The 72,089-nt window shown below is 42.5% G+C and overlaps 2 protein-coding genes across 5 annotated transcripts in view; one reads left to right on the top strand and one right to left on the bottom strand.

The window, feature by feature from the left end:
- The first annotated feature begins 6,020 nt into the window (after window positions 1-6,020).
- On the top strand, window positions 6,021-59,349 carry LOC121648971 (dematin-like). 3 transcript variants are annotated; one of them, XM_041999494.1, is made up of 17 exons: window positions 6,021-6,102; window positions 35,455-35,520; window positions 36,315-36,349; window positions 36,727-36,810; window positions 36,908-37,036; window positions 40,944-40,988; window positions 43,811-43,994; window positions 45,257-45,301; window positions 45,525-45,677; window positions 45,880-45,986; window positions 46,072-46,177; window positions 46,908-46,966; window positions 47,043-47,088; window positions 47,331-47,338; window positions 47,425-47,481; window positions 54,197-54,277; window positions 55,243-59,349. In XM_041999494.1, exons 3-17 carry the CDS (start codon window positions 36,338-36,340, stop codon window positions 55,354-55,356), a joined length of 1,230 nt encoding a protein of 409 aa, XP_041855428.1. In that variant the 5' UTR covers window positions 6,021-6,102; window positions 35,455-35,520; window positions 36,315-36,337; the 3' UTR covers window positions 55,357-59,349. The 3 variants fall into 3 exon arrangements, with proteins under 3 accessions (XP_041855428.1, XP_041855430.1, XP_041855429.1); XM_041999496.1 differs by having other exon boundaries at window positions 47,046-47,088; XM_041999495.1 differs by having other exon boundaries at window positions 36,730-36,810.
- Window positions 59,350-66,723: 7,374 nt separating this feature from the next.
- si:dkey-220o5.5 (actin filament-associated protein 1-like 2) overlaps window positions 66,724-72,089 on the bottom strand; it is a 33,498-nt gene continuing 28,132 nt past the window's right edge. For both annotated transcript variants that reach the window (XM_041999491.1, XM_041999490.1), the window contains exons 12-16: window positions 71,225-71,342; window positions 69,224-69,305; window positions 68,949-69,115; window positions 68,741-68,851; window positions 66,724-68,527 (exon numbers count right to left, since the gene is read on the bottom strand). In XM_041999491.1, coding sequence (XP_041855425.1) covers window positions 68,501-68,527; window positions 68,741-68,851; window positions 68,949-69,115; window positions 69,224-69,305; window positions 71,225-71,342 — 505 coding nt within the window. In that variant the 3' untranslated portion in view covers window positions 66,724-68,500. The remainder of the gene's footprint in view (window positions 68,528-68,740; window positions 68,852-68,948; window positions 69,116-69,223; window positions 69,306-71,224; window positions 71,343-72,089) is intronic.

Consider the following 72,089-nt stretch of genomic DNA (forward strand, 5'->3'; position numbering starts at 1 on the left):
ACCGGTAAATCGAGAGCTTTGCCTTTTGGCTCAGCTCCCTCTTCGCCACGACAGACCGATGCAGAGTCCGCATCACTGCAGACGCTGCACCACTCTGCCTGTTGATCTCCCGCTCGATCCTCCCCTCACTCATGAACAAGATCTTGAGATTCTTGAACTCCTCCACTTGGGGCTGGACCTCATTCCTGACCCGGAGAAAGCACTCCACCCTTTCTGGGTGAGGACCATGGTCTCGGATTTGGAGGTGCTGATTCTCATCCCAGCCGCATCACACTCAGCTGCGAATCGCGCCAGTGAAAACTGAAGATCACGGCCCGATGAAGCCAACAGAACCACATCATCTGCAAAGAGCAGAGACCCAATCCTGATGCCATCGGGGTCGGGTGCATTGTGAGCTGGGCGGCTTGCCATCGTAAACGGCAGTGTAAGCAAGAGTCATATCTTGAAATATCCTGATGACTATTGCCGGTGTTTGGACATCAAATATGGCTACAGGCCATATACTCAGTAATCTGACCTCAGATAGAACTGGTATACTGGCAACAGAAATAAACAGATTTGACTTGAGAAGAGTCTTGAAATATCCTGACAGGATGTCTCTAGTACTAGGACGCTCTCCGAATATTGGTCTTAATAATAATAATAATGGATTAGATTTATATAGCGCTTTTCAAGGCACCCAAAGCGCTTTACATTGTGTGAATCCATTATTCATCCACTCCTCACTCATACCTGGTGATGGTAAGCTACGTGGGTAGCCACAGCTGCCCTGGGGCAAGCTGACGGAAACGTGGCTGCCAGTCTGCGCCTACGGCCTCTCCGACCATCACCGACCATTCATCCACACATTCATACACCAGCGATGCCAACACTGGTGTTAACTAGTATTTGATGTCCAGAGTTAATCTGAACAACAATTTCTCTCAATATCAAAGTGGTCCCATGGCCTGTGTGACATGAAATCAGAAACTCATATTAGGAGAATATCCACCATGGAGATCACCATGCACGAGGCATATCTGAGGATGTAAAGGCAAGGATAGCTTTGGATTCTGGGGGTTTTGTGCAGTGTATAAACCCACTGGACACCTCAGTGACTGTCAGCATGCAGAGGAGGAGGAATGAGGAAGGATCAGAGAAGAGTGTGATCCTGCAGATGTGACCACACCTCTACAGAGGCTAGAGGCAGACTAGGGCGGCCCAGAGACCCCAGGCCATCAGCAGCATCCTGGAGCATGAATCCAAGCCACCCCACCACGACGGAGGAACAGGCCCACCAGACAACCACCCGGCGTGGGCCAACACCCACCTCAATGTTCCAGCCAGGGAACCAGAACACGATCAACCACTCCCCACTTCCTCCCTAACCCCCCCTCCCACCTCCACCCACCCCTTACCCCCCTGTATCCTTGCCATAACCCCTCACTCACAGCCTCCCCTGCACCGTACCCACAAACACTCGCTCTCACACGCCCACATCACACTGAACCCTCCCATCTATTTTCATTATTAACATACAGTATGAGCTTTTTCTCATCGGCTGCTCGTCTTTTGTCTCAATTTCCTGCTTTCATCAGTTTGATTTAGTTAAATTTGTTTCATCAGGTCCTAGAAATCTGGCTGAAAGTCTATGGGTGTGTTTTTGAGGTTTACCAGAGGAGCTCAACCACAATGTTTTTACAGGATTCATGTTGTAAGATTTGAAATGAACAAGGTTAATGTGTGTTCTGATTTTGATTTGATTATTATTTGACTTCCAGTTTGATTTGTGTAGGTTTTGAGATTGATGCTTTGAGGATTTCTGTGCGGCGTTCCAACCTCGGAGCGGAAACGCTGCCACTAAATTCGCTTTGACATATGCTGGAGACAGTAGTTAAAGAGGGAGATATTTAAAACATTCAACCCATTCTTTCTGTGTAATAGCAGAGATTAGGAGAGAAACAGGATTTCTGTGATGTTTTGGGAAGTGGCTTTTTAAAACAGGGGTCTTATCATCAGTTCTCCTGCCTTGTAGAGCGGTTGGAGAACAAATCTTGCTCTTTAACAGACAGGAGAGAGGGACTCTGCTGCTCTGCTCAGACTGCTGGTGGTAGGTAAAACACGCACTGCAACCTGCTGCAGAAGCACCAGAACATGTCAGACTGTAGCTGTGTTTTGCAGCCCCAACACTACTGACACTCCCACATGTAAGAAGACTCCTTCAAAGAAACACTCCAGTTATTTTAATCTGGATCTAAATGTTTAAAAGATATTTTGTCTGACATGATTTTAGCCTTCTGTTTCAGCTAGTCCAGATCTTTTTTCATTTATTTACACTTAACTTTCACTTAAAGATGATCTTCCTCTGCATTGAGCTGTGTCTCTATTTCTTTGGGAAGTTGTTCCCACCATAAAACTAACAGATAATGGTTCATATGTGGTCCCTGAGGAATTTTTCTTTTTTAACAGTAGTCAACAGTTTTATGAAAGTTTCTCATTACCCTGAATGGAAATCATGACATCTGACAGTCCTGCATCCTGCTCTCCGCGGCTCCCCATAGCATCAATGTGTGTTGGCTCGCAGCAGAGAAAACCAGAGCATCTGGAAGAGCCTGAACGCCACAGAGTAAATGTCACTGCAGCATTGCCACCTGGTGGCCAGCTCTGGCAGTCACTGTTTCCCTGCATCCCGAGCGCCCTCCATCGGACAAACAGAAGAAAGCAGGTCCTGTCAGCTCCGGATGACTGAGAATCTCCACCAACATGTATCTATAATTCCTTTATTTCCGGATTTCATTTTAGATCTCCATTACAGACCGTTAAACATTTATACTGCACGATAATGGATGTTTTTTTGTTATTTACGTTAGAAAAGTTTACTAGGTCTGCAAGTACTGGATCTATATTGTTTAAAATAGTGTGCTTTTTTATTTATTTATTTAATTAGTAGAAATTTAGAATTAATATTTTCGGTACTCTGAGTTATTTCAAGCCCTTTTTAAAAAAAAGATTTTTCTGATGGACTAGTGCAGGGATCACCCACCTGTTGAGACACTGTCCTGCAGATTTTACATGTTTACCTGCTGCAATACACTTGATTCAAAATATTACTCATTAAGAGGCTGGTGCAGAACTTGACAACAAGCTGTCACTGGGATCAGATGTGACGTGGATCAGGTGTGTTGCAGCAGGACGACATCTAAACCCTGCAGGACAGGTGGTGATCCTGCACTAAAGTGCAACAATTTAGATCCAGGGACAACGCGTGAAAATTAGCCTTTTGGCTAACCCTGGCATATTTACACTGATTTTTATCTTTGTTTCTTAATATGTGCTGTCCCTGTTAAATAAAATAAATGAAAAACATATTGGCCTCCTCTATACATTCAGGAAACAGTGCTATGAACTGCAGTATTAGATCAGAGCTGTTACTGGTAGATAAAAGGTGAATTTTAAATTCCTTGTATATTATAATGCAGTCATCTAAGCAGACGATACAGAGGCATCGTATGGTAAAAATCTCATTAAACCAAGGGGCCGTCCCCACGACCCCGGTTTGCAGGAAAAACACTAAAGTATTTCAGGAAACCACCGTTTCATCCCCACGAAGCAGGAATCAGCCTCCATGAAACCGACCATGTCTGAAGCAGGTACCAGAGTGGATCGGTTTGAGTCCTCCACAGTCTGCGGTACTGTGTGAACAGCGAAGCCGCACATAAGACGTCAATGTGATGAACACGTGCCGACTCCCAATCCACCCTTCCTCAAATCCAACCTTCCCTCAAATCCACCCTTCCTCAAGTTTTTATGTTTTATAGTCAAACATTTTTTAAGAAGAAGCTCAACTTCTTTATTAGTAGAAAAACATGTTTATCTTTTACTTCGCAGTGAATCCTCAGCTATCTTCTCTTCTCTGCTTCCAACGTGAACTTCCTGCACATGCAGTGAGCTTTTATCTGTGCATGCGTTGCTTAGGTCTAGCTTTGGAGTGTTACTCTTTAGCGCCCCCACAGCCTGTGGTATGTACTACAGCGGTGTCGTGGGGATGTTGAAGCCTTTCTACTAGTTTTCACCACCGTTTTTAAACCTGAGCCAGCTTTGGTGCCGTGTGGACACAGCCTAAAAGTGACAAGACTTGACTTGGACTTGAGGTCAATGACGTGAGTCTACTAAAAAAAAAGACTTGTAAACATCTCTGAAGCTGCTGATCAGCTGAGGATCATTTAGAAAATCCCAATAAAATTCTGCTAACATCATGCTAGTTATTTTTTCTAAATTCCGAGCAAGTCAAAGTGCTTCCCTTCGCCAGCTCTTCCCGCAGATGGTACTTCTGACGCTTCGGACGCTTCACCTCTGCTACTCTAAGTTCCTCTTTTGTCAACATTAAAGGTCCCATATTATACACTTTATTCCCAATCTGAGACCATTCATTAATATCTAAATGAAATATTTCCGCCATGGTATGGACAAATCGACCCTCAGTTTGAGTGCAGCGGCTTCTCTTCACCTCCCTCTTTTTAGCAGCTTCAGAAATGTGCCGTTTATGGTGGGCGGAACCCTGGTGGAGCAGCTCAGCTGTTGGCTCCGCCCATCGCATCGCCCGTCATGAGGTGATTGACAGGTTAATATATTTTCAAGCTATCAGACTAATAAGGCCGAAACGATAAAATAACTGCCAGCTCTTACCTCTCCAGCTGTGTCACGGACAGTTGGTATTGAACCTGGCTTCAGCTTCAAACGGTTGGCGAAGCCTGCTTTCCATGCCCCCATGTTGTGGAAACAGTCCTCTTTGAAATGCTGGCCACAGACATGCAAAACCTTTGGAAGTTTTCCGGGTACATTTCCTCCAAAAATAAAATTAATCCACTCAGTCCTCGTGGGTTCAGTGGATGGAAGTAAAAAAACGTTTTCGTGTTCATTTATGCAGCCACAAACAGAACAGTGCTTCTGTCGCTTAGCCATGTCCGCTAACGAGGGTTGCCGAAGAGGGAAAAACACTGGGCGCTAGGTGATTTTTAGAGGGCGGGCTTTGAGAGCCGGTAGACTGGTCCATCGCTCTGTGGGGAGTGGTTATTGTCCCTTATGACGTCATAACGTACACGCTTTCAAACAAGCTCATTTCAGCGCTTACTTCCCTAGAGGTGGAGCAGGGGGGAGAGAGAGCGCCTGAAAGAGTTTCACACTTACGGGTCTCCTACACATGCGGGGGGACCAGTATGACTGTTCCAAAACCATTAAAAAGTGAATTTTGCATAATATGGGACCTTTAAGTTATTAGATATGTAGAAAATCTTTCAAATCAAGATTTAACTAAAATGTGATTATTTCCCCCAACCCTAATCCAGGCCTCTGTGTCTCTTAAACATGCGAGTAGCCTGAGCAACTCTTGTGTTTTATCTGGCGTCTTCCAGCAGAGTTTAAGCTGTACAGGCACGAGGAAACTTTGTGGTGTCATCTCCAGCACCTATCAAGGATTTCAGTTTCCTGTTTTGAGTTGGGACATCCTGCTGCTGCTCCTCCAGCCTGCTGGGATCCTTGCAATATTTGGAGAAAATTTGGGGACCTCTGGACCTGGTCATCAGAAACATCTGCTCACCTTTATCTACCTGTTCCTCGTCTGGGTTAACCTGCACCAGCTAGGCCTCCTCTTTTTCATTTAAACGTTGACCTGGAAAAATGTTTCAGCTACTTTAATTTTGGTGTTTAGATTTTCTGTTATGCATGAAGCAGGAACACTTGTGAGCGACAGTAAGTTATCAGCCAGCACACACTCTGTCTCTGTGTGTGTTATGCTAACACTGTCTGATATTCCATGGGGATATGGACCTGCACGGTCCGTGCCACCCCATGAAATATTTAGTCCGCCCCTGGGTTGCGTTCCGCGGCTCCTCGCTTCATGACTTCAGTCATTTTCAGCAGATTTTCATCATGTTTCAGCGTCATGTTTAACCCCCCCCGCTGCTGCTGCTGCAAATGGACCAGTCCAGAGAGAGAGAGAGAGAGAGAGAGAGAGAGAGAGAGAGAGACTGCTGATAACGTATCCTGGCGCACATGCGCGTGCCCATTCGCTGTATATGTGGTAGTGAGCGCGGACAGGGGCTGCTGGATGTTTCTGACTACCAGGTAAGATGCACCTTCTGTTCTCCACCTAGTGAACGCGACAAGTTTGTGTGTGTGTGTGGCCGCGTGTGTATGTGTGTGCGTTTTGCAGAAAAATGAGCCAAACTAATGTGCTGAGTTCACAGCAAACTGTCAATCTCTCTGCGAGAGAAAGACGCGTCCCAGCTGTTTGTCCGGATCTAAAATTACAGATAAATATTCAGCCACGCGCACGCTGACATGTTAGAGTGCGTGTGACGGAGATTAAATGGTCCGGCTCTCCCCGACCTTGTCCGCGGGACCCTGCGCCGGTACACAGCGCCGCAGTTGGACAGAGGAGCTTCCTCCCCCCGCGGCAGGTGGCTCATTGTTCCCGTGCTGAGAGGACAGGTCGTCAGGTTGCGGAGATGTGATGGGGAGTTATGTAAGAAACTGCTGGAAAGTGAGGAGAGGAGGATGAAGCGGGAGGGAGGATTAAGCAGGGGAGGATGGCCTTATGTAACACTCTCCTCCTCCTCATCCAGCACCACATCTGCCAGCCGGCCTTCATCCTTCTGTCTTCAGTCTCTGTCTCTCAGTGTTTCTGTTTATCAGCTGTTTCTGGCTCGTTTCAGTGCTGCTCTGGTGATCGGCACCAGTTTCCTTTATCTGCTCTGCTGCTGTTGTTCTGGAGCTTCCAGTAAAATCGAAGTATAGAAAATGACCTGTACCCACAGCTGCTGGCTGCTCCAGCTGATGCTGCTGTTTTCCAGCACCACCCTCCTTTTTTCCAGGGAAAAATGACCTGAAAGTCGTTGTTATCAGTTCCTCACCTGTAGTCATTTAGATGAGTTTTTACCTCATTTACTACAAAAACAAACAAAAACAAAACATATCAGGAAATGATTTCTCTTGGTTTAAGGGAAACAGTATTTCCTGGTTCCTGGTCAGAGGATAAAGTTTGGTAAAGCAGACGTTTGGTTTATTGATCGACTGGGAGATGAATCAATAATAGAAATAATAATTAAGTGTTTTCTTCAGTAAATAATAATAGTACCGACTCCACAGCTCCCCATCATGGTCTACGTGAGCTGTGTCAAACACATGATTATGGCAAATGTGTAACAGTGGTTCCCAACCTGGGGTCTGGGTCCCTGAGGCTTTGAACATTCAGAGCTATTGTGGCTCATGTCCACACACCGTCCCTACTTTTGGAAAAAAAAAGTAAGGCTATATGTTCTTAATGGAACTTTGGCTTCATAGGATTCAGCCAGAATAAAGTGTTTATGGTGAGAATCTCACTTTTGAAAGCATTAAACCAGCGTGGTTTCAGCACGGTGTGGGGCAGGGGGTCCACGGCTTTTTGCATGAAGGGGGTCCTCAAGGGAAAACATTGGGAACCACTGATATCATAATGAATTCTGTTCTAAAACTCCAGAACTTCTATCCACCAGCATAAAACCACATTTACTGGGAAATTCCATTTTGCAGAGTCCTTTAGGAGCTGTTTCCAGTCTGAAATCACTGTTTTCTGCCCAGTTACATGGATTTGATTGGACAAAGGCAGGTGTAATTCTACTGGATCACGTGATTAAATGAGGACCAATCTAGGAATTCGGCCAATCAAAGCCCGAGTTACAATGAGATTTAGGTTTCTGCAGGGATCCTCCTGTTAGTATTTTTTTACTTCACTTTTTAATCTACTTCTGGATAAAATAACACCCCAAAGAAACACTCCACCACAGAAGAAGAGCTGGAGATGAGTTTAAAGACAGTAGGACAGAGTTGTGTGTCCCTGATTCCTCAGATGAAAATCACTTAGTTATCTCTTTACTAAAACCTCTGCAACTTTGCTGTTTCACTCATCTCCACGAAGCTTTGACCAGATTATGTCCACATGTTGATTCTTGCTTTTCTGAAGGTTTTTGTCTCCTGCACAAATTTTCAAAGGGGTTATATACTACAAAAAGTTTAAAAAGAGAAAAAGAATATTCATTTCTTTCACATGTTCCATCTTCAATTACTTTTCCACAGCAGCATGATTATCCTTTGTTTTGTTTTTTTTTTTGGGGTGGGGGAGGGTTATTTTCCAGCAGTGGGGCTTCAGAGGTTAAAATAACTGATCATAATGTGACATTCTGCAGTATATTTCAGTTCCAGATACCTGGGATTGAACGTTTTGTGGCTTTTTTGCTCCATTATGATCTGGAAGTTGTAACAAGAGTAAATGTGTAACTGAGGCTAATATAGTTGGAATTTGACTTATTTGTCTCAGGAATGTTAGGATCATAATATTTTCTAAAAGGATATCTCATTAAATGTAAACATCCTGATAAGATTCTTATTGGTACTAAAATATTGTTTCTAGGTTATTATGCTGTTGTGTTACTGGAGACCAGATTGTACTGGATGTGGAACCTGGACTAAGATTTTTATTTTTTTTTGGGGGGGGGGGTTAATAAGCTCTGAGGTAATACAACTGTGGCGCTTTAGCAGTGTTGCCATGGAAACAGCAGAACAACAGAGTGGATTTGTGCAGCAGGTTGAGATTTTAACTGATGTCTGTGGAGTCGGTGTTCAGAGATGTTTCTGCTGGTGGTTGTTGACTGTTGCGGTGAGGTCAGAGGTCGGAGGTCACGGCGTTGTGCTGCTCCTCATGGACCGAGCGAACGCTGTAAACTGTAAATGCTCACTGTGGCCTATTGAAGCTGCTGTAGCTGTGAATAATGACTCTGCTGCCTGTCAGAGCCAGAAAAACCTGCTCTGATGGGAGGGAGGACGCTTGTGTGCCAGAGAGTTCACGCTTGTTTTCACGGATCAGAAGGAGCCTGTTCTGGATATTAATTATATTATTAAACTAATACACACCACATTAGTTCTGAAAACCTGCTCAGAACAACTATGGTGGATTCTTCGGCACCTTCTAAAGACCAGCCAGAGTCAGAAAAGAGTTCCTGTTCTGTGGAAAACGTCCTGCCTTGTTCCAGTACATCAAATATCCCAACCATTTGAACCAGATGACTACAGACCAGTTATCCTAACATCTCACATCATGAAAGTCCTACACAGACTGTGTTTGGCCCACCTCAATATGCAGGTCACCACCTTTCAGGACCCATTACAGTTTGCTTATCCTAATGTACTTGGGGTTGAAGACGCCATCATCTACCTGCTCCAGAGAGCCCTCCCTCATCTGGACCAATCAGGCAGCACTTTGAGGATCATGTTCTCTCATTCCTCAGGTACTTTTAACACAGTTCTCAGGTACTTCTCACTCTGTCAGGTGAGAAGCTCCATATATTACAGGTGGAACCTCTAACACGAAATCAAATCAAATCAAACTTTATTTATAAAGCTCTTTTCATGCTGAAGGCAACACAAAGTGCTTTACATGATTTTAAAAAATTCAAGGATATTCAATTCATGCATATTAAAAACAAAACAAGCCTTTACACACATCAAAATATAATTACATAACAATAAAAACACTCATTAAAATTTTTCACACAGTCGCACCTGTACACACACACACACATACACACACACCTGCATTTATGACTAGCCAACAGACTAGAGTTTGATAGACTGAAAGGTTGTGTGTCTGAGATGGTGGTCAGCAGAGCTGGAGCACCACAAGGGCCTGTTCTCCCACCATTTCTCTTCACACTGTCCACCTCAGACCTCAGCACAACTCTGCATCCTGTCATCTGCAGAAATACTCTGATTACTCTGCAGCTGTGGGTATCAGTGATGGACGAGAAGCTGAGTACAGAGAACTGGCCTGAAACAATCACCTCATCTTTAACAGGAGTAAACAAACACTTTTTACATCCTGGGAGAAGAGGTGGAGGAGGTGGAGGAACACCAGAACCTCAGAGTTCAGCTGGACAGCAGACTGGACTGGAAATGCAAAAGAAGCATCTAGAAGAAGGGACAGAGCAGACTCTCCTTCTGGAGGAAGCTGAGATCCTTTCAGTCTGTGGTGGAGAGTTCACTCTGCTCTGCAGCATCTGCTGGGGCAGCAGAGCTAGAACCAGGGACTGAAAGAAACTGATCCAGAAGTTCAGGTCCTGTTCTGGGTACTGATCTGGATCCTGGAGCTGATTATGCAGAGAAGAATGCAGCTCAATCTGCTGGACATGTTAGAGCATTCTTCATATTCTCCACCTAACACGGGAAGAAAGAACAAAGCGTTCAGTCAGAGGCTTCTTCAGGTGCCCTGCAGGACAGAAAGGTGGCAGAGGTCAACACCCTCTGGAACAAGGCTTTACCATCATTACTATTGTTTTGTTTTAAAGTAAAAATATTACAACATTGCAATTTCTCTCTTAGATAAAGTATTTTTTATCTTATTTCATTTGGTGCACCCACTCAGGACACGGGTAGTGTGGATCATTTTATACACAAACACAGGATGCAGAATAAAAAAATAAAAGTAGCTGACCGTAACATGGCAAATTCATGTTAATTGTAGTAGTTTTTTTTGTTTGTTTCTTTTTTTATATCAATGTTTTTGTGATTCAGTTGAAATCAAAATGTAAAATTGATATATTGCACAGCCCAAATGGGACATAAACCCTCTTCTCTGAAGGAGCTGCACTCCGGACGGCAAGAGTGAGATCAGCTGTCCCATCTGCAAAGTAGCTCAGTCAGAAATAATAAGCCTAATTATCAGAAACTCGGGTCCAACACAGTCTGCAGGAAGCAGAGCGATGGCCTCTCTTCATGTTGCCGGTGAGGTAGTGCTGGAACGGTTCTGAGTAAAGCCCTGAGAGCAGGCTTCCACTGGAAATGGGAGGGGCTTTAACAGGTTTGATTTAGCTGCTTCACCCTCATTTAAATGACCTGCTTCAACATGTTTCTCTCCATGTGAAACAGCAGAAGTTTCTACTTTGACAGGCTGAGTCTCCGTCATGTCCTTCAGCTGAAAGCTGCTGTGACGTCGGTCAGCTTCTCAGCAGCCGTTTGGTCTCACATGTAGCTGAAGTCTCATTTTGTTAGACGATAACGAGCGACTGTGGGACAAACTGGAAAGCCTCTGGAAATGTGTGATTATAGAAAGCTTAGTCCATAAATATTGGAAAAGTGAGTTGAAAATCAGCATTTTCCAGCTCCACTCCAAGTCTTTTCTTTTCTTTGAGTTTTAATGCCAGGATTCATGAAGAAGATCCTCATTTTTTATGCTTGTTGAGAAGTGACATTTCAGGTTGTGAACCAACTCTTTTTCACTTTGAATGCGCCGCTGGTTTCGAACCTAGGCTTGGGAACCAGCACCGTGCCGGTGTCCCGCCAGTGAACGGGTACAGTCTGAGAACATGCTTCTGTCCTAGATGCTGCGGTTAGATGTCGAGCTTTGTTACACCGCGGTCTTCAGGTGAGAAGGGAGAAATGAGCCCTGCCTTCGTGGCCTCTGTCAGAAACATGAACAAACCGTCTTGTTTATCATCACTGTGAGGATCTGTGAAATACTGAGCAGGTGGTTTATGTTAGAAATGACAAACTTTGTTTCTAATCTGTGACCTTTAGATCTTCCTTTAGCTGTAGAATCACATCTGACTGAAGATTTCTGACAAGATCATGAATCGTGACTCATGAATTGTGGTCATTATACACACACGATGACATTTTCCGTTTGGTAGCTCTTGGTATCAAAGAGAATCTATAAAGAGTATAGTAAACATACCGCTCTAACCAGCAAGGAACCATACGTACACCATATAAAGACCTTAGATATGTGCAGTTTTGTAGCTACAACTGTGAAAGCAAGTGTTCATCTCAACCTCTGACAACAGATCATCTTTTGATTGGACTTGATCTTTTGGTTTACAAAACAAAACTTTAAATTTCGTTGGTATTTGGACCATCTGGCCTGGCTCTGAACATGTGTGGATGTTTCCACAGCTCCCAGTCCTGGCTCCTAGTCGTGCACACGCTGTTGCAGGATGATGATGAAATGATCATCACAGCAGAAACCACTTCCTCCCTCAATGTGAGGAATTTTTGGGTTCAGTAACTACAAAGCCCAATGTGGCATCCTGTACTCGTACGGTCCCTGAACGTCTCGCTGTGCTGCGTGGGCGCTCTCCTCTATTTGTGGAAACATGAGTCATCTTCACTCCTGTTATTCAATAGAAACTTTGCTCTGCTCTGACTGGACGGCAGCAGATATAGAAATCAGGTTGGGTATGGAGGATGAGGATGAGGATGCTGGAAACCCGTTGTCATGGTGACCTTATTATAACCAGATATCAGCTGTGTATCATTACAACTGGCTTTTCTTTAACTTTTCATGTGCAGTGACATTCACATACATTTAGTTAGAAGAGAAAAAACAGCTGCATATTTATAAAGAGGAAGTTCAGCCAAGTTCTTATTAAATTAAATCAAATTAATTATATAATCCACATCAATCTACTTCATATAAATAAATTCATTAAAAATGATAAGGAAACAGATCAGACCTTCTCTTTGATTCAATCCTCCATCCTGAGCTGCACGAGGAGAGAGTGGAAAGGAGGTTCCACCAGAACCAGAACAATGAGGGAAAACCTCCATCAGAACCAGAACCAGGAAGAAATTCCTCCATCAGAACCAGAACCACGAAGAAAAACCTCCATCAGAACCAGAACCAGGAAGGAACACGTAAAACACGTAGGGAAGTATGAGGATGCCGACGTATGCTGTTTGAAACGGACGTCGTTTATGTTTAACCGACAGAAATGGACCTTTAGAATGAAAATATTTATATACGTGTTGTTTCACTCTGACTTCCAACATCGTGCATCGTGATCCAAACATAATGGAACATTTCAAAGGAAAAAAAGGGAGTGGAGGTTTTTGGGAGAAAGTTGTTGTTTGAGTTTAGAGAAAAGATAAAGGAGTTGGTGTAAAAGTAAAAGTGGCTTGCAGACTTGTTGTGCTTCAGAGCGAGTTTAATCTCAGGTTGAATCCGGCCTGCTGGTGCAGCAGACGGAGGCCACGGCTCTTATCTCTGAGTACAGCAGGGGGCCAAGGGGGGGGGGGGCGATGCCGTAAGAATGAGGCCGTGGTCAGAGCCAGCAGTGGTGATGGGGGGTGGGGTTATCCTGCTCTGCTGTTGTTTTGTCCACTGGCCGCCAGCGCAGGAATTTTAAGTTGTGCAGCTCTTGTATTTGCTGATACGACAGATGGAGGAGCTTTATTCAGAACACCACCTTCCCCTCTGACCTCATTTCACCATCAGCTTTCTTCTCAAACACCTCCGTTTAACTGCAGCATGCTCCAGATGATCATTTCATCCAGCTCAGAAACAGCCTTGGTAGTCAGGAGTAGGAAGGTGGAGCAATGATGACGAAATGATGGGATACAAAGGATACAGGACAAACTGAGATTGTGCATGGAGAACGCATGAAGGGAAGAGGAAAGGTTGTGACTGAGAAAGCAAGGATGGAGAAAGACAAGAAAAAAGCTTTAAGATGAATGTGAAGTGATAAGGATGAGGAGTAGGGATTAGGAACGGATAAGGAAAGGAGGATATAAAGAAAAAGCTCTACATCAGATCAACACATTCAAATCTGTTTTATCCATCAGGTGTCACCATGACAACAGAAAGAATATCTGGATGGTGCATTGGTTGTAATGATACAATACGAGGAAAAAATACTAGAAAGTAAATATATAAACCAGTCTGTAGCAGCTGAAGCTTTTAATCCCAGTATAACCAGTCTGTAGCAGCAGAAGCTTTTAACCCTAGTATAAACCAGTCTGTAGCAGCTGAAGCTTTTAACCCTAGTATAAACCAGTCTGTAGCAGCAGAAGCTTTTAACCCTAGTATAAACCAGTCTGTAGCAGCTGAAGCTTTTAACCCTAGTATAAACCAGTCTGTAGCAGCTGAAGCTTTTAATCCCAGTATAACCAGTCTGTAGCAGCTGAAGCTTTTAATCCCAGTATAAACCAGTCTGTAGCAGCTGAAGCTTTTAATCCCAGTATGAATCAGTCTGTAGCAGCTGAAGCTTTTAATCCTAGTATAAACCAGTCTGTAGCAGCTGAAGCTTTTAACCCTAGTATAAACCAGTCTGTAGCAGCTGAAGCTTTTAATCCTAGTATAAACCAGTCTGTAGCAGCTGAAGCTTTTAATCCCAGTATGAATCAGTCTGTAGCAGCTGAAGCTTTTAATCCCAGTATAAACCAGTCTGTAGCAGCTGAAGCTTTTAATCCTAGTATAAACCAGTCTGTAGCAGCTGAAGCTTTTAATCCTAGTATAAACCAGTCTGTAGCAGCTGAAGCTTTTAATCCTAGTATAAACCAGTCTGTAGCAGCTGAAGCTTTTAACCCTAGTATAAACCAGTCTGTAGCAGCTGAAGCTTTTAATCCTAGTATAAACCAGTCTGTAGCAGCTGAAGCTTTTAACCCTAGTATAAACCAGTCTGTAGCAGCTGAAGCTTTTAATCCCAGTATAACCAGTCTGTAGCAGCTGAAGCTTTTAATCCCAGTATAAACCAGTCTGTAGCAGCTGAAGCTTTTAATCCCAGTATGAATCAGTCTGTAGCAGCTGAAGCTTTTAATCCTAGTATAAACCAGTCTGTAGCAGCTGAAGCTTTTAACCCTAGTATAAACCAGTCTGTAGCAGCTGAAGCTTTTAACCCTAGTATAAACCAGTCTGTAGCAGCTGAAGCTTTTAATCCTAGTATAAACCAGTCTGTAGCAGCTGAAGCTTTTAATCCTAGTATAAACCAGTCTGTAGCAGCTGAAGCTTTTAATCCCAGTATGACCAGTCTGTAGCAGCTGAAGCTTTTAATCCCAGCATAAACCAGTCTGTAGCAGCTGAAGCTTTTAATCCCAGTATAACCAGTCTGTAGCAGATGAAGCTTTTAATCCCAGTATAACCAGTCTGTAGCAGCTGAAGCTTTTAATCCCAGTATAAACCAGTCTGTAGCAGCTGAACCTTTTAATCCTAGTATAACCAGTCTGTAGCAGGTGAAGCTTTTAATCCCAGTATAAACCAGTCTGTAGCAGCTGAAGCTTTTAATCCCAGTATAACCAGTCTGTAGCAGCTGAAGCTTTTAATCCCAGTATAAACCAGTCTGTAGCAGCTGAAGCTTTTAATCCCAGTATAAACCAGTCTGTAGCAGCTGAAGCTTTTAATCCTAGTATAAACCAGTCTGTAGCAGCTGACGCTTTTAACCCTAGTATAAACCAGTCTGTAGCAGCTGAAGCTTTTAATCCCAGTATAACCAGTCTGTAGCAGCTGCAGCTTTTAATCCCAGTATAAACCAGTCTGTAGCAGCTGAAGCTTTTAATCCTAGTATAAACCAGTCTGTAGTAGCTGAAGCTTTTAACCCTAGTATAAACCAGTCTGTAGCAGCTGAAGCTTTTAACCCTAGTATAAACCAGTCTGTAGCAGCTGAAGCTTTTAATCCTAGTATAAACCAGTCTGTAGCAGCTGAAGATTTTAATCCCAGTGTAACCAGTCTGTAGCAGCTGAAGCTTTTAATCCCAGTATAAACCAGTCTGTAGCAGCTGAAGCTTTTAATCCTAGTATAAACCAGTCTGTAGCAGCTGAAGCTTTTAACCCTAGTATAAACCAGTCTGTAGCAGCTGAAGCTTTTAATCCTAGTATAAACCAGTCTGTAGCAGCTGAAGCTTTTAATCCTAGTATAAACCAGTCTGTAGCAGCTGAAGCTTTTAACCCTAGTATAAACCAGTCTGTAGCAGCTGAAGCTTTTAATCCCAGTATAACCAGTCTGTAGCAGCTGAAGCTTTTAATCCCAGTATAAACCAGTCTGTAGCAACTGAAGCTTTTAATCCTAGTATAAACCAGTCTGTAGCAGCTGAAGATTTTAATCCCAGTATAAACCAGTCTGTAGCAACTGAAGCTTTTAATCCTAGTATAAACCAGTCTGTAGCAGCTGAAGATTTTAATCCTAGTATAAACCAGTCTGTAGCAGCTGAAGCTTTTAATCCCAGTATGAATCAGTCTGTAGCAGCTGAAGCTTTTAATCCCAGTATAACCAGTCTGTAGCAGCTGAAGCTTTTAATCCCAGTATAAACCAGTCTGTAGCAGCTGAAGCTTTTAATCCCAGTATAAACCAGTCTGTAGCAACTGAAGCTTTTAATCCTAGTATAAACCAGTCTGTAGTAGCTGAAGCTTTTAATCCTAGTATAAACCAGTCTGTAGCAGCTGAAGATTTTAATCCCAGTATGAATCAGTCTGTAGCAGCTGAAGCTTTTAATCCCAGTATAAACCAGTCTGTAGCAGCTGAAGATTTTAATCCCAGTATGAATCAGTCTGTAGCAGCTGAAGCTTTTAATCCCAGCATAAACCAGTCTGTAGCAGCTGAAGCTTTTAATCCTAGTATAAACCAGTCTGTAGCAGCTGAAGCTTTTAATCCTAGTATAAACCAGTCTGTAGCAGCTGAAGATTTTAATCCCAGTATGAATCAGTCTGTAGCAGCTGAAGCTTTTAATCCCAGTATAACCAGTCTGTAGCAGCTGAAGCTTTTAACCCTAGTATAAACCAGTCTGTAGCAGCTGAAGCTTTTAATCCCAGTATAACCAGTCTGTAGCAGCTGAAGCTTTTAATCCCAGTATAACCAGTCTGTAGCAGCTGAAGCTTTTAATCCCAGTATAACCAGTCTGTAGCAGCTGAAGCTTTTAATCCCAGTATAAACCAGTCTGTAGCAGCTGAAGCTTTTAATCCCAGTATAACCAGTCTGTAGCAGCTGAAGATTTTAATCCCAGTATAAATCAGTCTGTAGCAGCTGAAGCTTTTAATCCCAGTATAACCAGTCTGTAGCAGCTGAAGCTTTTAATCCCAGTATAACCAGTCTGTAGCAGCTGAAGCTTTTAATCCCAGTATAACCAGTCTGCAGCAACTGAAGCTTTTAATCCCAGTATAACCAGTCTGTAGCAGCTGAAGCTTTTAATCCCAGTATAACCAGTCTGTAGCAACTGAAGCTTTTAATCCTAGTATAAACCAGTCTGTAGCAACTGAAGCTTTTAATCCCAGTATAACCAGTCTGTAGCAGCTGAAGCTTTTAATCCCAGTATAAACCATTCTGTAGCAGCTGAAGCTTTTAATATCAGTATAAACCAGTCTGTAGCAGCTGAAGCTTTTAATCCCAGTATAAACCAGTCTGTAGCAGCTGAAGCTTTTAATCCAAGTATAAACCAGTCTGTAGTAGCTAAAGCTTTTAATCCCAGTATAAACCAGTCTGTAGCAGATGAAGCTTTTAATCCCAGTATAAACCAGTCTGTAGCAACTGAAGCTTTTAATCCCAGTATAAACCATTCTGTAGCAGCTGAAGCTTTTAATATCAGTATAAACCAGTCTGTAGCAGCTGAAGCTTTTAATCCCAGTATAAACCAGTCTGTAGCAGCTGAAGCTTTTAATCCAAGTATAAACCAGTCTGTAGTAGCTAAAGCTTTTAATCCCAGTATAAACCAGTCTGTAGCAGATGAAGCTTTTAATCCCAGTATAAACCAGTCTGTAGCAGATGAAGCTTTTAATCCCAGTATAAACCAGTCTGTAGCAGCTGAAGCTTTTAATCCAAGTATAAACCAGTCTGTAGTAGCTAAAGCTTTTAATCCCAGTATAAACCAGTCTGTAGCAGAAGAAGCTTTTAATCTCAGTATAAACCAGTCTGTAGCAGATTAAGATTTTAATCCCAGTATAAACCAGCCTGTAGCAGTTGACACTTTTAATTCCAGAACCCGGACATCATTCCTGAGGCAGTGTGCAGTCATCTGGACAGAGAATAGAACTCAGGCAGAAACATTCATAGAAGTGTTTTGGAAAGTCCGCCAAGGATCCTGGAGAACTATTCCTGGAAAATCCTTCATGGAACTTAGAGAACTATTCATAATTCCTATTGAACTTAATGAGAGAGCTTCTCGGGTTCAGACTGAAATGAATAAACAATACTGACTTTAAGCTCCTTATAACTGGACTGGCTGGTTCTGACTCAGATACTGGATCTATATTCATGTTTCTATTAATTTAAATAAATGAATTATAATAGAAAACTTCCTTTGCTGCAGCTCTTCTTCCTGTCAATCAGAGCAAACACATTTCCAGACGCAGAGATGACGTCTGCTCCAGCCAATGACAGCAGCTGTTAGGTAACCGGTGGCAGCTGGGTGTGGTCGCCTCGCTGTAGGCTGAGATAAGAGCCAGCAATCGTGCTGGAACTGGTGCTTCTTCTCATTTCATGAGTTCCCAGAAAAGCAACAAGCTTTGGATTTCTGACCAATCAGCTGCCACCTTCAGAGGCTGCAGTTGCATCAGTATTTCACTGTTTCACATGTTAAAATTTCAAATGCTGAAAGATAAATTCCTTCAATATATCAGTCAGGATCTCCAATCACCGTCCAGCCGTCCAGGCTTCAGCTATCTGCAACCTGTCAATCTGTTTACATCTGTTTACATCTGTTTACACCTGTTTACACCTGTTTACATCTGTTTACACCTGTTTACATCTGTTTACACCTGTTTACATTTGTTTACACCTGTTTACATCTGTTTACACCTGTTTACATCTGTTTACACCTGTTTACATTTGTTTACACCTGTTTACATCTGTTTACACCTGTTTACATCTGTTTACATTTGTTTACACCTGTTTACATCTGTTTACACCTGTTTACATCTGTTTACATTTGTTTACACCTGTTTACATCTGTTTACACCTGTTTACATCTGTTTACATCTGTTTACACCTGTTTACATCTGTTTACATTTGTTTACACCTGTTTACACCTGTTCACATCTGTTTACACCTGTTTACATCTGTTTACATCTGTTTACACCTGTTTACATCTGTTTACATCTGTTTACACCTGTTTACATCTGTTTACATCTGTTTACACCTGTTTACATCTGTTTACACCTGTTTACATCTGTTTACATCTGTTTACACCTGTTTACATCTGTTTACACCTGTTTACACCTGTTTACATCTGTTTACACCTGTTTACATCTGTTTACACCTGTTTAACAGTAAGCTGCTGGTAAAACCTGAAAACCTGAAGCTCTGCATTCAGCAGAACTGAACCAGTGATGTCTGACTCTGGCTGTAAGAACATAACAAACATCCGAACCGTGATGTAATGGCAGCATACAATCTGCAAGTCAGCAGTGCGGGTTGTCCTGCTGACAGCCGGATGTCTGGAAGTCTTCATCCTGGAAGGTGTTTTTCTAAAAGTTCCCTTTCACTGCCCCAAAGACTGTGTTTTCATATGTATGAAATGTCAGAATACTTATGTGGGCTGGATTTAACTAGTTTTATCCCTCTTTGTGGAGGATGTGGTTTCTTCTGAAAGTCGGCAGCTCAGCAGGGATTAATGCATGCAGCAGGATGTTTCTGCAGTATGTGCAGAAACTTCCTGCTGTGGGGAGCACGGTGAGGAACGTAAGACCCTGACTGATTCACCGACAAAGACCTTTACTACTGATGAAGGGAAATCCCAAACATCTTAGGGACTAATGGAGCAGAAAGATCTCCATCCCAGCAGTTAAAGCAGCAGTGCTGCAGCTGAAGCCAGAGGATGTTCAGCAGCTGCTGGGAAATGAAGACTTCAGGTCCTCGCTTCATGTGGGAGACGTTCAGTGCAGTAAACATGAAAAATAAATAAGCTGCTGAAACAAGCCTGAAGTGAGGAGCTTTTTTTCTCTCTTTGCTGCTGTTGGACACAAACCTCCTATTTCCAAAACTGTCATTTTTCAAAAATTGAAAACTGTATGGTTTTGTAATAACTGGGCGTAATGTCATCAAACTTTATTGTGTTTTACATCATATTTCTTTGGTTAAATATTTGTAAAACAAAAGACAGACACAAAGAGTGGCCAATAGTGCTGATTTATGAAAGAAAACAAAAATTCTCAGATTTTGGGTATAAGAGGTTTCTGCCCGACAGCAACGTCTTATCAGATTATAATGTGAAAAATAATTGATAGATGAGGAAGAAAAAGGAGCTGAAGATGAGTATTTCAGCATGTGAGGCTGCTGGAGGACTGGGTTTGTCAGGAAGCTGTGACTCAGCACATTTCAGCTTCTGACCCACTTACAGCCTCAGGCATCAACACGTTTTATTTTCTACTGCATCACGACTCAACAACAACTGTGACGAGAAAACGCCATCGAGGCCAGCAGGATGATGATGAGGAGGAGGAAGAGCTCTGAAAGTGTTAATGAGTTTTATTCCTTTACTTGCAGCTGTGCCTGAAAAATAAACATTAGTGCTTAAAATGACAAAGATCCAGGTCCTCGGATCCAGTACTTAGGCCAGATCCACGTCCTCGGATCCAGTACTTAGGCCAGATCCATGTCCTCGGATCCAGTACTTAGGCCAGATCCACGTCCTCGGATCCAGTACTTAGGCCAGATCCATGTCCTCGGATCCAGTCTTCAGGCCAGATCCATGTACACGGATCCAGTCGTCAGGCCAGATCCATGTACACGGATCCAGTCGTCAGGCCAGATCCATGTCCACGGATCCAGTCCTTAGGCCAGATCCACGTCCTCGGATCCAGTACTTAGGCCAGATCCACGTCCTCGGATCCAGTCCTTAGGCCAGATCCATGTCTTCGGATCCAGTCTTCAGGCCAGATCCACGTCCTCGGATCCAGTCTTCAGGCCAGATCCATTTCCTCGGATCCAGTCTTCAGGCCAGATCCATGTCCTCGGATCCAGTCTTCAGGCCAGATCCACGTCCTTGGATCCAGTCCTTAGGCCAGATCCACAGCCTCGGATCCAGTCCTTAGGCCAGATCCACGTCCTCGGATCCAGTCTTCAGGCCAGATCCACGTCTTCGGATCCAGTCCTTAGGTCAGATTCAAGCCCTCTGATCCAGTCCTTAGCCCAGATCCACGTCCTCGAATCCAGTCCTTAGGTCAGATCCATGTCCTCTGATCCAGTCCTTAGGCCAGATCCAAGCCCTCTGATCCAGTCCTTAGGCCAGGTCCATGCTATCTGATCCAGTTTTTAGGCCAGATCCAAGCCCTCTGATCCAGTCCTTAGGCCAGGTCCAAGCCCTCTGATCCAGTCCTTAGGTCAGATCCATGTCCTCTGATCCAGTCCTTAGGCCAGATCCAAGCCCTCTGATCCAGTCCTTAGGCCAGGTCCATGTCATCTGATCCAGTCCTTAGGCCAGATCCAAGCCCTCTGATCCAGTCCTTAGGTCAGATCCAAGCCCTCTGATCCAGTCCTTAGGTCAGATCCACATCCTCTGATCCAGTCCTTAGGTCAGATCCACATCCTCTGATCCAGTCCTCAGGCCAGATCCATGTTCTCTGATCCAGTCCTTAGGTCAGATCCACATCCTCTGATCCAGTCCCTAGGTCAGATCCATGTTTTTTTTTGCACCCAAAAATGTGTTTTTTTAGCTGTAAACAACACAGTTTTACTTAATTGTGATGATAACTACATATACTGTATTTTTTTTATTCATTTTAAAAAAGGGATTTTGTGGGTAAAAAATGGCTCAAAGCGCCCTCTTCAGGGTAAAATCAGGTCATGTTTTTCGTGGCATAGAGAGGTTATCTACGTCAAGAGAAAATTTAAAAACCCCACAGCCCCTCCCTCCAGATGCAGGTAGGCGGGTCTTTGCCTTGCAGGCGTAGAAACCACATGACAACATGAAACTTTCCACTAAGACAATAATTTCACTGATAACAACTTAGACTGGAGTTATACACTTTTTACACCACAAAGCAGCTCATTTAAATGTGGATGCACCCAGTAAAGCAATCCCATTAATCCTTTCCCATCGCCCAGTGGCTACCACTCCCTCCTCGGGACAAGTGCTGCACCTTTTGTTCAGATGGGAGTGTGCAGCTCGATGTCGTGTTCCCAACAACATCATTCAAGCCTGAAAGAAAACTGTTGATGCAGGAATAAGGGCTGATTTTCTCAGTGCGCTCAAAAACCAGACTTTTTTTACCCGTGTAAAAGTGGTAGAGAAGACTTTTGGTCCAGACATCTGTGCTAATTGAAATCCAAGTTTGCTATTGGAAAAATTAATTGAAATGTCCCCCAAAGTTGGACTAACTCGTAGGAAGAAGCCCTTCAGCCTTGTAACCAAACACCGCATCCTAGTACTTGACTCTGCATCAGTCTTATGAGCCGGAAGTGTTGCGAGCATTGTTTCTATCCATTGCTTCAACCTGCCAAAGGTCACATGACCACACCAACCAGGGCCGTTACATTGTCTGTGCGTGTTGAGAGTTTGTCAGTCTGTCAGCGCTTTAAAAGGGTTTCCATCGTTCTGTAAATAGGAGGTTTTAGAGATTTTTCTAGCCATCATTCATTTAAAAGAAAGCATCACTTTAGAATAAGATTAGAATATACTTAGTTCAGATACACACACACACACACATATATATATATATTTATAGAGAGACAGAGAGAGAGAGAAAGAGAGAGAGAGTTTCATCAGACCTGCAGGTTTCTGGGAGTTTGTTCCACATGTGAGGAGCATAAAAGCTGAACGCTGCCTCTCCACGTTTAGTTCGGACTCTGGGAACAGAAAGTAGACCTGACCCTGATTAACTGAAGGATCTGGTTGCTTCATAACCAACCAGAAGATCCTGATTGTATTTTGGTCCTAAACCATTCAGGTCTTTGTAAACTAACAGCAGTTAGCCAGGCAGGAATCCAGTGTAAAGATCTGAGGAATGGAGTTCTAGGATCCACAGTCAATAAGGTTGTCTGTCAGCTTCTGCAGGAACCTGATTGAGGCCAGAAAATGTAAAACAATAACATGACATAAAATACACAGAACACAGCTGCTGCCTTTGACTTTTCAGATAGTCCATGAACGCACCACTGGTGAACAAAAAGTCTGTGTAGATGTAAATCTGAATGTAAGGTCTGCATGTTCTCAGGACCTAAGACCGTTTGTCTAAAATCAGTGACCGGCACTAAAGACCGCCTCAGGGACACTAGCAGGATAATTTACGACTCTTCATCCCAACACAAACAGAGGAAGAGGAGGATGACCGCAAGGCGAGTGAGCGAGGTTGTTCACGTTTTATCTGCCACCACATTAAAATAAAACCAGATTCTGTCAAATTTAAACATAAAGTGTTCTGAAAATGGGAGGAAATGAGCAAACAGCTGTTAAACCTGCAGAGACGGGACACTAATGAAGCTCCAAACCTGTGCAAAGCTTCAAATATGACGCAGATCCATTATCATCACAGAGACCTTCCTCCTCCCATGTGGCCATATTATGTTTGGAGATTTTGCAGCCTCTGCTGGTTACAAGCACAGCTTCAGAACTTTCTTTGATCACCAGCCAATGTTGTTAGTTTCCTAAAGTTAACGGCCAATCAGAATTTCCACTAGCCACAGTTTTTTGGAGGGAAGGGCCGAAATAAGTCATTCATTCAATATCTGAACCGCATAGTCCATTAAGGGTTGTGGGGAAGCTAGAGCCTATCCAAGCATGTATCAGGTTAGAGGCACGTACACCTGGACACCATCGCAGGGCCAACACAGAATGAGACAAACAGCCATTCACACACACACTCCTAGGGTGAATTTAGAGTGACCAATTTACCCAACATGCATGTCTTTGGACGGTGGGAGAAGCCGGAGAACCCAGAGAGAACCCACGCATACACGGGGAGAACATGCAAACTGCACACAGAGAGGCCAGCCCCCCAGCCGAGGCTCGAACCAGTGACCTTCTTGCTGTGAGGCTGCGGTGCTAACCATCACACCACCGGGAAGCTGAATGTATGAAATCATACACGTTTATTTAAATCGTTTCATTGATGTTTTTTTATGAAAATGCTGAGCAGCAATAACATTCTCTCTCTGTTCTCGCTAACCAGCCGAGTCATTTCCACTGTCCATCCACCACATTTCTGTTCTGTCCTACACATCTTCATTTGGTGAAATTTCTCTCCTCGTTCAGCTGCACTTTGCAGAACTTTGTTTTACAGCTGTACGTTGTGACTGAAAGACGAACTCTTAATGACAACATTAAATCAGATCAGCAGAAAGCCCCCCCATTGTTCCAGCTGAACTGTGGGGTGGGAGTGTTGCTTTGATTTATACTCCCTGGCGTGGCGGCTGGGTGGGGTTTACCTGCAGCTGGAACCCCTGCAGTATGTCAGCGTCTGGGTGGTCCGATGATGGGAGGTCTTCTCTAGAGGCTGGATTCTCTGTCATGGTCTCACCCACATTTCTGCCAGCTGACTGGATGATAGGGGTATCGTAACCTAGCAACCCTCAGATATCTCCCAGCATTCCTCTGAGTTATCTCCGGTCCCAGTGGACTGAACAAGGTTTCAGCAGCCATCAAACAAACTCCCACTCAGGAAACAGGAATATATCAATATGTACTTATGATGAAAGGCTGTTGTCATGGTTACCTGGAGGATTACAATAATTACAGCCTGATTTAAGAAGGAAGGCAGAGTTGCTGTCTGTCACAAAAACAGGACAGAGGAGCGTCTGTTTCATGCTGTTTTTGAGCAGATTTCCTCCTTAAATCGGTTTGTCACCTGCCAACATTGTTGCTTAGCAACAGTCAAGTTCCTGAAAATAAAACCTGAATCCAAAAATAGACGCAGAGCCACGTCAAAGACTCAGAAAAGAAGAGGACGGCTCCAAGTGTTTTCAAAAATCCATGACAGGTGTTAACTCACCTGTCTGCTGCCAACATCACATCTCTGCTTACAACACAGCACATAAACCACTTCACTGACTCGTCCTGTACACTGCCACCCACTGACCAATAAATCACAACGTCAAATAGATTAAAACATCCCTGTACATGTCTTTAAAAGAAAAATATTAATCCTTTTCTAGTAATGAATGTATTATCGCTCATTTATCCCAGCAGAGATGCTGTCCTCTCTGTTCAGAGTGGTATCATCCCTCCATCTGCCGTATCGATCAGCCCATCGATGAGCAGGAGCCATCAGACTGTAATTGATCAGCCTCTAGAGACGTGGTTTTTCTCTGTTCTCTGTTCTGGCAGATTATTGGCTGTTATCTGTCTGTCAACAGGATTACACGAAACCTGAAGCTGAATCTTGTGAACCGGATTGAGGAGTTGACACATGATGATGATTTTCATTTAAACTGGCCTTTGTGAAATGAAGTTTAATAATTTTATTAAATACATTAAATACTTTTAAAGTAGTAAAATCACATTGTTTTGTTCTGATAGTTTCTTCATAGAAATGGTTCCCAGCTTTATAAACCAGAAGACAGATGCATAAAATAACTGATGCAGTTCACAGAAAATGATTTAAATAAAAACATATATGTTTTGCGAAAAACCGTTTTCACTGCAACCTCTTATTGACAAGGCCTATTTTTCTGTCTCCTGTCTGACATGACACACTCAGAATAAATATGATAAGTCTTTTTCACAGCTACCAAGGCTGTATGTATAATCTTGGTCTCTAAAGAAAGCTGAGACATGTGAGATTACTACTGTCAGAGTAAATTCACCTGGAACACAGTAGAACATGTAAATTTATCTATTTCCAAATGAAAACCACATTACTTTCAGTGGAAACCAGAGGATAGCAGGAAACTAGGAAAATCTCAGAGAGGGCAGACCTTTACCAAGGCTTTTTTTTTTTTTTTTTTTGCCAGTGAATGTGAGCATTGTTTTTGAGTTAGAAGCTCTAGTGGTAAAATTATCCCTACCTCTCCATAGTAAAGAATTCTTTAAAAAAAATTCCTTAATAAAGTCGGTGCTCACGAACTCCCAAAATCTGATAAATCTGATTTGTTCCTTATTCCATTTGTGAGATTTCTCAAAAATGCAATTAAAACCTGTCCATAATGTTTTGACTTATGTTGCAAACAGACTGACAAGGCAATGCTGCCGAATGAATGACCTTAACCTTAATGTTCCTAGAAATGAGTAAAGTAATTCCAGGTATAAGTGAAGAAACCCTAGGAACGAGTAAAGTAGTCCTTGGCATGAGTAAAGTACTCCTGGGAATTAGTAAAGTAGTCCTTGGCATGAGTAAAATAGTCCTAGGAATTAGTAAAGTAATCCTAGTAAAGAGTAAAGTAATCCTAGGAACTAGTAAAGTAGTACTAAGAATGAGTAAGCAGTCCTAGGAATGTGTAAAGTAATCCTGGGCATGAGTAAAGTAATCCTGGGAACAAGTAAAGTAGTCTTAGGAACAAGTAAAGTAATCCTAGGAATGAGTAAAGTTATCCTAGGAATGAGTAAAGAAGTACTAGGAATGAGTAAGCAGTCCTAGGAATGTGTAAAGTAATCCTAGAAATGAGTAAAATAATCCTATGAAAGAGTAAATAAGTACTAGGAATAAGTTAAACTGTCCTTGGAATGTGTAAAATAGTTCTAGCAATGAGTAAAGTAATCCTGGGAACAAGTAAAGTAGTCTTAGGAACAAGTAAAGTAATCCTTGGAACAAATATAGTAATCCTAGAAATGAGTAAAGCAGTCCTTGGAATCAGTAAAGTAGTCCTAGGAATGAGTAATGTAATGTCTGATGAGGAACTGTACTACAGTAGAAGGTAAAAAGTGAACCTGAGCAGGTTTCTAAGTGTTTTAATAGATGTTACACAGATAAATATCTCAAGAAACCATCAGTCGATGATGCTGATGGACACCTCTATCAATGGTCAGAGTCACGAGGATCCAGGGATAGCCCCCACATTCACCTAAGAAACACCAAGAGGATCCAAAAAGAAGTCAAGCCCAAGATAGTCTGTGATAGGGAGAGTGAATCCATTCATCCATTTTCTGCCGCCTATTTGGGATTGGGTCATGGGAGCAGCTGCCTAAGCAGGGCCTAAGCAGGGAAACCCAGACTTCCTTCTCTCCGGCCACATTCACCAGGTCGTCTGGGGGAATCCCGAAGCATTCCCAGGCTAGCAGAGAGATGTAGTCATTCTAGCGTGTCCTGGGTCTTCCCCAGAGCCTCCTCACGGTGGGACCCGTACCTGGAACACCTCACCAAGGAGGAGTCCAGGAGGCATTCTGACCAGATGCCCAAGCCACCTCATCTGGCTGCTCTGGATGTGGAGGAGCAGTGACTCTACTCTGAGCCCCTCCCTAGTCACTGAGCTTCTCACCCTATCGCTAAAGGAGAGTACAGCAACCCTGAGGAAAAACTTATTTCGGCCGCTTGTATTTGTGATCTCATTCTTTCGGTCACTACTCATAGCTCGTGACCACCGGTGAGGGTAGGAACATTCAACCGGTAAAGAGTTTTGTCTTTTGGCTTAGCTCTTTCTTTACCGCAACAGACTGTTGCAGAGTGCACATCACTGCAGACGCTGCACCACTCTGCCTGTTGATCTCCCGCTCCATCCTCCCCTCAAGATCTTGAGATTCTTGAACTCCTCCACTTGGGGCTGGAGAAAGCACTCCACCCTTTTCCGGGTGAGGAACATGGTCTCAGATTTGGAGGTGCTGATTCTCATCCCAGCCGCTTCACACTCGGCTGCGAATCAGTCCAGTGAGAACTGAAGATCATGGCCCAATGAAGCCAACAGAACCACATCATCTGCAAAGAGCAGAGATCCAATCCTGAGGCCACCAAACCGGATCCCCTCAACACCTCGGCTGCACCTAGAAATTCTATCCATTAAAGTTATAAACAGAATCATAACAAAGGGCAGCCTTGGGAGAGTCCAACCTAACTCTGTTTCCTTGTCAGAAGATGTGTCGGTGGGATTCAGGGTGTCTTTAAAGTATTTTTTCCACCAAACATCCTAAGTCGAGGTCAGCAGCCCCCCATCCCCACTGGATCACTGCTTCCCCCTCCTGAGCTGCCAGATGGTGGATCAGAATCTTCTCGAAGCCGTCCAGAAGTCATTCTCCATGGCCTCTCCAAACTCCTTCCATGCCCGAGTTTTTGCCTTAGTGACCACAGAAGCTGCGTTCCGCTTTGCCTGCCGGAAATGGGAGTCAGAAACTCTTTCTGACAGGGAACTCCACCAGATGTTCCCAGCAAACGCTCAAAACGTGCTTGGGTCTGCCACATCTGAATCGCATCCTCCCCCACCATCTGAGCCAACTCACCACCAGGTGGTGATCAGTTGACAGCTCTGCCCCTCTCTTCACCCAAGTGAACAAGACATGCAGCCACAAGTCTGAAACGACTACAAAATCGATCATCGAACTGCAGCCTAAAGTGTCCAGGCGCAAAGTGCACATGCTTGAACATGGTGTTCATTATGGACAATCCATGATGAGCACAAAAGTCCAACAACAAAACATCACTCAAATTCAGATCAGAGGGGTCGTTTCTCCCAATCACGCCCCTCCAGGTCTCACTGTCATTGCCTATGTGAGCATTGAAGTCCCCCAGTAGAACGAGGGAGTCCCCAGAAGAAGTGCTCTACAACACCCCTTCCAAGGTCTCCAAAAAGGTAGGTACTCTGAACTGCTGTTTGGTGCAAAAGCACAAAAACTAGTCAGGACCTGTCCCCCCACCTGAAGGCAGAGGAAGGCTACCCTCTCCTCCACCAGGGTACACCCCAACGTACAGACACCAAGTCGGGGGGCAATGAGCATGCCCAAAACTGCTCAGTGCCTCTCACCAGGAGCAACTCCAGAATGGAAGAGGATCCAGCCCCTCTCAAGGACAGTGGTTCCAGAGCCCAAGCCGTGCGTCGAGGTGAGTCCAACTATATCTAGCCGGAACCGCTCAACCTCGCACACCAGCTCAGGCTCCTTCCCCACCAGAGAGGTGATGTTCCACGTCCCTAGAACTAGCTTCTGCAGCCGAGGATCAAGATCAAGGAATCTTTATTATCCCTTGAGGGTAATTTGTAATTTGGAACTCATGAGCCAAGGGGTAACTTTGATCTGCAAGGTCTCATGATCCCTTGCCTTGCCTCATGAGTCCTTGTTCAGGACTCTGGTGTGGTGCAGGGCTGAGAGGTCATGCAGGCAGATCCCTGCAATTTTCCCACACAGTCTTACAATTCCCTGAAATCTGTTCTTGTGTTTTAGAGAAAGGGAGCCGTACCAACATATAAAAGAAAAATTTCAAAGGGATTCAATAAAACAAGAATAACACATTCACATAAAACTACTCTCAACATTAAGGGGCCGTCCTCACAACGCCGGATTGCAGCCGCTAAAAATACCGCTAAAGTATTTTAGCAAACCACCCTTTCATCCCCACGAAGCCAGGGATTAGCCTCCATGAAACCAACCAGGTCTGAAGCCAGGTACCAAAGTGGATCGGTTTGAGTCCTCTACCATCTGCGGTACTGTGCGTACAGTGAAGCCGCAGAACTCGAGGATATGATGTTAATGTGATGAACACGCGCCGACTCCCAATCCACCCTTCCTCAATTTTTTTATGCTTTATAGTCAAGCATTTTTTGAAGAAGAAACTCAACTTCTTTATTAGTCCAAAGAAATGTTTCTCTTTTACTTTGCAGTGAATCCTCAGCTATCTTCTCTTCTCTGCTTCCCATGTGAACTTCCTGCAACACGCCATGAGCCTTTATCTGTGCATGCGTTGCTTTGCTCTGGCTTTAAAGTGTTACTATTTAGCACCTCCCACAGCCTGTAGTATGTACTACAGCAGTGTAGTGGGGATGTTGAAGCCTTTCTACTTTTTGCCACCATTTTCACGCCGTTTTCACACCTGAACCGGCTTCGGTGCCATGTTGACATAGCCTAAAACTACGAAGCTTACTATAAATACGCTGGTGAGTTTCCTGCACACAGCGTCGACATGAAGGTCAAAGGACAGCCTGTCATCTAGGTGGGTGCTCAGGTATTTATGTGTTTACCACCTCTACTGCTTGGTTTTCAATGCTAACAGGGAGAGATGTTTGGAGGATTCTTCTAAGTCTATGCACGTTTCTTTTGTTTTACTGATGGTAATATTTAAAAAAGATTACCTACAGTGAATTCCTTCACTACAGGTCCATGATCAGGGTTGTCACTGCTCAGCAAGGATACAATAACTGTGTCATCCACAGATTTAACAATATCCCAACCTACATGTTGGCTGTGGCACTCGTTTGTATATAAAACAAATTTAAAAAGTGAGAGGACGCAGCCCTGTGGGGATCAGTGGAAGAGATGAGGTGTCTGAGAGAACACCATTTCCTCTCACCCGTTGTGGTCACTCTGTTAAAAAGTTAACCAGCCAGGCTACAAGACCAGAATCCATGTTGTGGAAGTCCCTTAATCTTTCTGCTAAAACGAATGCAGGTAAAAGCAGATGTGAAGTCAACGAATAAAAGATGTGCAAAGGACCTGGCTCCTTCAAGCTGGGTTAAAACTAATTCAGCTGGGTACCTACTGCATCTTCAACCCCTCTGCCTGACCTGTAAATGAACTGTAGCGGGTCTAGATTTTCCTGGACACGGGTTAGAAGTGAATACTTGACAATTTTTTCAAATGACTTCATGACCAGGGAGGTTAGTGGAACAGGTCTGAAGTTGTTAGGAGTTTTCGGAGATGCAGATTTAGGTACTGGAACAATGGAAGAATCTTTCCAGAGTAAAGGGACGGGATGTTGAAAAAATAAAACTAAATATACCTGCCAACAGCACAGTTTTTAATGACCCGCCCTCCAATGCCATCAGGACCAGGACTTTTCCTCTCCTTAACTCCACGGAAGAGTTTAACAGTGTTGCTCCTTTCAACGACAGTGCTCTGAGAAGAGACAATATTTCTAAAAACAGACATTTCTTCACTAAAATCAAGACATTAAAATGGTTAAATGGTTTCACCCCCTCCCATGGGGGCCAACCGAGCCCCATGGGGAGAGGCCCGGCCACTAGGCGCTTGTCGCCGTGCCCCACCTCCAGGCCTGGCTCCAGAGGGGGGCCCCGGTCACCCATATCCAGGCAAGGGAAACCTGGATCCACAGATTTGACTCATCATAGGGGTCTATTGAGCCGCGCTAGGTCTGGTCCCTCCCCAAGAGACCTGTTTGCCTTGGGTGACCCTACCACGGGCATAAAGCCCACGACAACATAACTCCTAGGATCTTCAGGACATGCAAACTTCTCCACCACGGTAAGGTGGTGGCTGAGGGAGGAGAAGAGTGAATCCTTCATTATAAAACCATAGGAGTCATAGGAGAACACATTAGCTGAGGTTTTAGAGGTGGAATCATTTGAAATGTGGTCTGTCGTAACACAGATTAGTTTCTTTGCTGTTTCAGCAGCAGATCAGCAGCCATGTTCTGCCTGGTGTGATCTAAAGAAAATGAGACTGGAGACATTTTATTTTCACGTTAAAATCTGTGTCATATACGGCTCTATGGTGCGGCTTGACCACAGGTCTGTTGTGGTGGCGAAACATTGGACTGTAGCCACGTCCTTCACAACACCCTCACCACACTCATCATACAGGGCAGGGAGAGACACTCCACTAAAATAGTGACGAGATAGCAGTGATACCGTTTGTCCAAAGTGTTGATGAGGTTCTTAAATCGCTGTGTTAATTAAGCGCTGGTCTTTGGCGAGAAAAAAAGTTGTTTGTTCACAACGTTTATCGTTTTTTGTCTCTGGGAGCTGCTGAATTGTTTAGTTGCGACTCACAAAACTGAACATTTTTCTGTTCTCTCATGTTGCGTCACAACCCCCCGTGTGCACGTCTACGTGATCGTGCGCAACATTTCACTTGCACGCCGCCTGTCGCTTGGCTGGAGGAGGGCAGCAATTTACGCCTCATCGTGCAAGTTCCATAGAAAATGATGGAGAAGGAGCGATGTCGCCTCCCTTGTGTCCAGCCCATAACTGGAGAGGTGTTTGCAACTCGAGCTGAATGAAACCAAAGCGGCTGGGACTGTGGGAGGAGTCTGCAGCAGAGCGCTGCAAGTGGCGCTCAATTTGCAACTGAAAACAGCACAAGAGGAAGCTGAGAAGGAGCAAAAAATCAGACCATCTTGTTTTTATGATCGTTGAAAACCCAGATCGTAATTGTAATCAAAATTCAATTTATCGGCCAGCCCTACGTCATGTTGCTATGCTACATGTTAGCATTGGTGCTTCCTGGTGTCTGCTAACATCTGCTAGAATGCAGAATCTCATATACTGCTTTTATGAGGGAGGGGTCTATGCTTCAGAGGTTAAAGAAGAGCTGGAACCGTTAGCTTCAAGGAATAAAAAGTTTAATAAATTCAATAATGTCCTTTTCAATTTAATAAAATGTAACAAGCTGAAATAATACCTGAATATAAGTGATAAATGGAAGAGAAAAACTCTGGCTTTGATCAAAGAGGAGTTTAAAGAATAGAGTAAAAGAAGGTTGCTGGTTCAATCCCGAACTTCACCTCTCAGTATTTCACTGTGGTTACTTATAAAATTTCTGTTTAATCATCTGCAGTACATGCAAATGAAATATTCAACTGAAGGTAAAATCTAAACAAAAACAACTGATCTATTGAAACAGTAAAAAATATTCAGATAACGGTTATAATGCTGATAAGGAAACGAAATAAGGGAAGCTCAGTCCAGCTTACAAAACATGTTCATCTGAAACTGGTATTTGATTTATCATTAATCAAAGTTTCTGTCAGATTATATTAGTTTTATTCTTTTTGTTTGCCACGATAACAGAATATTTGAGGGTTTATACGTTTAAACATGCTTGTAATGCTTCACTGTTTTATCAGCAACCTTCACATGTGTCTGGCTGGATGGAGGTCTCAGCAGCACATCAGAGACCTGCTGAAAGTGACCACCGCTCCCAGTCAGCCACATCAATTATTCAGAGTGACACCAGACACCAGCAGGGATCAGTACTGGGGAGGAAGGGAGTCCAGACTGAATCACATCTGACAAACAAAGAGAAAGATTTGAGGACAAGCTGACAGCAGCAGGTATTTTCGTCGTCCAGGACGCTGACCCTCATCCTGTTTCTGGTCAACCTCCACACAACTTCCTGCATCATGACTACGCAGATGATGCTCACCTTTACTGATTATTCCCACCAGATGACCCCACGGCTGCAGCTTGTTTCTATGGAAACCTGGTTGTGATGGTGGATGTGCTCCCATCTCCATGGTCCTCTCTCACAGTGAAATCCTTGAAGATGGACCAGAACCCAGTAGAGCCCGCTGCTCACATGACCCTCCACCCCTCACTGACCTCCACAGACTTCCATAAAATTCAGAGAGACTTCTGGGTCTGCAACAGCTGTTAAAACTCATCATCATCACTTTATTCATTTGTCCCTCAAGAGGGCAGTTTGGTTTGCAGCAGACATGTACAGTCACATTTTAAACAGGAGATAAAAAAAAACAAAAAAATATATAAATTATGAGCAGCTAATTAAAACAAGATCTCAATTCAAACGTTTAAAACAAGGTACATAATTAAAAATAATCAACCAATAAAAAGAGGTGAAAGTATCTGCAGCACAGAGCAGCTACCTCTTCACCTCCCTGGTGTTCAGAGTCCGGATGGAGAGGCACAAAGGAAAACCTGGATCTGTTTTAGTAGCAGGAGGAGCAGACAGTCGAAGACCAGAAGGAAGTAGCTTGTATTCATGGTTCAGAGGATAAGTTCTGTCTTCACTTCCTTCATCACCCTGATGTTAAACACATCATCCAGGCAGTTGAATTTCACCCTGGCTACACACAGTTCTCCCTAAGGAGCCCTTTTCCTAGATGGCAAGGTTTCCATAGCAACAAATGATTGAAAAGGAAATGACAGATTCGATATAAGCACTATAAAACATTTTCATCAGGCTCCAATCTATCTGGATTCCTCAAACAAAAGAGACGTCACTGGAGATTCTAGCAAAGCATCACAGTTCATATCAAGCTTCAGCTTATTCAGTTATATTATCAGTTATTATCAGTTATTATCAGTTATTATCAGTTTTATTATTAGTTATTATCAGTTATTATCAGTTATATATGGGGAACTGGAGATGGTCTAAAATCATTGCAGACATTGATTTGGAGGAAGGCTTCTTTACGCCAGCATATAAAACCCTCCAGAGCCTGTCCGTGACCATCTTCATCATCACCTGAATCGTCTCCATACTTTATAATAAAGCTGTCTGTGTGCTGGCTAATGCAATCGTCTGTGTATAAAATATATAAATGGGCAGATAAAACACAACCTTGAGGTGAGTCGGTGGAAGATGTTATGAATAATTTTCCTTTCATCCTTACTGTTTGTGGTCTGTCTGTGAGGAAAAACTTAAATCGAGCCCAGCAGGTAAGCAGTTCATCAGCTAAGATGTGAGGCTGGATTGTGTTAAAAGCTGATGAGAAATCAACAAGCAGCAGTCTAGCATGACTCTTACTACTTGCCTGTGTACATGGTTAAGTAAAGTAGTAGTGGCATCTCATACACCTGTCTCTATAGGAAAATTGCAGAGGGTCTAATAGATGCTCATTTTCTGCTAATACTTCTGCCTCAAGTAGTTTTTCTAATTGTTTAATCACCATAGAGGTTAAAGCCACCAGTCGAATTCAAGGTAGTTGGTTTGGTGACAGGCACCACGGCAGGCTGCTTCCATGAGGACGGAACATTTTGTTGAAAAAGAGACATTAAAACTAAAATAAAAAACAGGCCCATGCTGTTTTTAACAGACCTCCAATATGTTTGGGCCTGGACTTTTCCTTGGTTTGCATTTCTTGAAACAGATATTTCCGCTCCTTCTGGACCACCATGTTCCTCTCAGGAACATCGTCTGGTTCTCAGTCTGGACAGTTCTCATTGGTGGTTCCATGATGGTGGGAGGAGCTACCAAACTGCTAGCAGCGACATCCGGACCGGGGATCTAACTCTGCATCCTCCCATCGAGATGTCCTACCTCTGCTTTCTGCTTATGTACACAACACGAAAACATTATTTCTCTGTGTGGTTGAGGCCGAGATGTTCACTAGTCATTTTTTAGAAAACTCCAAGTCAAGTCACTTTTAGTTGTAAGGAGTAATCTGCCATCTGGTCTGCTTAGAACACGTCCACAGGATCTATCCAAGGAACATAAGATCGATACTTCTCCTTCTTCAGCAGCATTTCATAACGTCGCTGATCATCAGCTTAACATGGACATTTATTCAGATTAGTAAATATGCTCCTAACATGAAAAATAACTGTGAACTAAACGAAGAACTTTTCTAAACTAAAACTGCAGTTTATAGTTTTTTTTTCAGAATGTGGAGAGGATGGCTGAGATGTCATACACAAGTGCAGGAATCACCAACTCTGGACCTCCAAAGCTACCGCCTGCAGGTTTACATGTTCCCTGCTGGCTCAGGTGAATGAGGCAGGTGTGTTGCAGCAGGGTAACCTGCATGTAAAACCTGGAGGACAGCGGTCCGGAGGTCCAGAGAAAGAAAGAAATGTCTGTAAACCTCCAGCTCAAATATTAAAGTTCTGTGAATCCTGACGAACGTCCTGCCGTCCAGTTTGGTGAATCTGTGAATTCTAGCCGCCATGTTTTCTACAGCTCTTCATGTTTGTGTTTCAGGTGCTGATCAGGCCGACGAGGCCAGAAGATAAACACATGCAGACATGATCCCTTATTCTCTCTGAGGTAACCACACTCAGTTCCTGTCGCTGACTGCATGTTACCCACGTTCCCACACATTTGTGGAAGTGTGTGTGTTTGAGGTGGACAAAGCTGTGGACTCTGGAATAATCCCTTTGTGTCCGTCCACCACATCAGACAATGCAGAGCTGGCAGCACAGCAGCCCCTGCAGAGCCATGCTCGCTGGGAGTTCTGCTAACTGTCTGAGATTTAGGTCCAAATAAATAATCTGACAAGAGCCAAAACCTCGGGTCACATGAGTCTGATGTAAGGCCAGCACAGAGGCAACTCCTGGATGAGTTAGCTTAGCTTAGCACAAAGAGTAGCGGCAGGTGGAAACTGTTAGCCCTTCCTCATCCTTTGTCCATGCTGGCCTCCTGCACATGCTCAGTTAGAAATTCTTTTGGATCCTTTCTTCTGCTGTTTACATGGCAGTTTTTAATCCATTAAAACTTCATAAGTCCCACATTTATTACCAGTTTACCACAGAAAAGGATTTTATTTGGATTCACGTTTACAGTTTGACATAAGTATCTGGCTGGAGTCAAAGCTGGGTGAAGGACTCAGCTCTAGCAGCCAGACGCTGCAGCAATAACAATAATAATAAAGTAAATGAATAAATAACTGTGTGGTGCATTATGGGAAATATAATGTGATGTAGACTGGTCAGATGTGTACTGGAGATTTTTTCTAAATGATCCAGGAGAATTTCCTCTACAACAAACTGTGTACTACAGCTACTACTAGTACACAGTTTTAACCAGTCTTTAACTAAATGTTCCCTTTGTGTCGCCCTCAGGAACTGACCAATCAGCAGTCAGGATGATGCCCAAGGTAAATATCATGTTTCTCACTCTCTGGAAGATATTTAAAGCTGCGTCAGACCCGGTTCTGGTTTCAGATAGAGGTATGGATGGAGGGACGGATCTTTAGAAGAACCAGGTTCAGACCCGGTTCTGGTTTCAGATAGAGGTATGGATGGAGGGACGGATCACTGGAAGAACCGGTTTCAGACCCGGTTCTGGTTTCAGATAGAGGTATGGATGGAGGGACGGGTCTCTGGAAGAACCAAGTTCACACCCGGTTCTGGTTTCAGATAGAAGTATGGATGGAGGGACGGGTTTCTAGAAGAACCGGGTCTAGACCATAACCAGCTTGGTCTTGGAATGGGGTGGAAAGTCCTCACAAAGATACAAATGTGTGTGTGTTAGCAGCAGTTGGCCCAGACGTCTCCGGGGAGTGTGTTGTCCCTCAGAGGGACCAGCATCCCAGGATCCCCTGCCGCCGCCATCGTGGTGAGACGAAGCACGCGCTCAGTTCGACTTCCATCAGCCTTCATATTAATCAGAAATCAGTGATCTGTAATCTCGCCCCTCCCCCGTCTCTCTGCAGGCCAGAGTGGAGGACGGCGTTATCTGCTACAAGGATCTGGCAGCGCTGCCGAGAGACAAAGCCATCCTGGACATAGAAAGACCAGACCTGATGATCTACCAGCCGCACTACAGCTACAGTCCCCTGGAGGTGATCCAGACCAGCCTTCCACACAGAAGCCACTTCACTTTCCCAGTTTTGCCCTCCACCAGTCTGTTTTCTCTCCCTCTCTTGCTTTGTGGACTTTCTCTCTTCTCGTCCTTTTCTGGTTCTTTGTGTCTTTCTGATAATTTTACATCTCTTACTCATCGTTCTTCAAACTTCTCCTGCGTATTTAGGGCCTCCTGGTCCACAGGTTCTGTACTTATGCAGCTGTTTTTGAGTCTCTGTGGACAAATTGTGTCTGTTTGGCTTTTTTTGTCCCTTTTCTGTCGTTCCTTATGGCTCTGGGGGATTTATACCTTTGTATTGTTGTTTAGTGTCTCTATGGTTTCTTTCTAAATGTTATTGGTCATTTTCTGCCTTTAAATGATCATGTTTCAGCTCATGTTGAGTCCCTTTCTGGCCGCTGTGTGTTTTTGGTCATTCTGAGTGTTTTCTTTGTGTCTGTGGTTATTTCTGTTTACTCATTTCTGAATCTTTGTGATTTTCTATCTTTTAGTCATTTCTCATCTTCAGCTCATGTGGAAACTCTTTCTGGCCACTTTGTTTTATGGTTCTTTTTGTGCCTTTTTTGTTGTTTTTTTGTCACTTTGTTGTAATTTTGTGTTTCTTTGGGGGTTTTTGAATGTTTTCTTTGTGTCTCTGCTGTTGTTTCGTGTCTCTGTGGTCGTCTGATGTCTCTTTTTGCATCCCCATAAGGTTCTTTGTGTCTCTTTTGGTCATTTTGTGCATCTGTATTGGTCTTTGTTGTTCTTTCTGTTGTGGTTGTTTTTGTCGAGTCCTATTGTGGTCTTTGCTCTTTCTGGTGATTATTTTAGTCTTGTGACCATCTTGTGTCATGCAGAAGCACAGAACCCTTGTAGCAATGCAGACACAAACAGTTAAAATCCTTCAGTCCATGATTCTTATTCCAGGAAGCTTTTGTTAATTATATGAATAGTGATAATTATTTATCTTCCTCTGATGTAAGAGATCATTTATCCTGAAATGAGAGTGTGTGATGGAAGCCAGTTTGTCCTGGACGTGTCGGGGTCCAGGTCGTTGCTAGCTGGGAACGGGAGGAGACCGGTCGCCATGACAGCAGGCTGGCCGGTCTGACAGTCGGTAGTTTGTTGGTTGGTTCTGTGTAATGAATGAAATGAAATGAAATGAAATGAAATGAATGAATGAAATGAAAAATACTTTATTAATCCCTTTGCAGGGAAATTCATGTTTTCAGTACAACCCATCCAAGACTAGACAAAACAACATATGATGACACAAACAGAACAGGCATACTGACGGAGCAGCCATTTCTACAGCGCTCCTTGTCTTAGATATAGGTGAAAGGTAACATTAGGGGGAGTAAGATGTAGCTGGAGAGGATAAAAAAGGCATCTCCACACTGGGCCTAAGGGCCCATTATTGAGATACAAAAAACACTCCTCAGTACATACAGAACATAACTCAGACAATCACAACATCAGAAACACATGGCAGGGGAGGAGAGGGGTCTCCCATCGCAGCAAGTGCAGACGCAGCTACATTCTCAGAGCGCGTCCAATGAACCCACTGCCCGGGAGTGGAGGGAGGTGGAAGGACAGCAAGGCAGTGAATAACGGGGAGGTGTATCTGTAGTGGTGTACTTGAGTGTGGTGCATGTGTGTGCGTAGAAGTGAGCATATGAACTTTGCCCCAGTTCTCCCTCACAGTCTCTGCCACCTGATGATAGTGGGGCATCCTTGAGGGCTGATCCAGGTTGAAGTCCATCGCCCGTGAAGAGGGTGAGGGGAGGGTGAGGGACTGAGCGTCCATCAACAAAACATTCCAGGGAGCTTTCAACCAGCCATTCAAGGCCAGCACAGGAGCCAAATTTGATAACAGCATTTGTTTTGGTTCAGGCCAGAGCTGTTTCGTCTGCCTTGAGTCTCTCAGTGGTCCCACTGGCGACTCCAATCATCCGAATTTAGGGTCAATTTCCATCCAGCCGAGCTGACAACTTCTCCAAGTTGGTGACCACCTCACGTACAAGCCCAGAAAGCGCAACCAGTTTGCCATCCAGAACTGGAATAGCCTCCAGTTTACGATTCAGCTCCTGCACCGCCACAGCCTGATTGTTCATAGCTCGGCACACACCAGCACAGAAATCCGGCAGCTTGCCAGTGACTGCCGACAGTGTCCGAATTTTGCGATATGCCAGGAAACCGCCCGCTCCAAACAGCAGAAACCCAGTTATCATGAAACCGAATGTATAGATGTCCTCCACGTCCTCGACAGAAAGAATCGACAGACACAAGACTTTCCACGCTCCCCAGGAATCCATCACATATCCAGCCGAAAACGTTCCGCCAGGGCAAGCAGGCTCCCCCACGCCTGTTTTCCGATTCGAATAAATTTGGTCGATTGCATTTAGGGACCAGCTGATCAAATCCATATCCAAGATTTAGTTTTGGAAGGAGATGCAGAGAGAGGCTCAGATAGATGACAGGACAGTAGCAGGGCAGAGTGGGAGGGAGGGAGAAGAAAAAGCGTCTGCCTCGGTTGAGAGCCGACGCAGTGTAAGGCTGAAAACAGGGACATCAATCTCCTGCTCAGCGATCGCACAGCTGAGGCCCACCGTGTGTGTTTGTGTATGTATTTGTGTGTGTGTGTTTGTATCAAGTTCTGGGAACATGAACATTGTGGGGATCCCAAAGAGTCGTCTCATTAACGTAACAGATTAGGACTGGTGCTGAGGGCTTGGTCAAAGGTCATGGCTCGAGGTTAAACCAGTCTCTAGGGGTCTGGATATATTTCTCTATTATATCCAGTGTTTTGACATCATTACCACCGTGAAAACATTTTAATTTTTGCTAATAAAACAAACCAACAAAGCTTAGCATATTATTGAGATCTCTTGTCCCCTGAGCTTGTCTGCTCAGGCTGTTGTGCGAAACCAGTAAATTTATTGCATTACATCAGGAAATTAAAGCTGCAGCGTGGAACAAAATCAAAGGTCAATGGTCGAAAATTCTAATGTATAATTAAAAACAGTGTTTCTATTGGCATCTAATCACTTTACAAATATAAATTGTATTTTTTATTTTTTTAGAATGAAAGATATCTACTTCCTGTGGGTCCACATACATGGCAGCTGCCACCATTTTTACTACAGTGTCTCTGAATGGACAAACAACTTTGTATGTGAAGCTTTAAAACTGCAGTACTGCAGATGATTGATAAGTGCTAGAGCACCGTTTGGGATAAGTAATGCCTTAAAAGCACCATAAAAGAAGACAGTTAACATGTGCATAATGTTGAAGCAGTTACCTGCAGTGCATCATCATCATCGTCATTGCTGCACCCGAAGCCACTGGATCCACTCACACATGAAAACGTCTTTATGTCTGGAAGGATTTTGGCCACTGATGGCCACTGTACATTTACAAGGTGCTATACCCATCTTTACCGCTAGGTGTTAGTACTTCATGTTTCATGATCTTTACCACTAGTTCTTGGTAATTCTTACACACTGGATCTTTGAATAGCATCTGTATGAAACCGTTCTCCTCCCAAATACAGACCCATTTGAATACTGTGCGACCTCTAGTGATGGTGAGAGCCGCTGCTGGTGAACCGTAAGAATGTCGTCCATAAATTAGCCCGTTTACATGCACAAAAAATATCTGATCACTATCTGGTTTATTCAAGTGATCATGCAGACAACATAATCTGATTATTTGTCAGATAACAGCAGTTATCTGACAAATAATCAGATTAAAGTGTAATTTCTCCCCAGTACTCTTCGTGCATTTGTTTGAAGTGTACCAGTTAGGGTTGACTGGGATGATGACAGCACATGTTTGTGATGAGTTTCTTCTTTCAGTCTATTTATAGATGCAAGTGTTAAATCTATTTTTGTCTTCTTTTCCTCCAGAGGTCCTTGTCTCCTCGCTCCATCTCTCCTCCTCCCTCCCCGGAGGTAAGTTCTCTCCAGCTCTTTACATCCTATGGTGATGTTTATCTGGAAGATTCTGCTTCCTGTTTACATTGTGATGACTTATGCTGATGTAGAGTTTTGCAAAGATTTTAACTAGAAAATAAGACACAATACACTCCCCCATTAGAGTGGAGGTCAGAGGTCCAGGCACACCAATGGTCCATTAAACAGTTTATAATGGAGAATGGTGGAAAACTTCTTACAGGAACAGATTTCTACTGCAGGTGCACGGTGGGCGCAAGCGTAATAATCTGATATCTCTGAATGCTTTCTGTGAATCATCTTCTCGCTCTGTGAGAACAGTTCTTGTTGCTGTTGCTACGTTTTTGCAGAACGTTGTGTTTACACCTTGCATCCAAGGTCAGACTTTGGCTTCATAGCAGCTACCAGGTGAGAACATCTGGTAGAACAGCTTAACAGTGGGTTGTGGTTGTCTTGTAAGGAGGTACACTGAGAAGATTTGATAGGCCCTCAGTTTTTGTAGTGATCATTTAGGATCTTGTAGGTGTCTGTTAATGCATTGAAGTGGTAAGTTTGGATTTCAGGGGGACATTTAAGTTTTTAGGATGTCTAAAAAAGTCTTTCTCTCCAAGTCTTTTAGAAACTTGTAATACTCACCTCAGATGGTCTGACAGAAAAGGATGTTGGTTTTAACTGAGGAAGAGCTTTAACAGATATTCTGTAGATGTAGGGTTAAACCCTTTAATACCAGACGTATCATATTTTATACAGTTTTACATCATTTTATGGTAAAAACTTTGCTGAAAAGCCTGTTGTCTAGAAACTGATGCTTCTCTTCTGCCCACTAGTGGACAGCTTTTGCACTGCAATAAGTCTGGCATACAGTTTATGGAAATGAGTGGTATATGTATGCAGATTATTTTGTTTTGTTTATTTGTTTGTTTTTACATTTTGTTAAAGGGTCATATAAACACAGAGTAAAACAGTATAATATTCTGGCTTTAGGTGCTACTCATTATTCTGGGGGTTTCTTTGATTCATTGACTGTTTCCTCTGGTCACCAAGGAAGTTCTGTGAGTTCATTTGGTGGCTCTTCTAGCATTTTAAGTAGTTTTTGTTAAAAAGTAATGCGGTAATGTTTATTTTGGTGGTTGAAGAGATTTTAAGGTTAATTTAAGTGATTCCACAGGCCACTAAGGGGTTCTACAAGCCTTCTGGTCTTTTAGAAAGATTTCTGGAGAACTTACAGTTTTGTTGGTCTATGTGTTTATCAAGCAGTAATTTCAAGTTAAGGTTTAAGTTTATTTTGAATATAAATATGAATATAAAAATAATAATGAAAAAACAAGCATACAAAAGTAAGACATCCGAAACATATTCAAAGGGAGTGAGAAGAAGTATAACTTGTAAACTCCCACCCCTTCTTCTTAAAAAATTAATAACTATAATAAGCTTCCAGGTTTTAACCTGTCTAGAAGCTGAGACCTGACGTTAGTAATTAAATTATTTGTTATGTGTAATTAGTATTTTGGATGTGTATCAGCCAGATAAAATCTAGCTCATAAATGATCCCATGGATCATTTATGTGGCAGAACTGGACACTATGAAGGTTTTCTGTCTGTGTGATTGTTGTAATTCTTTAGAAAGTTGTGTGTTTTCAGCTGAGCGGGTTTAAAAAGTCCTTTATGCTGTTATATTATCCAAGAAGATCTACATAAAAGTTGTTATAAGCAGCTCTTTGAACAAGAGATTATGAGGGTTTAAAGGTCTAGTGGCATGTAGTCCCCCTTTAAGATATTACAATTATAGCTAAGATGTTCCTAAGTGCTAAGTATAGTGCTTCTACACAACGTTGTAATGGCCAGCGAGTTCTTACAAGGGTTTATAAGAAAGAAGCATAGGGAGGGCCTCTTATGGTCATTCAGAGATCCTTAAGGTCTTTCAAAGGATTAAACTCTTATACAAAGTGGTTTATAAAGCTCTTTCAAGAGTTTCTTCTGGTATTTTATTAGCTTCCAGTGATAACTGAGGAGTTCATAGTAATTTCATAGATGGTTTTAGTTTTAATCAAACCACTGATTTTTGACGGGGTTGAATTGATGCTGGAGTTGGAGTCATGGTTTAAACAGTGCCTATCAGGTCTAATGGGCTGGCGATGTCGCTCGTTCTCCATCATTTTCTATGGAACTTGCGCAATGAGGCGAAAATCGCTGTCCTCCTCCAGCCAAAGGACAGGCGACATTTGTTAATGTAAAAATGTTGCATTCATTCACATTGACGTGCACATGGGGGGCTTGAGACGCAACACAAGAAAGTTAAATGTTAAATTTTTGTCGTTGCATGGCATTACAACCAACCAGCGAGGGTTACACTGACTGACCAATCAGCTGTGAGCAGGCTAGGCAGCGCAGTCTGCAAACACTTTCAACATGGAGGTCATTCTAGCTGTGTCTGACTTTCCCAGACTTCACGCAGAGATTATAGAGATGTAAATAAAAGGCAGCTGCATGGCACCAGGTGAACGTAGGTTCTGGAACTATCTGGATCAGCCTTGAGGTCCACCATCCTGCAGCCACCATCCACCATCATGGACTGCTTTGAAAATGTCAAAATTCCCTTCAATCTCAAAACCAATCACATTTCTTTGAGAAAAGCTGGTGTTTGTCGTGTCCTGTGTGTTCGGTTTCACCTGAGTGGCGATGAGGTTCACCCGTCGCTGTCGCTGGTCACGTAGTTTCTAGTTGTCCTCTCTGAGTTTCACTGCGAGTGGACAGTTGTCACAACATGTCTCGGTTGCCATTAAGCAAGGCTTTGACCCGTCTGTGTTCTGCTGTCTGTCCAGAACTCGTCCAAGGAGTCCAGGGAATGGCTGGAGAACCGATCCCCTGGGGGCTCTTCACCTAGCTCCACCATCCAGAGCAGCAGGACACATAGCACACACACACCACCAACGCCCAACATGGCGAACACACCAACCATACAGAGTTCTGGTCCCAAGAGCACCCTGCACCACTTTCACCGGCCTGGTAAAAACCTCTTTCTTTGTGTTTATAATACATTTTCTTAAACCTGGCCAGCACAATACTCTGACATAACCAGATGTGGTCATCCAAACGATGTTAAGAAGGGTCAGATCGTTGGTATCAAGCAGAGAAAACATCAAAGCAGAAGCAGAAACTACTAGAACTGGGTTCAGAACTGTGCAACACATTATTAAAACTGGAAGGGTGGAGGGAACCGTCGTCTTCCAAGAAGAAATGTGGTCAGAAAAACATCCTGAATGATGGTGATCGGTGGAACCAGATGGAAGAAAAACAGCAGTAGATCTCAGAACCATGTTTAATAGTGAAAGTTAGAACATTTCCTCATGAACAATGTGAAGGAACTCAAGGGACTGAACAGCTGTGGAGCCAGAAGAAAACCACTAACCAGTGAGGCTAACCGGAGAAAAAGGCTTCAGGTTTCTAGGGAGCATAAAGACTGGACTCTGGAGCCATGGAAGAAGGGCATGTGGTCTGATGAGTCCAGGTTTACCCTGGTCCAGAGTGGTAAGAGAAGCAGATGAAGTGATGCAGCCATCATGTCTAATGATGCTGTACAAGCCTGTGGAGACAGTCTATGATCTGGAGTTGCTACAGTGGGTCAGGTCTAGGTTCAGGTCTGGGTTCAGGTCTAGGTTCAGCAACATTATGTCCAAAGAATGAGGTCAGCTGATACCTGAATATCCTGAATGAGCAGGTTATACCTTCTTCCCTGATGGCACAGTGCAGGATTCATGGGGCTCAGATTGTGAAAGAGTGGTTCAGGGAACAGGAGACATCATTTCCACACATGCAGGATCTTTGGGATGTGCTGGAGGTCTGACTCTCCCATCATCACTACAAGTTCTTGGAGAAAAATCAGTGCAACTCTGGACTGAAACAAGTGCTGTGACATTGCAGAAGCTTCTAGAAACGATGCCACAGAGAATCCTGCTGGAATCAGAGATAAAGGAGGTCCAACAAAATATAGAGTGTGAAGGCTTTTGGATGGACACTATATGATGGGTAATAACGTAGTTCACAGGAATTGTTCAGCAAATTCTCTCTTCGGTCTGAGCGTCGCCATTTAGGACCCTTCTGAGCCTATTTAACCTTATATGAAACATGAAAAACCTCATTTATATCCCTAAATGCATCAATATTTCACTTTGCACATTTCTGATCATGTGTATGTTGTGTAGGCCTCTCATTTGAACTCCTCAGGAACATTAAAAATGTATGAAAATATGCTTTTCTTTACTTTTCAGAAAATGGTACAAACATCTACAAGAAGCCTCCAATCTACAAACAAGGTAATTTAGTGTTTTCACTGATAAAAGAACTTAAATTTCTGATCTGCATGAATGAAGCTGTTGTCTGTAGGTGGAGTCAAAGTGTGCTCACTGAATGTGGGTCAGCTGCTGCCCACTGTCCCATAAACCACCAGGCGTGAGCTCGTAGTGGTTAATCAGCTTTAACATGCTGCATCTGTGTGTGCGTGTGTTCATACGTGTGTGCGTGTGCATGTGTGTGCAGATGCGTCGTCTCCGGCCGTCCCTCAGGGGAAACACATTGAAGATCTGATCATCGAGTCCTCAAAGTTTCCAGCAGCCCAGCCTCCAGATCCAAACCAGCCCTCCAAAATCGAGACAGACTACTGGCCCTGCCCCCCCTCCCTGGCTGTGATTGGTACGATCCAAAGCGACACACACACATGCACACACACACTCGCGCACGCTATAATAAATGAAAAACCTCATGCTACATGGAGAGTGTATTAGAAAGATGAGATTTTCCAGCCAGGTGTAAATCCTGATAACACCTGCTACCCATCACATATTCATTAGGCTGCTTCCTTGCTTCCTTTCCTTGTGTCCTCTCCTCCCTGCAGAAAAGGAGTGGAAGAGGAAGGAGCTGAGGGATGAAGAGGAGGAGGATGGAGAGCTGGATGATGAATTGTGGGGACTCAGAGTGCTTCAGAAACAGGAACTCAACAAGGTGGGAGATGTTGTCAGATTTCTATCCATCATGCTCTCCAGCGACGGGCTCCTCTAAGCTGCTTCTGTGTTTCCGGGTTTGTCAGATTCAGTCCAATCTGGGAAAAATCATCCTGAAGGAGGAGCTGGAGAAGTCTGCGGCTCCTCTGAGGAGGAAAACCCGCTCCCTGCCGGACCGCAGCCAAAACTCCGGTATGAGTAATTCATTCATCTCTGCAGCAAGAAGAAATGCTTTCAGTTCATCATCATCGTCATCGTTATCATCTTTTTTTTATTATGACAACTGAATACATCCAAACTATGATGAATATAAAATAGTAGAGGTTGGGCCGGCTCCTCACCACGGGGCTCCGGTGGGTCATTAACGTTGTCACAGAGAGGGACGTGTCGCCTTTGTGAAGATGTTTCCAGAATATCCACAAAGTAGTTGTTAACGGATCAGCTTTATATTTGTTGTGGCTCCGATGAGAAGTCATACAGCTGTACATCGAAGTGGATGACTTCATGACTGCTGTGTGCTGTCTCACAGTGGAAATTAAAGTAACCCCATTCCGTCTCTGTTCTTCACATGGCCAGAAGCCCACATTGTTTTACAAGCTGGTAATCTGGATTTGGTGATCCTGAAAAATGGGATTCCCAAATCCAGATATTTTTTATCCAGATTAAATTTTTTGAACAACCGGCCCCCAGTGATCTAGTCAGACTAGAGAAGAAGTGACACCTAGAGGGGAGGACGGCTGCTGAAGAGATGCCTCAGAAAAAAGGTTTAACTGCTGCGAACAACCACCGCTCTATAATCTGTCAGATGTTCAAACGTTCTCTTCTTATCAACGTTTCTCAGGTTGATCTTGAAACTTTTCCCAGCACAAACACTAAAATTATCCTCAGGGAAACAAAGTGTCCGCTTCTTTCTGCTCTGCAGGGTCCATCACCACCAGGGCGGTGTATTTCCCAGCGTCCTCTAAGAGCGGCCTGTCCCGGGTGAGTATCCCTGATGAGAAACACCAAGGTGGAGCAGTGTGAGTCACATGATCAACGTTTTCTCTGTGGTTGTTTGCAGCTGCAGTCGGCAGAGTTCAGCTCCTCTGAGAAAACTCAGACAGGTGAGAAGCGCATCGCTTCAGAAAAGCTTTTCTGAATCTAAATTTACACATTTTAACGCTGTTTCTGGACAATCTTTATCATTTTAGTTAAACTGAACAAGACTGCCTTGCACATGAGCTAATTTTTTTTTGTTTTCAACCTGATGTGAAATCACAAAATTTAAGATGTTTTTGTTTTGTTTGTTCTGCTTTATGAGCTTTGTGAAGCAGTCAATCATGTTTGCATATGTCTCTGCCTGCAGGTCTCCAGGTAAGCTGAAGTTCATGTGCTGCAGCTGCTGGCTTCATTAGTGGCTGCTTTAACTACAGAAACCGTGTTTTATGTCTGTGTGTCAGAACGGCGACTCCAGGATGGACCGAGGAAACTCGCTGCCCAGTATGTTGGATCATAAGGTGACAAACCTGAGCCACACAATTCAAACCTGATCAATCTGGAACTTGTTGCAGTCCGAAGCCGTAACAATCTGTAAAACATTTTCCAGACATTTCTACCCCGTCCAGGAGGTTTACAATGCAGCCACTAAATGTAGTTTTATTCAGAGACTCTATCTGGTAAATCCACAATGATCCATGATAACAGCATTATTTATCACATTTCACCATAAAAACATCACCATCACTACTATGTTGCTAAGAGACGAAAGTTCTGTTAATAAATTCTGCTTTCTTCTTCTGGTCGACCTTTATGCTGCTTTATCTATTCATACATTCATTTTACATCATTTTACCTCCCAGTCTGACAGCTGCTACACACTGGTTTATACTGGGATTAAAAGCTGCTACACACTGGTTTATACTGGGATTAAAAGCTGCTACACACTGGTTTATACTGGGATTAAAAGCTGCTACACACTGGTTTATACTGGGATTATAAACTGCTACAGACTGGTTTATACTGGGATTAAAAGCTGCTACAGACTGGTTTATACTGGGATTAAAAGCTGCTACACACTGGTTTATACTGGGATTATAAACTGCTACAGACTGGTTTATACTGGGATTAAAAAGCTGCTACAGACTGGTTTATACTGGGATTATAAACTGCTACAGACTGGTTTATACTGGGATTAAAAGCTGCTACAGACTGGTTTATACTGGGATTAAAAGCTGCTACACACTGGTTTATACTGGGATTAAAAGGTGCTACAGACTGGTTTATACTGGGATTAAAAGGTGCTACACACTGGTTTATACTGGGATTAAAAGGTGCTACACACTGGTTTATACTGGGATTAAAAGGTGCTACAGACTGGTTTATACTGGGATTAAAAGGTGCTACAGACTGGTTTATACTGGGATTCAAAGCTGTTACAGACTGGTTTATACTGGGATTAAAAGCTGCTACACACTGGTTTATACTGGGATTAAAAGGTGCTACAGACTGGTTTATACTGGGATTAAAAGGTGCTACAGACTGGTTTATACTGGGATTCAAAGCTGTTACAGACTGGTTTATACTGGGATTAAAAGCTGCTACAGACTGGTTTATACTGGGATTAAAAGCTGTTACAGACTGGTTTATACTGGGATTAAAAGCTGTTACAGACTGGTTTATACTGGGATTAAAAGGTGCTACAGACTGGTTTATACTGGGATTAAAAGCTGTTACAGACTGGTTTATACTGGGATTAAAAGCTGTTACAGACTGGTTTATACTGGGATTAAAAGCTGCTACAGACTGGTTTATACTGGGATTAAAAGCTGTTACAGACTGGTTTATACTGGGATTCAAAGCTGTTACAGACTGGTTTATACTGGGATTAAAAGCTGCTACAGACTGGTTTATACTGGGATTAAAAGCTACTACAGACTGGTTTATACTGGGATTAAAGGCTGCTACAGACTGGTTTATACTGGGATTAAAAGCTGCTACACGCTGGTTTATACTGGGATTAAAAGCTGCTACAGACTGGTTTATACTGGGATTAAAAGCTTATACAGACTGGTTTATACTGGGATTAAAAGCTGCTACACACTGGTTTATACTGGGATTAAAAGCTGCTACAGACTGGTTTATACTGGGATTAAAAGCTGTTACAGACTGGTTTATACTGGGATTAAAAGCTGCTACAGACTGGTTTATACTGGGATTAAAAGCTGTTACAGACTGGTTTATACTGGGATTAAAAGCTGTTCCAGACTGGTTTATACTGGGAATAAAAGCTGCTACAGACTGGTTTATACTGGGATTAAAAGCTGCTACACACTGGTTTATACTGGGATTAAAAGCTGCTACAGACTGGTTTATACTGGGATTAAAAGCTGCTACAGACTGGTTTATACTGGGATTAAAAGCTGTTCCAGACTGGTTTATACTGGGAATAAAAGCTGTTACACACTGGTTTATACTGGGATTAAAAGCTGCTACAGATTGGTTTATACTGGGATTAAAAGCTGCTACAGACTGGTTTATACTGGGATTAAAAGCTGCTACACACTGGTTTATACTGGGATTAAAAGCTGCTACAGACTGGTTTATACTGGGATTAAAAGCTACTACAGACTGGTTTATACTGGGATTAAAAGCTGTTACACACTGGTTTATACTGGGATGAAAAGCTGCTACACACTGGTTTATACTGGGATTCAAAGCTACTACAGACTGGTTTATACTGGGATTAAAAGGTGTTACAGACTGGTTTATACTGGGATTAAAAGCTGTTACAGACTGGTTTATACTGGGATTAAAAGCTGTTACAGACTGGTTTATACTGGGATTAAAAGCTACTACAGACTGGTTTATACTGGGATTAAAAGGTGCTACAGACTGGTTTATACTGGGATTAAAAGCTGCTACACACTGGTTTATACTGGGATTAAAAGCTGTTACGCACTGGTTTATACTGGGATTAAAAGCTGCTACACACTGGTTTATACTGGGATTAAAAGCTGCTACAGACTGGTTTATACTGGGATTAAAAGGTGCTACAGACTGGTTTATACTGGGATTAAAAGCTGTTACAGACTGGTTTATACTGGGATTAAAAGCTGTTACAGACTGGTTTATACTGGGATTAAAAGCTGCTACAGACTGGTTTATACTGGGATTAAAAGCTGTTACAGACTGGTTTATACTGGGATTCAAAGCTGTTACAGACTGGTTTATACTGGGATTAAAAGCTGCTACAGACTGGTTTATACTGGGATTAAAAGCTACTACAGACTGGTTTATACTGGGATTAAAAGCTGCTACACGCTGGTTTATACTGGGATTAAAAGCTGCTACAGACTGGTTTATACTGGGATTAAAAGCTTATACAGACTGGTTTATACTGGGATTAAAAGCTGCTACACACTGGTTTATACTGGGATTAAAAGCTGCTACAGACTGGTTTATACTGGGATTAAAAGCTGTTACAGACTGGTTTATACTGGGATTAAAAGCTGCTACAGACTGGTTTATACTGGGATTAAAAGCTGCTACAGACTGGTTTATACTGGGATTAAAAGCTGTTCCAGACTGGTTTATACTGGGAATAAAAGCTGCTACAGACTGGTTTATACTGGGATTAAAAGCTGCTACACACTGGTTTATACTGGGATTAAAAGCTGCTACAGACTGGTTTATACTGGGATTAAAAGCTGCTACAGACTGGTTTATACTGGGATTAAAAGCTGTTACAGACTGGTTTATACTGGGAATAAAAGCTGTTACACACTGGTTTATACTGGGATTAAAAGCTGCTACAGATTGGTTTATACTGGGATTAAAAGCTGCTACAGACTGGTTTATACTGGGATTAAAAGCTGCTACACACTGGTTTATACTGGGATTAAAAGCTGCTACAGACTGGTTTATACTGGGATTAAAAGCTACTACAGACTGGTTTATACTGGGATTAAAAGCTGTTACACACTGGTTTATACTGGGATGAAAAGCTGCTACACACTGGTTTATACTGGGATTCAAAGCTACTACAGACTGGTTTATACTGGGATTAAAAGGTGTTACAGACTGGTTTATACTGGGATTAAAAGCTGTTACAGACTGGTTTATACTGGGATTAAAAGCTGTTACAGACTGGTTTATACTGGGATTAAAAGCTACTACAGACTGGTTTATACTGGGATTAAAAGGTGCTACAGACTGGTTTATACTGGGATTAAAAGCTGCTACACACTGGTTTATACTGGGATTAAAAGCTGTTACGCACTGGTTTATACTGGGATTAAAAGCTGCTACACACTGGTTTATACTGGGATTAAAAGCTGCTACAGACTGGTTTATACTGGGATTAAAAGGTGCTACAGACTGGTTTATACTGGGATTAAAAGCTGCTACAGACTGGTTTATACTGGGATTAAAAGCTGCTACAGACTGGTTTATACTGGGATTAAAAGCTGCTACACACTGGTTTATACTGGGATTAAAAGCTACTACAGACTGGTTTATACTGGGATTAAAAGCTGCTACAGACTGGTTTATACTGGGATTAAAAGCTGCTACAGACTGGTTTATACTGGGATTAAAAGCTGCTACACACTTGTTTATACTGGGATTAAAAGCTGCTACAGACTGGTTTATACTGGGATTAAAAGCTGCTACACACTGGTTTATACTGGGATTAAAAGCTGCTACAGACTGGTTTATACTGGGATTTAAAGCTACTACAGACTGGTTTATACTGGGATTAAAAGCTGCTACAGACTGGTTTATACTGGGATTAAAAAGCTGCTACACACTGGTTTATACTGGGATTAAAAGCTGCTACAGACTGGTTTATACTGGGATTAAAAGCTGTTACAGACTGGTTTATACTGGGATTCAAAGCTGTTACAGACTGGTTTATACTGGGATTAAAAGCTGCTACAGACTGGTTTATACTGGGATTAAAAGCTACTACAGACTGGTTTATACTGGGATTAAAAGCTGCTACACGCTGGTTTATACTGGGATTAAAAGCTGCTACAGACTGGTTTATACTGGGATTAAAAGCTTATACAGACTGGTTTATACTGGGATTAAAAGCTGCTACACACTGGTTTATACTGGGATTAAAAGCTGCTACAGACTGGTTTATACTGGGATTAAAAGCTGTTACAGACTGGTTTATACTGGGATTAAAAGCTGCTACAGACTGGTTTATACTGGGATTAAAAGCTGTTACAGACTGGTTTATACTGGGATTAAAAGCTGTTCCAGACTGGTTTATACTGGGAATAAAAGCTGCTACAGACTGGTTTATACTGGGATTAAAAGCTGCTACACACTGGTTTATACTGGGATTAAAAGCTGCTACAGACTGGTTTATACTGGGATTAAAAGCTGCTACAGACTGGTTTATACTGGGATTAAAAGCTGTTCCAGACTGGTTTATACTGGGAATAAAAGCTGTTACACACTGGTTTATACTGGGATTAAAAGCTGCTACAGATTGGTTTATACTGGGATTAAAAGCTGCTACAGACTGGTTTATACTGGGATTAAAAGCTGCTACACACTGGTTTATACTGGGATTAAAAGCTGCTACAGACTGGTTTATACTGGGATTAAAAGCTACTACAGACTGGTTTATACTGGGATTAAAAGCTGTTACAGACTGGTTTATACTGGGATGAAAAGCTGCTACACACTGGTTTATACTGGGATTCAAAGCTACTACAGACTGGTTTATACTGGGATTAAAAGGTGTTACAGACTGGTTTATACTGGGATTAAAAGCTGTTACAGACTGGTTTATACTGGGATTAAAAGCTGTTACAGACTGGTTTATACTGGGATTAAAAGCTACTACAGACTGGTTTATACTGGGATTAAAAGGTGCTACAGACTGGTTTATACTGGGATTAAAAGCTGCTACACACTGGTTTATACTGGGATTAAAAGCTGTTACGCACTGGTTTATACTGGGATTAAAAGCTGCTACACACTGGTTTATACTGGGATTAAAAGCTGCTACAGACTGGTTTATACTGGGATTAAAAGGTGCTACAGACTGGTTTATACTGGGATTAAAAGCTGCTACAGACTGGTTTATACTGGGATTAAAAGCTGCTACAGACTGGTTTATACTGGGATTAAAAGCTGCTACACACTGGTTTATACTGGGATTAAAAGCTACTACAGACTGGTTTATACTGGGATTAAAAGCTGCTACAGACTGGTTTATACTGGGATTAAAAGCTGCTACAGACTGGTTTATACTGGGATTAAAAGCTGCTACACACTTGTTTATACTGGGATTAAAAGCTGCTACAGACTGGTTTATACTGGGATTAAAAGCTGCTACACACTGGTTTATACTGGGATTAAAAGCTGCTACAGACTGGTTTATACTGGGATTTAAAGCTACTACAGACTGGTTTATACTGGGATTAAAAGCTGCTACAGACTGGTTTATACTGGGATTAAAAAGCTGCTACACACTGGTTTATACTGGGATTAAAAGCTGCTACAGACTGGTTTATACTGGGATTAAAAGGTGCTACAGACTGGTTTATACTGGGATTAAAAGCTGCTACAGACTGGTTTATACTGGGATTAAAAGCTGCTACAGACTGGTTTATACTGGGATTAAAAGCTACTACAGACTGGTTTATACTGGGATTAAAAGCTGTTACACACTGGTTTATACTGGGATTAAAAGCTACTACAGACTGGTTTATACTGGGATTAAAAGCTGCTACAGACTGGTTTATACTGGGATTAAAAGCTGCTACAGACTGGTTTATACTGGGATTAAAAGCTGCTACACACTTGTTTATACTGGGATTAAAAGCTGCTACAGACTGGTTTATACTGGGATTAAAAGCTGCTACACACTGGTTTATACTGGGATTAAAAGCTGCTACAGACTGGTTTATACTGGGATTTAAAGCTACTACAGACTGGTTTATACTGGGATTAAAAGCTGCTACAGACTGGTTTATACTGGGATTAAAAAGCTGCTACAGACTGGTTTATACTGGGATTAAAAGCTGTTACAGACTGGTTTATACTGGGATTAAAAGCTGTTACAGACTGGTTTATACTGGAATTAAAAGCTGCTACAGACTGGTTTATACTGGCATATAACAGAATTAGTAATTTGGAAGAATCAGATGAATTATCTGACAGGAACGAGAAAGAAAAGATGGCTGCTGTGTTTGATCTGGTTTGTATCTTCAGATTTTCCCCTATGAGATGCTGGTGGTGACTCACAGAGGACGCAGTAAACTCCCTCCCGGTGTGGACCGGACCAGACTGGAGGTAAGATGTAATAAAACTGCTTCATCACACCCTCAGAAACAAATCTGCTTCCATCACTGTAAATACTGTAGATTACTGGTCGCCAACCTTCGCAATCTTTCCCTGTAGCTCTTTGAAAAAAAAAAGAGAAATTCATTTAGAAACACATCATGTCTCCCTGATTAATGCTCAGTGTTGCAAGCACCTTTTCTTTAATCCAGTTCGTATTTTTTCAGTGTCGCGCTGCACTAAAGTGACCAATGAGATAAGAGAAGAGTGCCGTAACATTTACTGTCACAAATATCAAAATAAGGCACCCCGGTGAGAGCGTGCAGAGGCCCTACGAAAAAAAGCAAAAGCCTACAATTTCCATCCAGAATGGGAGGAAGAATTTGGTAAAAGACACTTGAGATACAGAAAATCAACATATTTCTGAACTGGATGTTTTTTTCTTTTCTACTTTTTTACTGCTTACTGTGATTATTTTACTTTTAATCTAGTTAATTTAGTGAAAACTAAAACTTGGATTTGTTTATATAAGTAACAGTAAGACCATAGAAGAAGACAGTACACATGTACATAAGGTTGAAGTAGTTACCCGTAGTTCAGTCACCGCTGCACCTGAGGCCACTGGATTCACTCACACATGAAAACTTCTTTACGTCTGAAAGGATTTTGGCCCTTGACAGCCACTGTACATTCACTACATGTTTTTACCACTAGATATCAGTAATTTGTGCTCAGTGTTCTCATGTTTTCTCATATAGCTGCTGGGCTTTGAACTGTGTTTGGTTTGGATGCCGATGCTTGGTGGAGTCTTTTAGCTGAGTTTCTCCTGTCATGTTGCTATGCTACATGTTAGCATTGCTGCTTGTCTGCAAACATCTGCTGGACTGTACAGATGTTATACTGCCCCCTCTACAGGTAGATCTCTGATGAAGAGGTTAATGGTTTTTCTGTCTCTGTGTATGTCTCCCGTCCTGCAGAGACACCTCTCTCAAGAGGAGTTCTTCAGTGTTTTTGGGATGTCCGTCGAGGACTTTGATCGTCTCTCTTTATGGAAGAGGAATGACCTGAAGAAGAGGGTCTGTCTCTTCTGACACCACCAGAACTGCATGTTCCACGATCCCCTGCTCGTCCCAGATCAGCAGGCTGGAAGCCAAACGGACTGCAAACATTATCATCAGCCAACACGGACACACCGCCATCGACACTTCAGTTTGTAGACGTCAGGCGGCTTTGGGTTTGCAGAGAAACATGGATGGTTTTTAGAGCTCTGCTGCACACATTAACGACACCTGTTTAACGCCATGCTTCAGTCATGAACCACAACCCTACCGAGCAAGCACAAATAATAAGTCTGCAGGCAAGAAGTTGACAAAGTGAAACATAAAGGTTGACAGAGAAGCAGCAGGGTGAGCTGATACTTTCCACACATCATCTAAACAGCATTTTCATCCAGAAACCCTCTGAATCCTTTCTGAGCCTCAGTTAAAAATACATTCCTGCTGGCTTTGAGTCAGTTTTCAGACTAAACCAGTGAGCAGCCTCTTAGACAGAGCGCTCCTATTGGCTTAGCCAGCTATGATGTCATAGTGACAGTGTTTCTTTCCCTGCACTGAAGGGAAGAACAAGGAGGCAGTTTGATGGTAGTTATGCAGGCTGATGCTAATGCTATGTGCTAACTGCTTTTCACTATAGTTTACAAACAGGCTGAATGTTGGAATAGATTTAACTAACAGAGCTGATTTTTTTTAATCAAACTGAAATCAATAACTGACTTTAAACACATCTGAATGGTAAAAAAAAAAAAAAAGAGCAAACTGTGGGAGTCCAGGGGAAATAAGCCTCGTTCTTTTCTATCATTATTCGTCCAGATGTAAGCACCGAGATAGCAGACATGTTTGAGTCTAATCTGGGCTACATTTGGCCCTCATGCACAAGTTCATTTTCACAGAGGGTGCTTTGTTCTTAAAAAATAGTGAAAGATGCTATTTCTGGGATGAAAGCAGGATTAGAAAGCACATAACTGGTTTAATAAGACTCGCTGGGTAGTTTATACGCTCCACATGTAAAACCTCGGTGGTACCAAAACCAGCTCAGCTTCAGTCTGAGCTGCAGTCAAACTGTCTGCTCCTTGTTTTTCTCTCTAATTCAGCAAAAGCCACTGCCGCACACACAGACACACAGAAACACACACCTCTGAGAGATATTTGCAGTGTAGAAGAGCAGTGATGAAAGCCGAGCTCAGACACGAGGCTGAACTCTGCCTCCATGCAGCTCCGTTCCTCCAATCAGCACGTTGTAGACGTTCAGTGTCGGTTAGAGTTGCTTCGTGACCAAATGATGTGCAGCTATTTTTTAACCTCTGCAGACAAGTGGCATGTTTGTTATGAACTATATCTAAAGGAAAGTTTAAAATTCTTTAGCAGAACATGAATGTTGAGAAGAAAATGATCTTTTCTGAGATTTTTGACGACAGAAGAATGATGGAAAATCACTGGATATTTTTCACTTTACCTTGAACTGATTTTGTCGTTAACACTTAAGTATATGTGTAAAGACATCAGCACCCATAGTTAAATATAAATATTACTCACCAGCATTGTATCTGATTAACAGGTTAAATCTCATTCTGCACAACAAAACATAACATTATTAAACTTATTTAACACCTTAATTCATCTATAAATAAATAAAAACCAGGTGTTGAGTCGTGACTGAACCGGATTCAGTGGTGATATATTATAAAATTGTATTCATCAACAAGCCAGACTGATGCAGAGAGTTTGGCTATAAACCAGAGAGATGATTGCTAACCTCTGAAGAGTAAACTGCTGATTTGTTTTCATGTGAAACCGGTTACTCAGCAAAGTCTCACCTCAGACCTTTGAGCAACTTATAAACTAATAACTAGGCCTCTTTTTTGAAATTTCATGAAATATGGGGAAACTGCAAAAACCCTTTCAATTTCAAAATATACTGAGTGTAAACATTTCAAACCAAAACCTACATGTCATTTCTGTCGAGATTTCCGAGACCTGGGAATCACATCAAACACAAGGATTAGCTCACTGTCCAGGCTAAACATTATAAACATTACAAGCATCAACATGCATCACACAAACACATTTAATGAGATGCAAATGAACAGAAATGCTTTTAAATAGTTTATTACTGCAGCTCACCAGTATTTATTTAGTTTTGTTTTATTCATGTTTGCATGGGGCAGCCATGTTGGATTCTGAGGATGTGGCTGGGGAGGTTAGGTTAGTCAGTGGGAATTCCAGTTCATTTTTTCCCTCTGGTAACTCGGAGCAGATCAACAGATTGGATGTGAAATCAGACCGTTTGCTGAAGAATCCTCCAGAAGGTGCTCTGATTTCAGCTTGAGCTAATAAAAGCCTGGCTCATCTCTGAGTGAAAAAAGCTAATAATGGTGTGTTTGCAACAAAAATGAACAAAGCTAGCAGGTGAAGCCATGCTAAGAGGACGGTTAGAACACCAAAAGCTCAACAGCTCTGAAATCATAATCATAAGTGACAACATAAAGCTTTGTTCCTACTTTGTATTGCTAATAATAGCTAGCCTCGTCAGTGAGCACATCCAGCCAAGTTTCCCAGGTTATTTCCAGCCTTACTTCATTAACTTTATAAAAATAGATGTAAAATATTTCATGATTTAAGCTTTTTCTTATTGTAGAGAGTTTTTAAATTTGTGCTTTTACAAATTAGCATGCTGTGGATGTGACTGAGCGTTGGCTAATTACGTCCTCACGTGTTTTTATAAGGCGAAAAGTGGATCATTCAAGTCAGTTGAAGCTCTATCAAGTCTAAAAACAGCAGCGCTACCTGCTAAATGCACGCAGTTCATTTTCAAAGCGGTAAAACATCTCTATGTCTCTGAGCTTTACTCCTTTTAGAGGCTTGCAGTCTGTTCTCACCAGTTCGTGATCCTTCCTGTGATTTACTGAACGCACCTTTAAATCAGTGTTTTCAGCAGCTCGGACTTGCCTGAGATTTTAACTCTGATGAAACTCACCGTCACTTTTCAGCCCTGCGTCACGTTTGCTTTGCAGCTTCCTGCATCTCTAGAACGACGAGACTGCTAAAACAAAACAAAAAGAGCAGAAACTGGATGGAGATGTGTCAGAGTGAGCAAGCATTGGCCACTTTACATTGAGATGAGTTCCTGTTTTATTTTTTCTTTATGTTTTATTTCTTTTAGGAATGATTCTGAAGCTGTTTACTGATACTGAGAGGGTTCAGGCTTTGTTGTGATTTGGTTTGTGTAGTTAGAAACCGGTTGTGAGTTGCTGTGACTGACACCATGATGACACAAAGATTGTTCCATGTTTCTCTTTTTGTACATTTTGAGGTGTTTTCTTCTGTTTTTATTGAGTTGTTTTAACACGCAGGATGACTTTAACGCTTGTCGACGCCTCTGATCCGTTTATGCTGTGAGCAGTCTTCATATAAACTTCGCTGGCTGTTACACTTTCATGATTCAGATATAAACAAGCTTTTATCAAACTGGTCAAATATTTTCAGACCTGATCCACAAAGGCACCTGAATACAATTATTACATTTATACAGTTGATCTGAAATTCTGGCGTATACATTTTCTACGTATATTTATTTTTCCATCAACTTTCTGCAACAAAATGAAGTGCAACACATGAACCTTCTGACTGATTTTAAATCAAATTAGCATCAGGTTTATTCTGGTTGTCACCTGATAAAGGCCAAAATGATCCCACAATGATCCCATTAAATAAAAATGAAAGATAATTCCCATCCTTAACTACTTTCTCCAGCTCGTGTTTATAGAAGTATTAAGTCAGTGAGTGATGGACAAATGATTGAGATTCCCAGTTAAAGTGGTTGATAAGTTGCCGTATCTCAGAGGTCGGAGTCGTCGACGATGACTCAGCGAAGTCGTCCTGCTGCTGTACATACATGAACACTGAATGATATTATGGTATTTACTGTTGTTGTTTTCATATCTGGATGCAGCTGCTGTAACAGATGAATGGTGATGTGAGTGATGAACCAGGAGTTACAATAAAGAGCATTTCTATTTGCTTTCAGGACGCTGTGTTAAAATTTCTGTTCTTCAAAGTATTCATGAGAAATAACAGAAGGAAAATGTATGTTGGCTTCATTCTAAATCTTTTAAAGCTATATATTTTATTTTTATTTACTTACACACATTTTACTTTATTTCACTTTCAATCACAAAGGAAAGAAGTAGATTTAAGCTAATTTAAAACATCCATCACATCCATTTAGAGTATTTTAGCAGCTGCTATGAATCACTTTGAAGATGATGATGATGAACTTAAAAAATGTTCTGACATTGAGAATAAGAAGTGATGAAGAGTTTATTTTTTCCTGCAAATACATCTTCAGGAGTCCAACAGTCCAGGGCCATGGTTGTTTCAGGTCAGAACTGCAGGCAGGTCAGTCCAGAAGTACATGAACATCCCTGGAATAGGTCCGACTCCAAACCATCAGAACCCTGATCCGACTCCAAACCATCAGAACCCTGATCCGACTCCATACCATCAGAACCCTGATCCAACCCCATACCATCAGAACCCTGATCCGACCTTGAACCATCACAGAACCCTGATCCGACCCCGAACCATCATAACCCGGATCCGACTTCAAACCATTAGAACCCTGATCCGACTCCATACCATCAGAACCCTGATCCGACCCCATACCATCAGAACCCTGATCCGACCCCATACCATCAGACCCCTGATCCAACCCCATACCATCACAGAACCCTGATCCGACCCCGAACCATCATAACCCGGATCCGCCTTCAAACCATTAGAACCCTGATCCGACTCCATACCATCAGAACCCTGATCCGACCCCATACCATCAGAACCCTGATCCGACCCCATACCATCAGAACCCTGATCCAACCCCATACCATCACAGAACCCTGATCCGACCCCGAACCATCATAACCCGGATCCGACTTCAAACCATTAGAACCCTGATCCGACTCCATACCATCAGAACCCTGATCCGACCCCATACCATCAGAACCCTGATCCAACCCCATACCATCACAGAACCCTGATCCGACCCCGAACCATCATAACCCTGATCCGACCCCATACTATCTGAACCCTGATCCGACCCCATACTATCAGAAACTGGATCCTACCCCACACCATCTGAACCCTGATCCAATCAGGAGCTTGGTCCGCATTGCCGGCAGTAAATCAGAATAGTTTCCAGTGAGGGTTGGACTTCGCCATGGCTAACCTTTGTCACCGAATTTCTAGGCACAGCTGAGGTGTTGAGGGGATGCGGTTTGGTGGCCTCAGGATTGGGTCTCTGCTCTTTGTGGATGATGTGGTTCTGTTGGCTTTATCAGGCCGTGATCTTCAGCTCTCGCTGGAGCGATTCGCAGCCGAGTGTGAAGCGGCTGGGATGAGAATCAGCACCTCCAAATCCGAGACCTTGGTCCTCAGCCAGAAAAGGGTAAAGTGCTCTCTGCAATAGGGTCCTGCCCCAAGTGGAGGAGTTCATATATCTCGGGTCTTGTTCAGAAGTGAGGGAAGGATGGAGCGGGAGATTGACAGGCGGATCGGTGCAGCGTCTGCAGTGATGCGGACTCTGCATCAGTCTGTCGTGGTGAAGAAGGAACTGAGCCAAAAGGCAAAGCTCTTGATTTACCGGTCGATCTACGTTCCTACCCTCACCTATGGTCACGAGCTGTGGGTAGTGACCGAAAGAACAACATCGCAAATACAAGCGGCCGAAATGAGTTTTTTCCGAAAGGTGGCCGGACTCTCCCTTAGAGATAGGGTAAGAAGCTTGGTGATCCGGGAGGGGCTCAGAGTAGAGTCACTGCTCCTTCACATCAAGAGGAGCCAGATGAGGTGGCTCGGGCATCTGGTTAGGATGCCTCCTGGACGCCTCCCTGGTGAGGTGTTCCAAGCACGTCCCACCGGAATGAGGCCCCGGGGAAGACCTAGGACATGCTGGATGGATTACTCCTCAGGATTCCCCCGGATGAGCTGGTGAATGTGACTGGGGAGAGGGCAGGGTTTCCCTGTTTAGGCAGCTGCCCCCGCAACCCAACTCTGGATAAGCGGCAGACAATGGATGTACGGATGGATGGATAATTTTTAATTTAATCATTGAGCTCTGCATCTGTTTAGTAAATTTACTAGAGAGCAGGTGACTGACATGTTTCTGCGCCCTGGGAGCAGTTAAGGGGTTTCAGAGCCTCAAGGGCCCACAATGGGCCTCTTTTGGCATTCACACCAGGATCCTCCAGCCTAAAACCCACCTCTGTAACCACTAGACTACAGTTTCTCCTGGTTATACAATAATATTGATATTCTGACTGTAGAGAGAAATAAAAACCCATCCATTAATTTTCTTTTTTTTTTCCTTTCCTTTTGCTTTTTCATTAACACACCTATATCCTCGCCCCCTCTCACTCATCTTGGCACACACACAAACACCCCCACACACATACATACACAAACCTTTCAGTCTCACCCCTAAACACACCCCCTCAGCCCCTCCTTGAAAACCCCTTACACCCCCCTGCCCTCAGGCTATACCCTGGGTCCCGGGTCCACAACCAGACACCAGAGCATGTGCCAAACCACCCCCGTGGTAACACACCTGGGAAGGTCCAGACCCCACTGTACCGACCAACCCCTACACCTCCAAGAGAGGGGGCCACCCCTGGATACCAGAGCCCACACCCAGCCCACCCCAGAACAGCCTGACCACCTGGCCCAGAGCTGACACCCTCCAACCCAGACCACACCAGCGCCCATCAGGCACCCTTCCGCCAACATCCAACCCCCAAAGCGACAAGGTCACAACTTTCCACCTATACAAAATGATGGAGCCAATCACAGGGGACCAGAGGGAATGAGATCCAGATAACTGCTTCTTTGAGGAGACAGACATTAGGGGCATTTCCATTACCCCTAGAATTGCGCAAAAGCTAAATATCTCAATAACAAACCGGCGATGGAAACACCTCCATTTTGAAAAAACTCCCAAATATCGCTAAAAAGTTTTTACGCTGTCATGAGGTGGTTTTTCAGACGTGTTGATATAGAAGAATATCACAAAAGTGTAATGTAAACACTTTACACACAAGACTTCATAAGAATAACGGCAAATGCGCTAAACACCATTCAACTGTTACCACGAGGCTGTGTAACATAAATCCAATAAGAACAAACAACGTAAAGTTTTAACTCAATTTATTTATCAAATACAATGAGGGACCATCCCCATATTCTCCTCCTGTTGTCCAACTCGGAACCAGTTTACTCCCACCTGAACTATACCCGCACACTACAAAGGCGGAGGATCCGCTTAGGTAACCGGCCCTAATAGGGGGCCAAACCAAAACCGCACACGATTGCACTGCAAACCACTGCAAACTAACACCGCATATCTGCAAGCAAAAGAGTCAAGTGTAAACGTGTCCGAGCGGCTACAGACAGGCTACAGACAGTCAGAGAAGTGACCCAAACAAACGAAACAAACAAACAAAAGGATTGAACAGTTAGTCCGCTCTTACAATTATCACAACCATAAAAGATAACTCGGACCAGGAGCGGACCAACTTGAAAAACAAAAGTCTTAAAAGGACAGCAGGTAACGGTACCCGACAACAGCAAAAAAAGAAATACAAAATTACTACAACCAAAACACTTTAATTCAATCTCAAAGACACATTAATAATAACATACCTGCAGCGTTGAATTCCCTTCCTCAGTCAAATATTTATTCCAAGGACCAACATCACTCAGATCCCAACCCTGCATTACAAGCTACATTTAAAAACTCATCCACAATATAAAATTCAACATGTTAAAACATATTTACCCGCTTGCTGCTAAAATCAACCTGCACTAAGACTGACGTGGCCCAGCAACGTCCTGGCAACTCAACAGGAAACTGGCGCTCCCTGGTACGGTGCCACTTCCCCTTTTATAGAGGAACAGCCCCGAGGGCAGAGCGACACCCTGCGGTGCCACCCGATACACAATGGAAACACCTGCAAAAGGCAATTGCACTTTATTGAAATGTATCGCTTTTAGTTTGCGAAATACTCTAATGGAAACTCAGCTATTGTCTCACTACTGATGTGGTCTACTAAGAGATTCCTAAACTGCTTATTACACAGATTATTTTTGGTTTTCCAGTTCACAAGGATAATATTCTTTGTGATACATAAGACCGTGAGGATCATGTGTGCAGAGTTAATTACAATGTTAATTTCACCCAAGTCACCTAGTAGACACAGGGTGTGTCCCAATCCGCGCACTTCTATACTTCGAACACTACATTTAAGTGCTTAGTGTGCTGACACAGAAATTTCAGTTCAGATGCTGCCCTAAATTCGGCCAAAAATCTAGTGCGAAACGATGGACACTACACGCACTAAACAGACGCCATCTTGCTGACGTAGCAGAAGGGGAGGGACTTTCAACCAGTTTTTCAGAGCTTGCAGCCACCGACTCAGCGGTACCGATGCAGGCGGAGGCTGTTTTCTACTGTTGTAAGTATGAAGATATTTGATCATAATTCTAATATAAACTGCAGCATGCTTCTTATGTCTTCTATCCCTGATGACAGTTATGGATCTGATCATTTGTTGGAGGCTGCAGTAGAGTTAGCAACGTAAATGTTAGCAGTTTCATAGCCGATTTCGCGGATGTAGATGGGCTATAAGTGTTAAAAATGATTAATACTATAGGTTCCGTATGTTTATTCATGATTGTTGAACCTCTAGATTAAGCACTGCGGGGTCTCTGGCGTAAACGAAATGGTCCTTGATCTGAAAGCTGATTAGGAAACACCGCTGGTTAGAGAACCGGCCCGTTCCATGGTACCACTGACTAAGCTGTAGCTGATTGTACATCACTTTAAATAAGAGTCTGCAAAGTACCCATAAAGTACATATATATATAATAATGTTTGCTTTTTTTTTTTTTTTTTTTACATATAATAGATTGAAACTGGTAGTATTCTACACTCCATTTAGTGCTGCTGATTCTATTGTGAAGTAAGAATATCAAATGACAAGAAGTTTTCATTTTCTGTTGTATGTTCTATCTGTTTTATTCCTTTATTTTTCCATTGAGTGAAGTTTATCATCTTTTGTTTTGCAGGATGTCAGGGTTGTTCCAGAATAAGTGAAGATGTTATTTTTCGAAATTCCCACCAAGCCATTAAGGAGGAACTCTTTGTGGAGAATTTCCACCAGGCTCAAACATGCGTCAAAACTACGAAGTTTCTTGCCATAGAGAAAAGAACATCCGCTGAGTCGTTCCCGGTGGTGAAATAGCTCCAGGTGAATCCTTGTTTCACTGTTTCTTGGCCTTGGATAAGGTAGAGGGGCTAGATGTTTGGTTTGGCTTTCCCATGATGATTCTGTCATAGTATTAATCTATAAAGTCTGTCAGGCTGGCCAAGTCCCCCCGCTGAGCTGCTGAGTGTAGGAGCTTTTGTGACAACCATCCCCATCGTGGGGGGTCACAATGTCACAAAGCATTTAATGTAATATTTTAGCTGAAACAACCGTTTATTAAGGCTACAACCTCTCATATATCAAGAACGGACACAATTACTTGAAAAGAAACCGTATAAAAATGTGTGTAAAAACAGTCTAACAGAACAGAATAGGCCTACTAAAATCTTTCTTTCACTTAAACCATGAACTGGCTGAATCATTTTTGTACTTCAGTATCAGTGTCAAAATGAGAAAATCAGTATCAAGAACAATATATCAGACAACAACAATACAACAGAACAGAAATTGGCCTGCAACAGCATCAGAGGGTGTCTGGCCAGAAGTAGTCTTCCGGACAGACTTTCTGCCCATTTTCTCTCTATAAAAAGAGAAGAAATTTCTACATGTATCACACCATGCATGTCTGTCCCAAAACTGGGTTTTTTCACATGTTACAACCAACCCTGGAGAGAATGTGACAACCATCCCCAACAGGCATTTTAGCTAGAAGTTAAGCTAGCAAGTATAAACAATAGCCTAGCAAAAAAAAGTCATTTTGAACTGTAGCTCTTATAAAATGGTAAGAAGTGTTACATTTTAAACCAGTGTGAAAAAGACTCAGAAGGATGCAGAAAAACTGAAACGTTACATTTTAATGTCAAAAATATAAAATGTCCTCTCACCTCAATGTCAAGAGTCAAAATGCTAAATGAACCATGTAGCTGATCTATGACCCTGTTAAGGAAATTTCAGTACCGCTGTCTTTCAACAACGTCCTCGAGTTGTAGCCACTGTGACAACCAACCCGTTCTCCCTTACAGTAAAAATTATTCATATGTATTTGCGAGCTCATTATTTTGGTCACTACCCACTGTTCATTGCCATTGGTGAGGGTAGGAATGTAGATCGACTGGTAGATTGAGAGCTTTGCCTTACAGCTCCCTCTTCACCACGACAGACCAAAGCCTATACTACAAACGCCGCACCGATCCGCATGTCGACCTCCCGCTCGATCCTTCCCTCACTCACAAACAAGACACCGAGATACGTGAACTCCTCCACTCGGCGCAGGACCTCATTCCCGACCCGGAGAAGGCACTCCACCCTTTTTCGGAGGTCCATTGTCGCAGATATGGAGGCGCTGATTCTCATACTTAACGCTTCAAACTCAGCTGGTCATCACAACGAAGTTGGGACAATCCATGACGAGCATGGATCAAACCCTCCACCACTGCAGGGTGGGAGCTCAAGGAGGGGGGGAAATGCAAACCCTTCTAATCTTTCACGGAGGAACATTGTTAATGGCCCTGTGACAGACTGGAGACCTGTCCATGGTGTACCCCGCTCTTGCCTGTTAATTGCTGGGATAGGCACCAGCCTATACAAAAAAGGCTGTATACTATCAAATTAAATAGAGACAAACCATAAAATGTCTTTTAACATCTACAGTGAAGTCAACAGTTATATTTTCAAAATATAAGAATTTGACTAGAAATGATAGAATCTGTCAGTTCTGCATCTCAGAGATGATATGAAACAGTATTTGTCTCAGCATCTGATCTCAGCTTCATGTAAATAATACAACCAAACACAATTATAACCCCCACAATTATGTTAAAACATTTTAATTATGGCTTTCAACTTAATCTCATTAACGCCCCCTAACCACTTCTGGTCTTGGTTAATTTCATTTCTTTATGTCTAATCTTTTTTTTTTTTTTATTTATTTATTGTTTTCTACTCTTATTTACTCCTATTTCTGTATTATTTAATATTATTTATTTATTTTGATTAATTATTAATTTATTTAATATTTAGCATTTTTCTGTATTTGTTTTATTTTTATATAATTGTAAATAAATTCAGGCATAAAGGAATACATACAAAATCAACAAGAAACTAAAACAAGATATTTTTCTACTTCTGATAAAAACATAGTAAAAAGTACTTTGTAAAAATCAGATTTTAATTCTTTACAGATCAGTGTTTGGTCAAAAAGAAACATTTTCCTGAGTACAAAGTACAGTAAATATAAAACGCTACAAGAAGTGGTCGTCACGGTAATAAACATTTACTATCTACAGTCTACAGTTACGCTTGCTGGTCAGTACATGGTGAAAACAGCAGTTATAGAATCACACAGTCATGAAACGGGCCGTGTGGGATTAAAACAAAACAAACACAAAGAAGGAAATAAAAACAGAAATTATTCATGAATGAACAAGTGAAGAACAGAAAGTGAAATTATGTCAGTGGAATGATAAACACAAGTTTCTTTTTTCGAGTGTGATCACATGTCTGGACACGAGTGGACAGAAAATTCACCTCATCGTTTCTTTGTGCTTCCTCGGTCTGAAACCCTGCAGGTAAGACACCGTTTGGCAGGGATGGAGAGGTGAACTGCTTTTATGTAGACCTGAATTAATGTTTAACGTGTTATTTAGTTGTATGTAAATCCCTGAATATACCATAGACCAGTTATACAACTAAAAGTCATCTGAGTGTTTCTGCACCGTCGCTACGACAGCATACATGTCCAGGATCCACGAGGGACGAACCAAACAACACTGGAATAAACCCTACAACACAAAACAACCACTTTTTAGATGAATAAGTAAAAAGCATTTTAGAAAACAAGATAAGAAAGACAACAATATTTCTACCAACAAACAAATACTAACAAAATAAACAAACACATTTATTTAATGTGTGTGTGTGTGTATATGTGTATATTTCTGAAATACTTTAATTTAGTTGTTTAATGTACCGCAGGGCTGCCGTAGTTTTCAGAGTATGTCCAACAGACACAAAGTCCTTAAGTTTTAGTTAAGTAGAAAACAGGTCAAAATAAGGAGCTAATTCCAAGTTTTTCTTCTCAAGTCAACACTGTTATTTATTAAAGTCAACAACACAGAGACGGCTTTACTGATGCTGCTTAAAGGGGGCGTAGTAACCAATAACATGATCAGTTTGGCCATTTTTTATGTAATAACACAGATAATAATGACGCGCCATGTATGTGCTCATACCTATTTTTGAAGGAAAAACTACTGAAAGAAAAAAAATCTTGTATTTCTGAGATGTTTCTGTATTATTACATTTTAAAAGGATTTTTTTGCATGTTCAGTCAACTGACCAACCAATAGCATGACAATGTTTTATATTACTGGTAAAGTGTTATTAGTTATTGACATGTTATTGTTATTATGTTATTGGCTGCATTTTATTGGTGTTATTGGTAGCTACAGGAACATGTTCTGGTTTTCTCTTATTTTCTCTTCGAGTCTAAATTTAACATCCTCATGTGGCTGAAAATTAAAATAATGCAGTAAATGTCTGTCAAAGACTTCCAGTAAGCTAAATATTCAGTTTCAGAAACTGCTGCTTTTCCTACTTGTGTATGTGTTTACGTGGCCATTTGTTCTGCCTCCCAGTGGCTTCCAGCAACTGGCCAATCAGAAGAAAGGGATTTTTAAAGAGACAGCAGCTAAAACGAGGTTGTTTAAGAAAGACTGAATAAAGGGATGGAAAGAAGGCCCAGGATGAAAATACAAAGCTCAAAACAAGCTGCTGGTGAAACATTGGATCTAGCCCACCTGAACCTTAACTACCAATCACAGCAGAGCGCAGCTCCTGCTGCTTCCCCTCAGGGGATCAAAACGATGCATATGTTATCTGTATTAATCCTACGGTGGTTAATTGGATGTGATATTGATCTGATGTCAAGCAGCAGCTTTGGTCTCCCATTCCTGTAAAAACAGTAAAATAAAAACAGTCAAACATGGTCAAAATTTTCTGCTTTGTCTGGTTAAAATCTGGATTTTTGGATGGTTGGTCAAACAAAATGAAATCATACTATACTGGTTTGGACACAGCCATTAGATCTGATGGAACAGTGACTGGTTCTGTTTATCAGAGACAACAAACCTGCAGCATCACCTGTTAGCTCCAGGGATTCTCACCTTCTTCCTCTGGAAAACCTTTCCATGTTCGATAAAGAGCGCTGAGGGAGCTCGTTTCAGAGAGTTTTTAGCCGAGGCTGTCCGTCGTAGCAGAGGGTTCAGGAAGCCCACCTGGACCAGCAAAGACCAGCAGAGGTTACAGCAGCTGGCGGAACCAGTGAGAAGAGGCATGTTCCAGTTCAGATTGCAGACTGTGGTTCTTTCCTACCTGAGCGCGCTCAGTGCAGATGGCCAGGGACTGTCTGAAGGAGTTGCGCTTGTTTTGCTTGGCAGCAGAGGCCAGGTTGGTCTCTGATCCAGCCCGGAGCGGCATCGTCCTCCTTCCAGCCAGCTCAAGCTTCTGAACGGCTCGCTGCACTTCAGCCGGCTTCCTGTCTGAAACACAGACTCTCTGAGCTGTTTCTGTCCAAGCAACATGTCTGCCCTTCATGCTTAAGATGCTCATTTCAATCTAACTTCACTGTGAGCCCACAGGAGACTCACTGTGGCTGCTGAGGTTGCTGTAGGTCACCGAGTCTCTGGACGAGACTGAGCTGCGGTGAACCGAATCCTGAGAGCTGTGAAGCTGAAAAACAACGAGCATGTCACATGATGCATTACGTTGAAAAGGTTTGAAGTTTTTAGTTTGTTCAGAGCATCCGGAGAGATGCAGAGCAGCATTCTGACAGAACCCCGCCTTTGATTTTTTGTCTTACTTTCCTTGTACACATCCGTCATTTGTTCTAACCTAATTGATCATATGCATTTTTTATTTCCTGATTAGCTAATAATCCCCATGATTATTCCTGATTAGTTTTCGGTTCCAGATCAGCTGCTGTGAGTTGGTTCAATCAACTCTGAGTATCTCTGAGCTGAGAACCACAACAAAAAGCCATCATCAGTGGAGCCCTGATACCTGGATTCACCATGGCGACCGCTGACAAAAAGCCAGTTACTTTACCAAATTGGGCTGAGAGGTTCTTATTGAGCCTTTCGGGCAAAATGAAAAGGTATTTCATACAGAAGGAAGGGAACAGTGCTGCTGCTGCTGCTGCTGATGAGAGAGAAGCATCAGGGAAGGAAACTGCTGCCTGAGTCAATGTGGAAGTTTGAATCCACTAGTGCACTGATTTAATATTTAACTTTATTAAAACTAGAGCCTGCGATGGGCTGATGACCTGTCCAGGGTGTACCTGCCTCTCGCCTGGTAATTGATGGGATGGGCTCCAGCTTCCCCGCAACGCTGAATGGACGAAGTGGTACAGAAAATGAATGATTGGAGCATGTGGGTTGAAATATTGGTGGATAGAACAAATCTTAGTTTTATGTAGGTTCTATCCCACTGGGGAAAAACACACATGTAGGCAACTCTAGATGAAGTATAAAGACATCTTTTAGAAAGTGGAGATTAAACTTTCAGCAAATGTACATACTTTTCAATCCAGGCTAAAATCTTTTTTTTTTTCATGCACCTATGCATGAGATCTGCACATTAACTTGTAATTTATCCTGCTTTTAATAATTTTAATATAATTTATTGTTTTATTCTGATTTGTTGCAGCTTTACTACTTCTGAATGCTTTCTATAATACTTTTGTTGTTTTAAATCCCTTTGAATTGTCCTGTACATGAAATGTTTTATACAAATAAACTTGCCTTAGACCATGACTGTACATTTTTATGTCTATTTCACATTTATTGATATACACAAAAAATATTAAGTGGCTATTTCTACATCTAGTGATTTAAGCTCCAAGCAAAGATTGTTTAACTTCTCCAGTACATGTCCTCTCACCTAATATTCAGATTTTATGTAAGTCTCAGAGTATCACAACATAAAGTAGAAATCTTGCTGTGATGTCATCTCATGATTACAGTGTGCTATGGTAGATATGTACAGCCGGAGAATCTGTGGCTGGCACTGTTGGATGAAATGATGATAAGGAAATAATAATACAATTGTTCTGAACAATTCTGAACAAACCTTCTGAATAAAACCTTCTCCCTAAATCATTGTGTATTAATTGAGCTTCTAAATCTCTGGAATTACTTTGCCATAACAACCCATGTCTGACAGCTGTTTCAGGTGGAAGGAACTCAGGGTTTCTTTAAGCAAGGCAAGGCTAATTTATCTGTAAAGCACATTTCATGTACAAGACAATGCAAAGTGCTTTACATAAAACATTAATGGTGAACCTGCCAGCAAAAAGGTTCACTTCACAGAATGAGTTACCATTGTAACAGACTCTACGGTAAGACATACCTTGCTTTTTGTAACAGAAAACCCAGTTTCCCTCAATTCCAGGTTAATATACTCAGAGTTTCAACATAACCTGCTTTCTGGAACCAGCCCCAGAGCAACTATTTATGCTAATCCCTCCTTCAGAAACTTCCAGAGTGCCTGCTGGGATGCCGTGCTGGTGCTGACGAGTCTCAGAAATGTGTCCTTTAACTGAAACATTCTGCTCTGCCTGTACTCTGAACACCTAACAGTTTGGGTCGTACTATGTGCTCCAGGACGGAAGTATTGGAGTAAACGGGCTGGTCTCGGTCGACTCCACTCAGACTGAAGGGGTCGTCCATGTAGGTGTTGGAGGTGGGAAACCTGCGAGTCTGAAGCCCACTGAAAAATAGCAGATTAACAACAAGAGATGATTATGATGAACGATGACAAAGATGCAACCAATTAACCTGAAGTAAAATTACTACAGCAGAGCTTTCAGTCATTGCCAGAAATGTTGATTAGTGAGCAAAGATAAAGGGGCTGTGTACCAGTGATGAGTTTGTAAATAAAGTGGTCCCAATGCAACAACTGCAAGAATGGAGTAATGGCCAATTAATGTGTGAGTACAGTACAATGAGTGTTGAAAGGAGCACCAGTAAGAAACCAGATTTCAGTATGATAAATAACATCCATTTCTGAGAAGGTTTTTGGAGGCAGTTTTTAATCACCATAATCTATGACGAGGAGGATTGTAATTGTAACCTGAGTGTGCTCTGCAGAATGTGTAAAGGATTATATGTTGAGATAAAGGAACCTGATTCTTGACTTGACCTGAGAATAATGTGTTGATAAGAATATCAAAGGAAAGTGATCTATCAAGCTAAAATACCTAAATACCTCTAGATGCTAACAAGTTGTAATGCTGTACCATCCAACAAGTTAAGATGACAGGGGATCTGAGGTAATTTACAGTAGACAGTTGTGCATTTGGTTTCATTTGTATTTAATAGAAAGTGTAGCTTAGAGGTGTATTAGAGACTGTTGGAGACCACGTTGCAAAGAAGTCTTGGCTGCATTCAGGTTTGGATTAGATATGTAAAGAGTGGTGTCATCAGCATATAAGTAGATGTGAGAGCTGCCAGCAGT

The sequence above is a fragment of the Melanotaenia boesemani genome, chromosome 11, assembly GCF_017639745.1.
Source record: "Melanotaenia boesemani isolate fMelBoe1 chromosome 11, fMelBoe1.pri, whole genome shotgun sequence".
Lineage (NCBI taxonomy): Eukaryota > Metazoa > Chordata > Actinopteri > Atheriniformes > Melanotaeniidae > Melanotaenia > Melanotaenia boesemani.

What these genes read in the sequence shown, in the direction of transcription:
- LOC121648971 (XM_041999494.1), top strand. An exon ending in GGACCGCAGCCAAAACTCCG is followed by an intron (nt 46,178 to 46,907) that starts GTATGAGTAATT and finishes TCTGCTCTGCAG; the next exon opens with GGTCCATCACCACCAGGGCG. An exon ending in TGGACCGGACCAGACTGGAG is followed by an intron (nt 54,278 to 55,242) that starts GTAAGATGTAAT and finishes CCCGTCCTGCAG; the next exon opens with AGACACCTCTCTCAAGAGGA.